Raw genomic sequence first — 72,089 nt, 5'->3', positions numbered from 1 at the left:
AACTGATTGAGCTACCCAGGTGCCCCCAAAGAGCCAAAGTACCTTTTAAACATGTGACTGAAGAACTAATGAAAAAGCTCCATAAATCCTAGAATAATCAATTATTAATCTTCTTTCTAGACTAACAATCTTACTTTTAACAGAAGTCTCATAATGGTCAAGCAAGTAAAACATTTTTTTTTTCAAATAAAACATTATTTGAAACATCCCATTTAGGTAATGGTTTTAAAAACACCCATATCATTAGTTGTCCTAAAAACTGCCATCCACAGTTACAAGAAGACCATGGAATACGGGGACTGGACATTTTAAGCAGTAGTTTCAGGCAACAATCTTACAATAAGGATCTAAGTCATTTTTCCATCAGCTACTTGACCCAGGTCCTCTGTTAGAACCAAAACAATGTTTACTCTGTATCAGACTCCCAGCGGTCTTTGAGAATCAACCTCAAAATGTTAACTCGTTGCTCCTGATGATGCTTGATGGTTACTCCTCTTTAGACTGAAGGGGGGAAAATCTAATGCATTCATCTAAAAACTTTTTTTGCTATGGGAATTTGCTTTGGCTAATGCAATGTTTAAGACCTGCTAGTTCACTCAAAGGTCAAGGAACATTTATGTAAGGAATCTTCAATAACATTCTTCCAGCTTGGCAAGCAGAGGATACCCTGATGCCAGTTTTCCCCTCTTTTGAGTATTAAATTTGCGTGTGCCTTCATCTAAATTCTCACCAAATAGTGAAATTTTCTCAAAATATGCAGATAACATTATATAAAGTTGGAGCATTTGTTTTGCTTTTATTTCCTTTTCAGTGATTTTTCTCTCTGGGTTTATCAAAAGCACTGTTTTTGAAGCATTGATGATAACCAAAGCCTGCATTATGAAAATATATTTTCCTAAACAAGTCAGTTTGCATTAAAGATGCTCCCTAAGGGAATGTTTACCTCATTTCCCAAAGTATGTTCTACAAACCTCTAATTCTAAACACTGGTTATTAGGATGGTAACAGTTGTCATATAGTGGAAGTGTTCTTTCCGTGATTAAATAGGTTTGAGTGATTCCAGGAAGGTGGTGGCACAGCTTGCTTTCTTCTACTTTCAGTTTGAAACTACTTGACTCCCCTGGGCCAGGTATCTGTCGAGCCTGTGGGTCTTGGGGTGTGGATGAGGCTTTCGGCACTCTTGGTCCTTTTGGTGAGAACTGGTACAGGCCTTGCTTGGATTACAGAACACTTTGTAAGCACTTGGCAAGCACGGGGCACTCAATCCTCTGAATATCTTGGGGGGGATATCGGCCTCAGTTTCAGGTAAGTGTGCTCAGTCTCCCCCTCCCTAAGTGTCCACAGACCAAGAGAGAGCTGAAAGGCTAATTTGCATCTACCCTGCTGTTCAGAGTAGGAGATAACAGAGAAATTCTGGTACCAGGACTGACTGGGACCCTGATTTTTCATCACATGCTACAGATCCTGAGAACCTTTTGCCTATCACTGCCCATGAATCTCACTGCCCTCTATGCTTTCTCAACAATCAAATCCAGATCCCAAAGAAGCTACAAAGAAAGATAGCAGCCCAGTTGAGAGGGTCCAACCACCCAAGAGAGAAGGAACAAGTTGAGCTATCAGAACATATGCCACAGAAGAACAGAGATGGAAGCACTGGAGAGGAGATTCCAGTTCAAGATGGTGATGTAGGAGGATCCCAGGCTCCCATCCTTCCATCGACAAACCCAATCTGCAGCTACATATGGAACAAATTATTCTGAAAGAAAAATACTTAAAGACTATCTGAGCAACTCCTGCACATCTGGTGAGTGAGATAAGTCCCACTTGAAGCAGGTAGGAGAGGCTGGGACACAATCTTGCCATAAGGCCTGTCCCTGGGGCAGTGACCTGCAATTGGGAGTGAAATCCAAACCTTGAGGTTCCTCCTGAAGAAGAAGGGTTTGAACCCTACATTGAACACAGCTTTTGATACCTGAGAGAGAAGCCTCAAAACATCTACCTTTAAAAACTAATCGGGCTCATGTCCATGTGACCCACAAGGGCGTGAAGCTCTGAGAAACAGCTCTTCAAGGGTCTGAGCTCTTGGACTCATTTGCTAATTTTAAAGCCCTGGTCTGAGGGGCAGGCATCTAATTTGTCACACATCTAGATGCCTGCTAGCTGGTAGGTCCTGTCTTCACATAATCCCTCTGCCTCCCTCTAGCCAGCAGGCACTATCTATTTTCTCTTTCTTTTTTCTTTTTCCTGCAAGCCACCACCTATATGCTTCCCCTGTGTCTTATTCTGGCTGGCAATTGCCATCTTCCTTTTTTCCCCAGGAGGCACCATTTATATACGTTCTCCCTTTGCCTCATTTCAGCCAATGGGTGCCATCTTGGTGCTCCCCTATTGCCTCACTCCAGAGCATCAATATTTCCTGGAGGGGAGCTTTCACATGTGTCTGGTGTCCCTGGTTTTGTAGCTGCCACCCAGGGGACACCCCTTGGTCACAAGCAGGGGTGCTTGTGATCCTGAGTCCCATGGGACTGTCCACTCAGAGAGACAGTTCTTGGCAGGCTGCCTTTCCTGGGGCACTGCACAGACAGCAGACCAAAACACACTCCAGTCTTTCTGTCAAAAAGGCCTGCTTGCTTATGCTTATTCTAGAGCTTTGGTCTAAGGGTCAGGTTTCTGGTTTGGCATAAAGCTAGAGGCAGACAGAGGTGCTCTCAGGGAATGGAAGCTGATGAACATCATCCTTGTCCTCTCTCTCTGCCTAGCTACCATTCACCATATCACTCCCAAACAAGCTAATATGCTCTTCTGGTACCCTGAGTTTTGCACCTTGCCACCAGGGGACATCTGTACATTGCTTGACTCTGGTGGCCAGTGGGGCGTATGCTTGCAGTCCCACAGGACTGTATATATTTGCATACTTTAAAAGCTGCTGCCTGAGGGTCTGTCTTCTAATCAGCTAGATGGAAATTATGATGGAAAAGATAAAAGATTGGAGGGTAAATCCAGGAAACTGAACATATGGGTAGTAGGTATTCAAAAGGGGAAAAGAGAACAGATGGAGGAGACACTGTCAAATTCTAGGGGAACATTTTTCAAGGCTGAGCTGTCTGGAGTCTGCAGATTTAAAGCATTTACAAGGTCCCAGGCTGAACTGTTAAGAAAAGATACCCAGTTATTTTCTGGTAAAATTCTTTAACTTTAATGGGTAAAGAAAAAAGTTTTACAATCTTCCAGGAAGAAAGATTAAATTATCTATTGAGAAAAAAAGAAGAAGAATGCCACTAGAATACCTATCTATAAAGAAAGGAAACTAAAAGACAATTGAATAAAATCTGAGAAAAACTAATACCTCAGGAATGCTATATCCAGCCAAGGTATTATTCACCTGAATAAAGACATTCAATGATAGGTAATAAAACAGTCATCCAAGTGACTCCTCTGAGAAAAATACTTAAGATAGTTTAGCTGAGATATAAATGAACTCAAAAATTAAGAACTCAAGCCAGAGGGACACCTGGGTGGCTCAGCAGTTGAGCGTCTGCCTTTGGCTCAGGGAGTGATCCTGGCGTCCTGGGATCGAATCCCACATTGGGCTTCCTGCATGGAGCCTGCTTCTCCCTCTGCTTATGTCTCTGCTGCTCTCTCTCTCTCTCTGTCTCTCTCTCTCTGTCTCTTATGAATAGATGGGTAAAATCTTAAAAAACAAACAAACAAACAACCCAAGCCAGAGGAAAGATGAAGAGGACAGGAATAAATGATGGACAATGAGCCTTACCATAGGAACAGATCCATTCATTTGTCAAGAGATATTTATTGTGTGCCTAATACATGCCAAAATAGTTGTTGACAATGAGGATACTCTAGTGAATAAGATTAATAAGAATTAGATCTTAATGGATGAATATAATCTATCTGAGAATAAACAGCATAATGTTAAGTAAGGATGGCTAAAACACAAGGGATTACCTCATAATAGATTTTAAAATAAATACTAAAATGTGCCCACAAAGCCTAAGAGAAGGGAGTAGGGAAGAATGAATGCATTATGAAATTCTCATGGGGGAGAGGGAAATAACAGGTGTTGGAGGGGGGAAGGTAAATTTTTAAATATTCTAAAGAACTTTTTTCTATTGGGGAAGGCTGGCAAAGTAGCTGTTTTAATTGCAGATAACAACTGGGCTTGGCTAAAATCTAAAGATGACTCCCCAACATTTCTTGCCCTAATCTCTAGGACTGTGAATATCATGCATGTGATTATGCTATTTTACATGGAAAAGGCATTTTCCAGATGTAATTAAGGTTGTTAATCAGTTGGTTCTGAGTTAATCCAAAGAGAGATCATCAAGGTAGATCTAATGTAGGCACCTGAACACTTTTTTAGGGGAAGAGGGGCAAAGGGAAAAGGAAAGAAAGAATCCGGAGCAGGCTTCACACACAGCACAGAGACCGATGCAGGGCTCAATCCCACAACCCTGAGATGTGACCCCAGCCAAAATCAAGAGGCGGACTGAACCACCCAAGCCCCCAAATCACATGAGCACTTTAAAAGCAGAGAGTTTTCTCCAGCTGATGGCAGAAGAGGAAGTCAGATAGAATGAAAGCACATGAAGGATTTGATGCATCCTTGATGGCTTTGAAGATGGAAGGGGCCACATGCAAGAACTGAAGGGTGGCTTCTATTTGCTGAGAATAACCTTTGGCCAATAGCCAGTAAAGAAACGAAGACCTCAGTCCTACATAGGCCAGAAGCTCAATTCTACCAACAATGTGAATGGGCCTGGAAGCAGATTCTCCCCAGATCCTCCAAATAAGATCCCACCAATGCCATCATCTTGACTTCTGCCTATGAAACTGTAAGCATAGATTCCAGGTGTCCAGACTTCTGACACATAGAACTATGAACTAATAAATGGATATTGCTTTACACTGCTGAGTTTGTAGTAATTTGTAATGCAGCAATACAAAACTAATATGTCAGCTTGTGAAAGTATTGATACTTGACCTTAATGATATTGTCTTGATGCTTTTGACTAATCACATTTTTATAACTTAATTTATTATCAATTACATAATTAGCTTATGTAATTGATAAGCTTATCAATAATTTGATTACAAATATCTAAACTGAAATAAATAAGAAAGTAATTTATTTGGAAGCCCTTTGTAGACCATAGAGTGTTATACAGTCTCTAGAGGCATAATAGAACTTTAGGAAATGCATAAGGAGCATTATTTAGTTTGTTGACTGTTCTCCTTCAGTGTGACAGTCACATTAACTGTGTTAACTCAAATGGAAAGTGGCCTTTAAGTTAATATGAAGTGTTTTCACTTCAAACTTATAATTAACACAGGAAAAAAATGTTTTATGCTTTCTACAGAGATTTGCCTGGTTAATAGATTTTTCTCATGCTTTATTACTGTTGTCTTTTATATTTAAATATATATTCTATTTAAATTTTCATCCTGTCATTCTCTTAACATCTTCAGCTTTGTTTTCACTCTAATGGTTTATAGCCTCCTCAACTTTTACAAATGTAGTTTGACCTTATTATTATATCTATCTATGGAGCCTGGAGTATAGTATTTCTCAAGTAAGTAATATATAATTTTTGGGTTTATCTAATTTCATGATTCTTTCATTAAAAGACCCTTCAAAGTTATCCAAAGCTCAAAAGGCAGTGTAAAATGGCAGAAAGAATGTTATGCAATATTAGAAGTTGGAGAACTGAGTTCAATCATCAGACTTCTTTAGTTAGTATTTCCATTTTTGGCAAATCTTTTCCCTCTCAGGCTCTACCTTTTAAGGTTTGTAATTCAGATCTCCACTTCTTTCTTTCTTTATTTTTAAGTCAGCTCCATGCCCTACACGGGGCTTAAACTTAAAACCTCAAGATCAAGAGTCGCATGCTCTACCCACTAAGCCAGCCAGCCAGCCAGCCACCCCTTAACACTTGTAATTCAGTTTCCAAGCTGTAGAACCTTAAGCCTTTCTTAAAGATCCCCATGTTTCTCCTAGAAATAAGTCAAGAGCCAGTGGGGTGGCTTTTGGATACTTTCTCCTGTTTTAATTGGTATAGCTTTTCTTTTATCTAATTCATATAGTGGCTTCTGTATGACATTTCCTTTCAAGAAATAGCTGTATAGCTTTTAAAAAATGAACACCAGAGTATTAGATGATTTATAAGATTTATCCTGGTTTAAATAGAAGTTCCCTCCTCCACCTGAATTCAGAATAGAATATTCTGAATAGATTCAGATAGCAAAGGATATGCATTATACTATGTATTAGTCATACTCCATAGAAACAGATCCAACAGGATGTGTTCAAATAAGATTTATTTATTATTTATTTATTTATTTATTTATTTATTTATTTATTATTATGTGTTCAAATAAGGATTGGCTCAAAATCACCAGGGTAGGCCAGTGGGCTACAGACTGCCCTTTGTGTCAAAGAAAGAGCTGCACTTTGAATCCAGACAGTCTGCTGACAGAATTACCTCTTGGTTGGGACAGGATGGTGCTGGTGATGGTGTCTGTCTCTGAGCTATTAAGACCTTCAAGTGATTGGATGAGGCCCATCTACACTTTGGAGGGTAATCTGCTTTACCTGAAGTCCACCAATTTTAGTGTTAATCTCATCCAAAAAACTCTTTCACAGAAACATCCAGAATGTTTGACCAATTTCTGGGCACTCTGGCCTCACCAAGTTGACACATACAATTAACCATCACTACTATGAAGACAAGATATAGGACATAATAGCTATATAATTACTCTTTTGCCAGTAGACAAGACTCCATCCCAATAAAAGATAAAATAGTGCATTTTTATTTTATGGAAAATGACAGAATTACAGAAATCAAAGTTTCATTTAGATAAGTAAAGAATGCTATTTTGAGCAGCTAAAATGGATGTCGATTTTTAAGTTAAATTGCTTGGACAAAAAAATTTCTCCTCTTTGAGTAAATATTGGGCATATTGCTATAAAGAATAGCTCCTCCTAAATGATACCTATTTCTTTGAAGAAATCTCTGTGGTGCTTGGAGACCATGGATTCATGCTATCCCACTCTTTACTTCATCTCTGTTTCTTCCTAAGTCTCTGTTTCCTATATCTGCTTACTGTTTCCCTTTGTCATTCCTCCCATCTCTATTCATTTGTTGCTATTGTCTTCAGCAACTTTTTGGTAAATCGTGGCATTTTTGCAATAAATAAATGATAAATTGTTTTATCTAAAGAATGTATTTTTTTTTATATTTGTTCATTTGGTAATTATCTTTGAGGCAAAAGGAAGGGGCAAGGTACATTCATCTTATAGAGCAATAGAGAAATGAAGCATTTGTTCAAATTTAGTGATAAACATAATGCATAATAAAGGTTCCCTTTTCTCTGAGGGCCAAATGAAGTTTACATAATTTAGCCATGTATATCAAAGAATAAAAATAGTTTGTGTAGTGCTGTAGCTCCCATTGAACTAAGTTTCCCCTCACAGAGTGACATTTTATTGCTAATTTAATTATTCTCTTCTCTGTACCTTAAGATTTCTAGAGGTATCCAGATGTTAAATATGCCTTAAAAACAGAAGTGTTTCATTATGAAATGACATGTGTGACATATTTGCTTATAATAACACTATAGAGCTAAATTCCCAAAGCAGCAACAATAAAGTTTCTTAGGCCGTCTTAACAACTCATTTGTATTCTTTCAACATGATTCCTAGCCTATACACTGCTTCCTTGTGTTGGACCAAGGTTATAACTGATTTATCTTTTTTGCAACCTCAGGTAGAGACTGATATTTTATCTCAAAAAAAAAAAAAAAGATGATGAATGAGACTTCCAGTATTTTTTTAAAACTGAAAAGATTGGACATAAAACTCTGGAATAGAGTACAACTTTTTCCTGCTTTCAAAGTAAGTAAATGCAAGGAAAATGTAGTAGGTCAGAGTGGGTTGTGAAGACACTCATCTGATGAGCAAGAGTGCTATTCCAACTCTCAGGAAGTGGCCAAGGAGCCAACTCAAAACATCGCCAGCATTTGAGAAAGACCATCACATGTCAACTATCCTGATTTGAGGTTACTTTATAAATGAAAATAGTATGCTCACAGTTACTCTGAGATTATTCTAGTAAAAAGTATTTCCCCTTTGCCAGGGTGCTCAAGGAGAGAGGAGCAGATTTTAAAAATTTGAATATAGTGTTCTATAGTTAGCATTTCTTTTTCCATGGGAATATGGTCTTGCCTCCTGCCTCCTTGGTTCATTTGGACAGGACTGTTTTATTTACTGTTGTGTCTCTGGAACCTCATATTGGTCTTGGATAAGCTTGCATACTAAAGAAATATTTGTTAAGTTGAACTAATGAAAGTGATTTCTCAGTATTAATACACTATTTATTCTAGCTTTTGCTTATTCTTTTATTTGCTTATGCTGCTGTATCATGAGATCTTAGAATTACTCTGATTGATATTCCTTTAAGGCCCAGTAGAAGCAACTAAGTAACAGTAATATAATAGTAACATCCTTCGTTTTTATGAATCAAGATACAATAAAAGACTTAGAAACAAATTTTAGGATTAAACACAGGACGCCCATCTCTATATTAAGTTTAGGGGCTACAGAAACCCTGAGATACTTCAGTGTCCATCCTAAGAAAATAAAATGTTGATTTCCAGTGAGTTTAGTCTAACTTCCTCAGAATTTTTTTCCTAAACTTTCTTGTGAAGGCAACTAATGAATAGCTATGCCTTCTGTGCCTATTCATATATTATTAGTGTTCTACCATACCACCTCCCTTTGGTTATTTCTAACTTGTTCGGGTTTAGAACTAGAATCAGAAGCTGCAGACTAATGGTCTGCACTCAAATAGGGCTCACATAGTTGGTTTTGTTTGATATTTTAAAAATTAGTATTTGTTTTTAGGGGTCCTTAAAACCATCCTTAGGTTCAGTGATTTGCTAGAAGGACTTACAGAACAAAGAAAGACCGTTATACTCATGGTTACAGTTTATTACATCAGAAGGATAAACAATTAGAATTAGCAATGGAAAAATATATATAGGGCTATGTCTAGGAGACACGAGGCAGAGTTTCCAGGTGTCCAATCCCAGTCATCATGGGAACAGTGTTTAGTTATCCCAACTATGATGTGTGACAGCATGCATGGAGTGTTGCCACCAGGGACATTCACATGAACCTTGGTATCCAATGTTTTTCTTAGTTGGTCACATAGGTGGCCATTCTGTTCAGATGTTAGGCTGATATCACGTACCCTAAATCACATTGTTGGCATAGCCTATCTGACATGGTCTAAGGCCTTTAGGTAAACAAAACCCCCTTATCAGGCAGGGTATTCCAAAGGCTTACAGGTTACCATCCAGGAGGCAGACAAAGACCAAACCTTTGTAATGTGCAGAGTGTAGTTAACCCAGACCAGCTGAGTGAATCCTTGGTCACATAGTATTAATAGTAAACCTATGAGATTTAGGAAATTTCACATTAAATATGGATTTTTGGATTCTCTTCAAAAACTGGACAAACTGGCCCATGTGTCAACTTGGCCACCACTGATGGGAGCTGAGCAGCTGTTTTTACTTTAGAAAAGCATATTCTTTCCAATTTACCATAGTAACTTCAATATACTCAGTTTGTTTTACTCAATTACATTACTTGTTCATCTCTAATAAGCATTAAATTAAAGATAGTGTGGAAACTAAGAGATTTGTTGAAGATTCAGAATAAAAAAAGATCATCCTTTTACCTAGTGAATTTGTCATGTGTCTCCTCAAGTTGTTTTTTCTATGCTACTTTGTTCACCATTTTGTTGCTTAATGCAAGGGATACTTTGTTATTCCTGAATATATCATCATTATTCAAATTAGAATTAAAAGCCAGAAGATTATTCTGAAGCAAGTTTTCAAAATTTTTTAGTCCAGTGACTACTGCAACAAAGTAATTACAGATCATCTCCTTTTTTTGACCTTACTCATCCCTTTCTCCTAAACTACTCTCACCTGAACTAAAGGAATAAATATTGTGTCTTATTTTAGTAAGATTTCATTCACTATCACATAGAAATTTTAGCTTGGAAACCAGGACACAAACTTTTAGACTCCATATGGCAACTTTTTATTGAGACCTGGTCTAAATTAATGCCCTATAACCTGGCTACTAGATTAGAATGAAAGCAATTTGCAGAACAAAAATGCCACACATTCAGATACTTGTTAAACAAATGTTTTTTAGAAAATAGGTACAAAACATGGGGTGCCTGGGTGACTCAGTCAGTTAAGTATCTGCCTCTTGATTTCCCCTCAGGTCATGATCTCAGGGTCCTGGCATGAGGCCCCTCATCGAGCTCTACGCTGAGTTCAGAGTTTGCTTAAGACTCTCTCTCTCTCCTTCCACCCCTGCCTGGCTCAAATCAATCTGGAAAAAGAAAGAAAGAAAGAAAGAAAGAAAGAAAGAAAGAAAGAAAGAAAGAAAGAAAGAAAGAAAGAGAAGAAAGAAAAAGAAAGAAAGAAGAAAGAAAGAAAGAAAGAAAGAAAGAAAGAAAGAAAGAAAGAAAGAAAGAAGAAAGAAAGGGAGGGAGGGAGGGGAGGGGAGGGGAGGGGAGGGGAGGGGAGGGAAGGGAAGGGAAGGGAAGAAGGGGAAAAAAAGAAAAGAAAAAAGAAAAAAGAAAAGAAAAGAAAAGAAAAGAAAAGAAAAGAAAAGAGGTACAAAACAGTTTATATTCTTTGCTTTGTAAGCTTGATGCAGTCCTAGCTCTGTGTCCTTATAAGCTTTGGCTGCCTTAGTATAAGAACAATTTTCTCAAGGCACACATCCATCAGTACAGAGGCAGAATAAGGCACCTGAATTCTTCCTAATCCAAGGGCTCAGAGCAGGACATTTAAGGATCAAGCCTGAGTATTACCCATAGGGGTGCAGCTGGAGTCCGAATTTTACAGAGTAATTGCTTGCCTTAGAGCTGAAGCTTAAGCCAACTGGCACATCCATAATTCTATATCGTCTCTGCTGAATTATTTTAAAGTCAATTATAAATTTCTTAACACCTTTCCAGATTTCTAGTGATAATGATTACCTGTTGAAAAAGATAGATCTGTCTCTTAGTCCAAAGCAGGAGTTGCACTTAAAATGTGTGTATAGGTATCCGTCATATCCTTACATTTCTGTGGGCATTACGGAGAAAGTAGAGATTTTATTAGGGAGTTGGTGGTTATTATACTTTAATTCTTTTGCTGATACTCATTTTGAGAGGTTTTAAAAACATGCCAGTTTTCCTCACTTAAAAAAGTAATGATTAATAAAGGACTATGACTTATATGGAATATAGGGGTATATGATCATAATACAATAAATCATAATGAAAATGAATGTAGGGTAAAAAAAAAAAAGTTTTGGCTTCCAAGCAGCTTACTTGACTGGCTTTGAGATTTGTTTGTAATAACAACAGGCAAAGCAATTATAAAAATCTAGAAATACTGTGTTAATCAGTGCAACATTATGAAAGCACAGTCTTTGTCTTGAGTTAGTAATTACCAAGAATCGGAAGTTCCATTTATAGCTGTATATACAGCTTAGAGCCATTAAAAAGTCAACTCTATTCCTGAGAGTTCTGCAGGAAAATGAAAATTTGTTGTTAAGACTCTGGAACTCTCTAGCTCCCAATCTCTTTTCTCTCCATGATTTTAGAGAACTAAAGTTTCTTAGGAACATAAGGATCACATTATAACAGAATAGATGGTATTTAATGCAACACTCATAGTATCTATGGGACTAGAAAGAGACAAGTGGGAGGAATTGTAAATATCTGAGCCATTTTCTTTAAACCCTGGGATTTTGTGTCACAGGCAGGCCTTTAGCTTATCGAACATTCATTCTTTTGATGTTTAAAAACAGAATAATGATTTTTCTTTGTTTACAATTATATCAAGCAACCTGGCACTTGAGCTTAGTCTTTGCTGTGGGCATAAATTGTTGGGTTCTATGTGTGTGTATACTCCTGTACCCAAGGTACATATAGTTCGGCACATCCGGGTTCTGAGTGCTCTTCTCTCTCAAGAGTTCTCCCTTCTCCTACTCGAATTGTATCCGTCGTAGGGATTCTTCTCTTTGCCTACTCATGCAGCAGCACTGGGTTGAACGTGTGTTGAAAGATAAATATGATTGGGTACGTGTATTAGAATACAGTTGGCACAGGAGCAGGGGAAAAAAAGAATGTAAGAAATTCTGTGTCAGGGAAAGGGATGTTTTATGTGCAGGAACCACAGAAGGCAGTAAGACGCTAAGTAGTATTTCTCCATCGTCTGAAGGAATGCTAGAAGATGTGTTGATCATTAAAGGAGCCAAACGCTTTTAGATGCCTCATTCACGTGCTATCTTTAAATAAGCCTGAAGCCGGTGATTGTTCTGCTAGTGATTTTCTGTCTACAATGAGGAAAAATGAGTTACTATTCTTAATTATATGGTAGTGAAACCCTTAGTCAGTGGGGCACACTGCCTTCATTTGAGAACTGTTATGTTGTTTTTATCTCAGGGAAATTACACATCATATTTTGCTGGTTTTGAAAGTTTCCCAATTAAAGGTTTAATGATGGGTGGGGTGAAGCTGAGGGGGTGAAAGGGCCAAAAGAGAATAGGTCTCAAAATTCCCTCTGTCTAGTGCTGGCCACAAGTACTCTGTACTTTGAATTCTCCCTCTAGACAGAGAATCAGAAGAAATGTAGTATGTATTTTTAAAAACGTTCATTAACTAAATAGGGAAAATTTCATAGGGTACCAGCTATTTTTATTTTTTTCAAATATGAACATGCAGAGTCCCAGCATTTAGAGACAACTCTCCATTCACCTTTAGATTAAGCCCAATCAGTGTCTATTCATTGCTTATATTTTAAATTTTGTTACTCTCTTATGTGTACTGCTTTATACGATCATAACTTTATTCAAATGGATATCCTGAAAATTTCTAACATATGAACACAATTGGCAGTCAGTCGGCTGATTATTATTATCTTAAATCTGTAAGTGTTCCATTAAAAGAGCCTGGTTGTTATCAAGATGCCAACCAATTTATTAACGGTTGTGGAGAAGGGGACAAGACTGTGAGCTCCGAGAGAGAGCACCGTCCGCATCGTGTTTGTCATTGCATTCTTGGCACTTGATATGGTGCCTGGCGTATACAGAAGGAGTTTAATACATGTTTTAGTTTGCATAACTGGAAAAGAAGATCATGTAAATGCTGTGATGGACATACATACTGCGTTATCTCATTTAATCCTCAAGCCCCTCAAGTAGGTACCATTTTTATCCGTTTTATTAATAAGCTTAATAACTTAAGGACTGGTCAGCTTTTGTGGCTTGCCTAAGGTCACATGAATAACAGGGAGTGGAGCTGAAATTTGAAGGCAGATTCTTTAACCTTCTGCTGCTGCAGTGACTTGCTTTTGACACAGAGTTCTGAATATCTAAACTGTTTTTTAAATTTTTTAAAAAGACTTTATTTACTTATTTGAGAGAGAGAGGGGAAAGCCTATACAACAGAGGGGAGGAGCAGAGGGAGAAGCAGCCTCCCTGCTGAGCTCAGTGCCCTAAGCGGAACTTGATCCCAGAATCCCAAGATCATCACCTGAACTGTTTTAGAAGGAAGGGAGTTCAAGATTTGCAGTGAGAGTGTTGTTGACGTCCTGCGGTTTTGCTGTCCCAGCACAGTGATCATTGCATAAATGTACCCAAAAGATTTTATTTTTATTTTTTTTTAAGATTTTATTTATTTATTCATGAGAGACACAGAGAGAGAGAGAGAGGCAGAGAAGGAAAAAAAAATTGAGAGATCTTTACTCTCTCATGAAAAGCCTTTTGAATGCATGTGAAGAAAAATCTCAGCAACGTGAGGCAGGGGTTCAAATGTGGATGCTGATGACTGTTGATAGGTCCAATTACACCATTTATTCTAATAATGACACCAACTTATTTTCTTTTAATTTTCTACTCAATTTTCTATTCTAAGTTTAGATTTTTGAATCACTAAACTGTTTCTGAAGCAGTTTCTAAGGAAACCTCTCAGGCGAAGCACTTAAATCAGTAATTAGAAAGTCGTTATGTGTAAATTAAGTGAAACAGGCTGCGTGCCTAGAGGAACAGATGGGAAGGGGCAGTTGCAGAGATTTCAGCTAAAGTGGCCTATATGTTTCATTCCTTTTCTGACAGCACCCTGGAAAACAGGCTTTCCAAGCTCCCCAAGGATGCAAGATCAAAGTGTAAGAACAATTTTCTAGTTATCAAACTTTGTGCCATCTCTGCCCTCCTTCCCCTCCCCCTGATCTTGTAGCCTCACCTTGTCCGGGGACTTTGTGCTGTCACTGACCCCTCTGTCTTTCGGCCACCCGACCTCACAGCTGTGATTCCAGCAGTAGGGGGGAGCTGCAGTGTCCCAGGCTTGGACTCTCCCAGTACTCTGGCTTTCTGGGATTATTTTACCTGTCAGATTTAACTGGAATTGATGCAGCTCCCTTCCTGTAATCTTGCACTTGCATGTTGGTGGAAACTCCAGACCAGTCCCAATATGTTAGGCAAAATTTTCTTTCTTTCTTTCTTTTTTTTTTTTCTTTTGTGCCAATGTTGGGAGGTATAGAGTACAACTTCTCCGACTTCCTCTCTACCTCTGAATTCCTTCCTCTGCCCCTACTGAGTCCTGTGTGCTCTGCATTTTGCTCCTCTCCCCTCCATTTTTTGCTGATTCTCCCCAAATCAAAAAATTCACCCTCTTCTATTATTCAGAGCAATTCAACTTTCTGCAGCCATGACTGCAAACTTGGTGCAGACCCGCTCTAGCAGGCTCAAAAATATCAAAAAGCCTAGTTAGTAAACAAAGTCTCTGTGCTCTCTTAGCAGCACGAAGCACCGACAGAAGCGTTGGAAGGACGACTTTTCCTTTATCCTAGGCCAGCTCCGTTCTTGGCCGTGGCCTCCTCCTCAGGAATGTAGAAGGCTACAGATGGTGTTGTTTGTTTTGGTTAATGTAGTAAACTAACCTCCAGGTTTCTCTTTTCCAGGCAGAGGGACATTCATGAAGGTTACAAGTTTGGCCTCTCCTGATCCCTTGGTTCGGTCTGCTGGTGAGCCTGGGAGGAGAGACCAGGCACCCGCGGGGCCCAGATCCCTCCTGCTCCGGAGTCCTGAAGTTTGCCTGCCTAGAGGGAGTGCACATTCCCCACCACACCTCCGTGACATTAATTTTAAGGGGCAGATTTGACCCTCTCACTTTTTTTTTTTTTTAACTCTGCTCACCAAAGGTATATTCTCACCTAGCTCCCAAAGTAATAAAGGGAACATTCTGATCTCAGTTTGATTTTTACATGTCATTCTCTCAGTTATTTTCAAACCTATGTGGAGAAGGGAGGGTTGGCTCCTTCAAAATCCATCTTTTTTTTTTTTTTTTTTAGGATTTATTTATTTATTTGACACAGAAAGAGAGAGTGCACACAGAGTAGGGGAGGGGGGAGAGGGAGACAGAATCTCAAGCAGACCCCCCTGAGCGCAGAGCCCAACACAGAGCCATCGCATGAGCCTGAGATCATGACCTGAGCTGAAATCAAGAGTTGGATGAGCCAACTGAGCCACCCAGGGGCTCCCACATCACTCTTCATTTCATGCTTTCAAGGTGCACGTAGGGTGTCTCCGTCTATCAGCACCTTCTCCGGTGCTGAGTCACCCGTTTCTCTCCTGCTGCCCCTTTTTTACCCATAAGCATATGTGGGTGTCCTCATCTTGGAAACCTTGCTCATTACATTGTCTCCTTTGTATGCCATTGTCCCTGTTTTCTTCCCTTAAACAAATATCCCTGAGGAGGAGTGTCTATTCACTGGTTATTTCCTCAGTGTGTGAGGCTCTGCACGGGATTCTCGACCCTTCAAAACCTTAGTCTCATTTGTACAATAATGGTAATAGCAGTGTCCTCCTCATAGGGCAGGTGTGAGAGTAAAATGGGGAACAAAACATACTAAGCTCTTTACCCTAGTTTGAGGCACTAAAAGTCTTCAGTTCTAGGCTTCCTTGCAACAGCTTGCCCAGCACAGTTTGCAGTTCTGTGTCCTGAAATCCCAGGCATTGTTTATTCTCATCTTCTTGAATTTTCACAATATTCAGTAATTTTGACCACTCTATCTTGACATCACTTCCTTCTCTTGGTTTCCTGGACACTTTACTCTCTCTTTTCACCTCTCTCTCTGCCTCTCCTCCACTTGCAGTCACCTTTTCTGGTTCCTTTTTTTTTTTTTTCATATTTAAGTGGCTGGAGTTTCTTGAAAGCCTCTTCTCATGTTTTATGCTTTCCCTGGGGTGATTTTATCCATGTCCACAGATCCAGTTCCTATCTATCCACTGATGAGTCTTAGATTCACTTTTCTAGGGAGGCTTGTCCTCTGAGCTCCACAGCCATCTTCCATCTGCATATGGTCACAGGTGGCCACGAACTCTGTGTACCTCAAATGAAACTCAAAATGTTCCCTTTCCTCACCAAACCCTGACTTGGATCTGAGTTTTCTAATACCCCAGAAATCCCTCCCATACCTCTTAGACTAGGCCAGGATCCCTGTTTCAGTGTTCACTGTTTCCCAGTCAGACTATTCCCACAGTTACAATAACTAGTTATTTAGCATCTTTTCCCGCAAGTAGTACAAATGGCAGGACAGCCAAAGTGTCCTGTTAACAACTGAATAAACAGCATGTGGCATTTTACCTTATGTAAATAAACATTTCATGAGTACATAAAATATCTTATGTGAAGAAACACTTAACAGAATCTCTGGCACATAGCCATCACTTGAAAATGTTAGTTAGCTATTACAATATCAGCCACCAATCTGTAACTTCTCTTTATCCCTTGAGATACTGGTGTTTTCCAGGGTTTCTATCTCTCATGTCATACTTTACATATCTTTTTTTTTATTTTATTTATTTTTATTTTTTTTATTTACTTATGATAGTCACAGAGAGAGAGAGAGGCAGAGACACAGGCAGAGGGAGAAGCAGGCTCCATGCACCGGGAGCCCGATGTGGGATTCGATCCCGGGTCTCCAGGATCGCGCCCTGGGCCAAAGGCAGGCACCAAACCGCTGCGCCACCCAGGGATCCCTTTACATATCTTTTTTAAAGTAATATAATCTACTCTCCGGTTTTACCTAGTCCCTATGTCCTGACATATTAGCAGGGCACTTAATTTATACTGAAAGACCAGGGGCATGCTCTTTGAGGAGTGACATTAAGTGCTGAGACCTTCCGGAAAAGTATGGGCCCAGAGGTCTGAATAACCACTGGAAGAAATTAGTTCCAAAAGGCTGCCTTGGCTTTAGGTCAGCCACCAAGCATGAGGTATCAAACATGGCATTTCAAATGAATTTGTCACTTACTGCTGCTGTCTCTTCTTGTATTGAAGTCCTACCCTCTCTGGTTTGGTGAAGCAAATGTCACTGGGTTTGACTCTGTATTCATCATCTATTTCTAGTCATGCGGGCCATTCATTAAGCTGCCATGATTCTACTAATCTGGAACAGACAAAAGAGCAAGAAATTTTAAATGGTCATATAAAGAAATATTACTATATACCTTGAATGATGTAGATCAAGGGTTGTCAACTTGTTCTATAAAAAGGTAGACAGTAAATCATTTTGAGATTTTCAGGGCCAATAATACTAAAAATTAAATAAATTAAATAAATAAATAAATAAATAAATAAATAAATAAATAAATATAAATAAATAAATAAAATGCATGGTCCCGTGGCCAAGAGCAAACAAAACTGCAGTGATTCTTCCAGATGTTGGGTGGAAAATTTCTCTCACCCATGGTCAGTGCTATACAGTTAAAGGGAGACACATCCATATTGCCCTGGGTTCCAATGTTAAATCTCTTTAATTGGTAGTCATACACACAGCCATTTTTATTTTTATTTTATTTTTAAGATTTTTATTTATTTATTCATGAGAGACACAGAGAGAGAGAGGCAGAGATACAGGCAGAGGGAGAAGTAGGCTCCCTGTGATGAGCCTGTTGCAGGACTTGATCCCAGGATCCTGGGATCATGACCTGAGCTGAAGGCAGATGCTCAACCATTGAGTGACCCAGGTGTCCCCACACAGCCATTTTTTAATAAAGCAAAAATTATTAATAGTATTCCCTTTCATTCTCAATAACATCTTGATTTGGATGATAAATTATATGATCACCTTCCTTAAAGTTCACCCAACCTAGAGTGATGGGGTGATCAAGAGAGACGGCAGGAGGATTCTAATTTTGGCTTCTTGATATGCTCAAATATAGCCTCCCTCAAGACAACAGAGGTTCTGCCATTGAGCCAAGTTCACCAATCTTTGACCTTGTCTTGTCACCTTGGATGACTTCTTCACACCCTTGGTATACTTTATAGATAGCTGGCCTAAACTGGGACCTCCTCAATACCGCAGAGAAATTTTATTTACATTGAATTCTAGGAGATGGGGAATCAGTCTCAATCTCTTTCATATAGGGATGCTCTCAATCTTCCAGTGTGAATTCAAGCATCTTTTCTCTGGCATTCTCAGATTCAGCATAACAGGGAGTATTGCCTGGCCAGCTTGGAAACTCTGGTTCTAACTTCTACCTTATGTCATATGATCAAAATAGTCCCCTGATAGGATTCAGCTTAGAATGAAGATTTGTCCAAGGTGACGACAGGTCATCATCAGTGAGAGACTTCGAAACAGCTCACAACTTTAAAATGTTAGCTTCTCGATCTTTCTTTTATGTATACATATACACATTATTCACACACACATTCATAAACACAGAGAAGTAAGTATAGAAGTCTGAAAGGTTATTCTTCAAGTGATAATTATAAAAGCTGTTTGTTTTCAAGTCAAACTGAAGAATGAAAAAAACATTAAAAGTATTCTGGTTACATTTTCATCAACAAGCATATATTGAGTATCAGCCATATGCCAGGCACCATGTAACTATTTTGAAATAACATAAGAAATAAAATGATGTAATCTGGAAAAAAAAAGTTGAATTTTTTTTGTAGTTTGTAGCTCTCTAGTTGCATTAATTGCACATTTATTTTTCTGCCATAGAACATCATACTCCCTTCCAGTACAGCATGCATCACCCTATATTACAGCTCTCTGCTTCCATTTTTATTGCCTCTGTTGGACTGTGATCTCTTTGAGGGGAAACTCCATCTTTTCATCTTTGTAATGCCAACTACTGGCCCAGTGCCTGGCTTATAAGAGGAGTACTATTTTTTTTCTCTTGATATTAGGTTTTTTTTTTAACTTTTAATAAGTCCATTTAGAGCTAAAATAATTGAGTGGATTTGAAATCTGTGTGGAATCATTTCAACAGCAGGCTAAGAAAAAGGATAGTTACATAAATACTTTCCTAAGTGAACTGAATTGAAAATAAACTCCCAGAACTTGATTTGAAATTAGCTTAAGTGTAGAGAACAATATGTAAGTTTCAGAATGATTATAGATTCCAGCAAACTTATCAGAGTTGGGTTATGAGGAAATTTAAGGCCTTTTTTGAATAAGAACCATATCTCATCAAGGGCACCTGCATGGATCAGTTGGTTAAGTGGCCAGCTCTTGGTTTCAGCTGAGGTCATGATCTCAGGGTCCCAGGATCAAGCCACTCCCATCCTGTAGGCAGGCTCTGCACTCAGCAAGGAGTCTGCTTCAGGATTCTCTCTCTCTGCCTCTCCTGCTTGCACATGCTCTTTTTCACTCACTCTCTCTCAAATAAATAAATAAATCTTAAAAAAAAAAGGAACCATATGTTATCATATGTGTCTAGTCCATCTAGATAGTACCTTAAAGTAGGTGTTAAATAAATGTTCGTAGAATGAATAGGTCTACATTTATTATTGAATTTACATTACTAGTTCTACCAGAAATAGTAATGTTTTGATGCTTAACATCTATCTAATAATAAGGAAGGCTATTACTTATAATACGTTTATAAATAAAGCATATGCTTAGGAGTTAATATTTCCTTATTAGCAGAGCAATTAATAAATGCTCAAAAATATTTGGCAAAATAACAAAATCAAATGACCATAGTTTCCTCCCTCTGTGACTGGTCTAGAGAATTGGGCATTTTCCCTACTGCCATTTCTTATTCTATATCTATTGTAGTTCTTAGTTTTATGCTGATACTATATTTATTTGCCTGTCAATTTTGCTCACTAGGAAACCTTTAAGGGGCCAATGTGTGGCAGCCTGGAATTGTGACACAGCCACATCCTGATGCTAATGCCATTCTCTCCTAATTCCATTAACTCTGTTATTTTTGGATTTGTTTCTATTGGTTGGTATTTTTCTTACTTATGGGTCAACTTTCTTGTTTTATTTTCATATCTGGTAATTTTTGTCTTGATGCCAGATATTGTGAATTTATGTTGTTTGTTGCTGGGTTTTGTAGTATTCTTTAAAGTATTTTTGGGCTTTCCTCTGGCAGGCAGGTAAGTTACTTGGAATCTATTTGACTCGGTTGAGGTTTGCTTTTAAGCTTTGTTTGGGCAGGTCTAGAGTAGCCATTAGAACTAAGGCTATGAAAGTATGCTTTTTGAGTACTCTACCTACTGTCTCCTATATTATGAGATCTTTTCAATCTGGCTTGTGGGACAGAAACTATTCTTAGTGCTGAGTGACCTCTGCAAATTGTTTGTTTGGCACACTGCTGTTTGGCAGTTCTTAATGCCACCTTGTGGAGTATGACCCTTGCAAGCACAGATCAGTATTGAGCAACAGATTCAAGAGGAATTCTTTTCTCCCTGATACTCTGCCCCACAAATGCTAGATGCTTTCACCTTCCCATATTCTGATCTCTATTTCCTGACTCAGTGCTTTGTTTGTGCTTTCTCTCCATGTATTGAGGCATGGAAATTTTCCAGGCAGGAAACAAGGGTTTTCATATTATCACATTTGGTTTTTAAAAACTTTTTTAAAGATTCTATTTATTTGAGAAAGAACAAGAGAGGGCAAAAGAACAATGTAGGGGCAGGGGGAGAGGAAGAAGCAGGCTCCCCACTAAGCAAGGAGCCTGGTGTAAGCCTTGATCCCAGGACCCCAGAATCATGATCTTAGCTGAAGGCAGATGCTGCCCCATCATTCGTTTTTATATTATCAGAGATCACAGCCCTGTACTATATCTGTTGTCCAGTGTCTGAAGCAGTTGTTGATATATTTTGTCTGATTTTCTATTTATTTAATGTGGCAGGATAAATCCAGTCCCTGTTACTTCTTCATGGCCAAAACAAGAGATTCATATACTGTATCATTTAAAAACTTGATAGCTGTAATAGGATTAAGAACTTTTAATTTGCTGATTAAGAAAACAAAAGGAGGGGCACTTGGGTGGCTCAGTTGGTTAAGTGTCTGCCTCTCAATTTTGGCTCAGGTCAGGATCTCAGGGTGTTGAAATTGAGCTCCTCGTCAGGCCCCAAGCTGGCTGTGGAGCTTGCTTAGGATTCTCTCTCTGTCCCCACCCCCTGCCTCATGTTTTCTTACTCTAAAGAAAAGGAACAAAAAGAAAATTTATACTATCGCCCCACTTCATTGAAGAAAGGCTATTTAACAACAAAAACTTAAGAAATCTCTATTCTAAAAAAAAAAATCCCTTCTATTAAATAAATTTAGTTCATGAGATATTTGCATTATTCATTTTCCCCTTGTCACATATGGGTAGAGTTTACTTATGACCAGCTTTAATCATTTAGTATGTGGTCAGAAGTCACTAATCCAGGCCATGCCTTCCTTTTGCCATTTTACAGAAAAAGCACTGATATTCAGATAAATTAATGAGAAAGTGATAAATGTTTAGCAATAGCCCGAGGTGAAAACTCAGATCTCCTTATGCCTAATACAGTCCTACACAATAGGGTTTTCCATGTGTGAACCTAGTCAATTGAGCTACTAGACACTCTAGACATTACCTTCCCATTGAGGTGTTACAACATTATTTTGGCCCTTTGTCACTAGTCTCTAATCTGAGTTAAGTACAATTACTTCGATAAAAATGCTGACTAATATTAGTGTCAAGAAATTAGGAAGTATGCTCAATGAAGCAATTAAAATAAGAAAATTCAAATCTGTTCATGATTTGTGTGAGAGACAATGATGCTCACCAAAGCTTCCATCTGATCCCTAACATTTAACAGCCCCCTGAGTGAGGCAGGTGATGTGACCAGTTCTGGCCAATTGACTGTGGGCAAAAGTGGCATGTGTTGGTTTTATTCAGAAGTATAGAAAAACTGGAGTATGACTCACCCAATACCTTTCCTCCGCTGTGGGGACTGTGGCATTTACACATTCCACATGGTAAAGCTATAAAACAGTAGAATTTCCTTTAGCCTGGTGACTGACTCTGTGGAGAAGAGTCCCTACAAACCCATACTGGGGGTGTAGCATGCATTATAAATACATCTGTTTTTGCCTTAAGCCTCTGGGATTTAGGAGTTACTACAGCATAATTCAGCCTATGCTGCATTCTCGCTGGTTATGGGAGGCAGTCCTGAATTACTGAGGAAGTAATGAATGATTCTGAATGTACCTGCCAGTTTCCATATTCATCACAGCTCAGTCACATTGATTTTTGTCTGTCAAATATTCTTTCCTTCTTATGTTGCTGTGCAACCTGGCAGCTTTGAGGAAGTACTGTTAGTCACTGTGATTGTGATAATGGACTGGGGTAATTATAGCATGTCAGCATGTATTGGGGACATTTTTATCAAACTGCATATTTTTGCATATTTAGCTGATATGAGGCCATGTTCTAACATAAATAGTTCATAGGGGAGGCTGGGAAACATGGTATAACATGCATTTTTAATGAATAAAGCCAATTTGAGATAGCTCAAAAAAAATCAACAACATCAAGAAAAGGAATGTATTGTAAAGATATTTTGCTATCTCAAAGAACCCAAGAACATCTGCCTCTATGGCCTACTAGAGCAATAATTGAAAATAAAAGATAAATTTCTAATCCAGGCAATACTCTTTGTCTTCAGTCTCTGGTCTCTGATCTGCTCATCATTCTGCTTTATTCTTTTCTATTAACTGGAATGTTCTGCTTCTTTGTATGCATGGGGGGTATACGGCTACCCCCAGTTCTCAAGTTGGCATTATCTTGCTTCTGGTCATATGACAGAAGTTAATTAGCTGTGTCTGAGCCTTTATTCCAAATTCCTAAGTAAAGTATGATTGGCTAACATAGGATCAGAAGTGTGTGTGTGTGTGTGTGTGTGTGTGTAGTGGAAAGGTGTTACGGTGTAGTAAGCAGTTCTTAAAAAAATCAGATCACTATTAAGTGAGCAGAGATTCTGAAGTTATAACCATCCATTTGAGATATGGAAAGCAGTCTCAAGAGCAAATCAAAAAGTTTGTAGGCAAAATTCACCAAAAGCTTATCTAGAAAAAATGAAAAATCTTGAAACCAACAACCGTTTATTTAAAAATGAAGGGGATTGAATTATTGATCATTAAATACAAAAGCAGAGGACAAGACATGTAGTAAATTTTGCTTATAGAGGCTTTTTTTTTAAAGATTTTATTTATTTATTCATGAGAGACACAGAGAGAGAGAGAGAGAGAGAGAGAGAGAGGCAGAGACACAGGCAGAGCAAGAAGCAGGCTCCATGCAGGGAGCACGACGTGGGATTGGATCCTTGGTCTCCAGGATCACACCCTGGGCTGAAGGCAGGCGCTAAACCCCTGAGCCACCAGGGCTGCCCTAGAAGCTTGTTTTGATTGGTTAAATGCTTATTAATTTAATGAGCTAGAATAAGCAAAATGCATGTCATGGAGGAAGCATTCCTTAGTTTTACTTCTTCTCTTGCACTCCTTTAAGTTGGCTTGTTCTAAGGGAAATGCATAAATGCTGCAAGAGTTATTTGTTATGTGGATAGTAAAAACAAAACACCCCTCTCCCCAAGAAAAAGAAAGGAGAGAATTAAAGGGTTTCAGAGTTTCCAAGAAAGGAATTGTTAAGGCGAGCCTGATATTTTAGCCAGATGGCTCCCAAATGGGTGCAGACCCTGAAAGATGAAGTGCTGGGATACAGAAAGAAAATATTTATTTTCTGTTTATACTTATTCTTTACTTGAAAATTAAGAAATGAAGCTTTGGAGATATATATATATATATATATATAAATCAGAGCTGGTAGCCTAACTTGGATTGCATGTTAGATTTGAGGTACCATGTCTGATACACGAGGTAGAAGGCAAAATGCATTATGATTAGGATCACAGACTCTGCAACCATATGTCTGGGTTTTAATCCCATCACTTAGATCAACTACTTATGCGACCTTACATGAATGCTTTAAATCTCTGTGCATTTTTGTCTCACCTATAAAAGGAATAAAAAAATAGTAGCATTTTTTTCACAGAATTGTTCTGAAGGTAAATGAGCTGATCCATGTAAAAGTACTTGGAAGAGCTGCTGATACACAGAAGCATGATGTGAGTGTTAGAAATAACTGGTTCTGAGAGAAGCAGGGGAGTGCGACAGCACAGGGGAGCTGACAGGGTTATCTTCCCTCATTTGTTCAATCTCAGCATTATGTAATACACTGCCAGTCAGATGCACTTGATTAAATGAAATAATACAGATTACATCATTCAGTTCCTGTGAGGGCAGAAAGGCTTTTCAGTACTATTACTATAGAGAAATAAGCAACAAATTATTTTTTTTTCATGTAAACTTAGAATAATGACTCTTGATTTTGGCTCTCAGTGATTCTTTCTAAATTAGTTTCTTTCTCAAAATAATAGTTTATAGGCTACTGTTTGTTATTCATGTACTCTTTTTGAGGGATATCTTTTAAGGCATTTCATCGAATACAAGGAAAGCGGTTGGGAAAGAATACAATCACATTAATGTCTGAGTCAGACTGATTGTGTCAGGCATCAGCACTATGATGGAATCTTTAATTTGGGGCCAAATTAAAGAATAGACATCTTTGCCTTGAAAAATGAAAGCAAACCTCAAAGATAGAATGTGTGCGCATAATCATAATTATTAGGAGGATGGGAATGGGTTGGATTGTTCAGAGCTTGTTCTGCCTGGCTGGGAATAGGAGCGGGTCATTCCCAGGCACGTAAGGGAAAACCTGGGTGGGTTAAACCTGGGTGCCTGTGCCATTGTAGGGGAGGGAACATTTCATGTTTTGTAGAAAAGACAAAAACTGGGCAGAACTGATATTGAGAATTCTGGAAAATAGTAGAAAGTATTTTCACATGGTTTCTGAAGACTAAGGATCAGGGAGGCATTCCTGAGTTGGGGTCTCTGTGTGGCCCCTCCATTTCTCTTCACGCACAGAAAACCAGAATTTGGTTCTTGGGAAGAAGAGCCAAATCAAAGGATGTGCTCAAACGCCGTAATGGTCTATTTTGTGTGTCAACTCAACTGAGCCACAAGGTGCCCAGATATTTGGTCAAACATTATTCTGGGTATGTCTGTGAGGGTGTTTTTTGATGAGATTAACAGCTGAATCAGTAGACTGAGTATAGCAGATTGCCTTCTCTAGTGTGGGTGGACCTCATCCAATCTAAAGGCCTGAATAGAACAAAAAGATTGATCTTCCCAAGAATAACATGGAACTCCTCCTGCTTGCCTGTTGAGCTGGGACATTAGTCTTTTTCCTACCTTTGAACTTAAATTGAAAAATAAGTTCTTCTTGGGTCTCAAGCCTGCCAGCTTTCAGACTGGAACTAACGCCATCAACTCTCCTGGGTCTGTAGCTGACTGCAGGTCCTAGGACTTCTTAGCCTCCATAATCATGTGAGTCAATTCCTTAAAATAAGTGTCTTCATGTAATAAAAGATACATATGTGTGTGTTATACATATATTATATATATATATATATATATAGTTTCTCTTAAAACCCTAACTAATACAAAGGTCAATAGTATTAAGAATGATTATTTTCATTCTAATATATTCTGATAGTATTAAAATGAAGAAAAATGGCCCACATACTGGCTTAAACAAGGTATCCGGAAGAAATCTAATTTAGCGTAGAGATCTGAAAAGCAAACAAACAAAAATAATTCTGAATCAAGAATACAAGGCATTTCAGAATACTACTTTTTATACTAAATACCACATCTTGGTGTTAAAAACAGTATATGACTGCTTAAATCATTATATATAGTATATTGATAGAGGAAAGAAATGTCAGGCAAGCATAAATGGAATCTGTATGTATATAAAAAGTGAATAACTTGATCTTTTAATAAGCCTACACTTCACATTATATTTTTTGTGTGTTTTATAGGGTTGAATATTAGGAATAATATTATTGAGTATTTTTTATTTGGCTTTGTCTCTTAACCATTAATTAATATGGATTTCACCATTCACTAAACAATATGGCACTGTGACTTGGCAGTGCAGGAAATAAACATTCGTAGCATAGCTTTTATTATTCTCTAGGCAGCCATGAAACCAAATAAAGCAAAGATGAGACCCAGTGTTTCATATTTTACCTCTTTTCCTATGTGCAAATGGTCTGGGTTTACTGAAAAAATGTTCCCCCGAAACCTCAGAAAATGTCTGCTTGGACTGAACCTCAAGAAAATTTAGAGTTAGAGAGAGAAGGAAAGATGCATTTTAATAATCTGAGTGAAAAAAACCATAGTTTTAATAAGCTCTCAAGTAGGGCATATTGCATGTTTTCTATGACTTCTGTTCTCTTGGCCTTTGAAAAAATTTGGGTGGGTGCCTTGATAAGCAGCCAGACAATGGTATTAGTGAAGCTGATCATGTGGGCACTAAACCCAACACCAGCTTTACCAGTTGTACTTGCCTGGGCTTTTCCACCGTCTCAGGTATGCTTGTAATAGCTGGAGATTCTGGGACCGATTTCCTACGCTCCACACAGCCAAAAGCCAAATAGTGTTCATATTTCATTCCCAGCTTCACCACAAGGCCAAGCTTTTGCCAGATATCCCAGTACCTGGATCCAAAATATATTCCTTACAGACTTTCTTTCTCATAAGGCGTTATTTATGTGACTGTCTTGGGGTTGAATAACACGACTTTTAATTTAACCGAAAGGCAATGGCGATACACTAGATGCTACTTGTGAGACAAGCGTCTACATGAGAACAGTGGTCTCTTGAGGAAGAATTAGACATGCACGTGTAGGAATAGGCTGCCTGACAATAAAATTGTTATTCCTAACAATCAAGTCAGACTTCTTGGCAAATGAGCTCTGGGTAATATGTAGCTTGCAATGTCTTTTTACTTACAGATTGGCAGGGGCCAGCTGATTGGCTTGCTGATACATTGCATTCCTCTTGAATATTAAGGAAAATAAATCCGGGAAAGTGGTGTGTGGGGGAGATTGTTGCTATTTTCCCCAAATAGGCAGCTACAGGGTACCAGTGCCAATGGGAATGCACTGCTCTGAAAGCCACTTTGGTTTCTTGGTGGGGGCTAAGAGAGGAAGGTCAGGTAATATACTTTATGCCAAAGACTGAGGTTTAATAGGGTTAGACTGGACCTCACAAGGAAGGAGAAGCTAGGGCTTGCAATTTCATCTGTTACAGAATCTCTGCCCTGTTTCTAATGCATAAAGGTAGTTATACGGAGCAAGAACTATTTAAAGTCATTGGTAAAATAGCAAATTGATCAAGTAACTCTCCTAAACTTCTTCTTCCTCTCTTACAAAGCTCATGTCTTTTTTCCTTGTTACCCTGAGGCGTTATCCTTCATCATAATTACTCTTCCTGTGTCATTTCCCCTGAGGCTCTTCCACACTTTAATGATAAAACTGAAAATTCTATTTTGGTGACAGTGTCAGTGATTATTATTCAACGTGTTGTGCCTCCTAGGAAATATTTGTAATTTAAACAATGGTTTTCTGCATCTCTATCCATGATAAGCAGTTTGGGCTCATTTTTTAATGTTATTCTAAATACCACAACTTGACCCTGAAAAGCAGATTAAAATATTCTTCTGGATCTTAGAATTAATTCCACTTAGTTTTAATAAAACCTACCATTTGCCAGAGACCGTTCCAAGCACACGAAAACAAAGATGAATAAAATACAACCCTTGCCCTCAGTGAGCCACCAAAGATTTTACTACAAAGGAAGTATTATAGCTTCTGTGCATGGTCTGAGTTCCCAAGTTGGAAGGGAGTCATGAGCTGTGGGAGGACAAATACCTAAGCTAAAGGTAGGAGCTGTGAGACCCTACGGGATATGCTAATCACTTCTGTGCTTACCACAACCCCTACCCCTCATCCTCTACACTATGCTGTGAGGTCCTTGCTCAGAAAACAAGTTATTCACGTTCATACTTTTGGTACTTGCAGTCAGGGGGCCAATCTGATAGTTCAAACCTTGAATCTACATCTTACCAACTGTGACCTTGAACACATTTATTTACCTCCGCAAGTCTCAATTTCCTCATCTGTAAAAATGAGGAAATGAAAATCTCTAAATTAAAAAAAAAAGAAAGAAGAAAGAAAGAAAATCTCTAAATTGCTTATTTTGGGGGGAGGATTTAATGGGATAATTCATGCAAAGCACTTAGTGCAATCCGTGGCACATAGTAAGCTCTCAAAGAATATTGGCAAATGTAACAGAAATAAAAATCGATGTACCACATAGCTCAGTCTTTACGTGGAATTAAATAAAAGGAAATAGAAATCCATCTCCAGAAGCCTTGATGAATAACATAGGAATTTGGTGTCATTTGCTGAGAGAAGCAGGCCCCGGGATCTTAGAGGCTCTAACACATAAAGAAGCCTGTAAGAAATGCTCTAGAATATTTCCAGTCATTTGTTCCTTTGTCTCTCCAAATCCCTTGCCACTCATGACAACTGCTAAGAACCTTTCTTATTCTCTCAGCTAAATCTGTCTTCCCATTAATTTCCCCCACCCCCTTTTCTGAAGAGCCAATTCACAAATCATGTGATCATGTTCACGCTCACACTTCCTGTACTCAGGCACTGTCCCCACCGCTGGAGTGTGACCATCCCTACTAGGTGCAGCCCCTGAGAAACTTAGGTTTTCATTCAGAGTTATTTTCGCATGAGCGTTATTTCTCTTGAAATTATGATGAATCGAATGCGATGTTTCACTGCCTAGTACTAACATCATTATGAAATGAATGATCAACGCATGGCTCTGCCACTGTAGCATAAAAGGAGCCCCAGACGTTATGTAAATGAATGGGCTATGGCTGTGTCCAAAAAAACAGAAGTGGATTATAATTTTAAAAGTAGGTGGATTATAATTTGCTGACCCCTGATGTAGCCATTGTGGGGACTTTGGCCTTTACTCTGAAGACAAAAGAGGCCGATAGAGGCTTCAGGGCAGATGGGTGACATAATCTTACACTTGAAAAGGATACTTCCGGATCTGTGCTGAGAAGTGACTGTAGGGAAACAAAGGTAGAAGGTGCAGAACAGGCAGGGGGAGAACAGGTAGAGGGATCGCTGTAACAGAGAATGAGAGCATGAAAGTGCCAAACTGTGGGATTCTGGAAGTATTTTGAAGATAAACTTTTACAGGATTTGTTTGTGGATTGCTTGTGGGACTAGAAGTAGTCAAAGTCTGGGAGTGGGTTGGCCAGTTAGAAAGCAGTTAGGTATTCCAGGTGAGGGGTGATGCGGGCCTGAACCAAGGTGTGGTTTATGGGTCTTATGCCAAAAACTGGCTATGTGTAGTTGTACAAGGGCGTGGGTATGGGGGGGACACATTCCCTGGTACTCTTTTTACGCGGTAAAACTGGTGATCTGTCCCATTTCCTCCTGAAGCTTTCTTCAGGGCTGCTAAAGCACCTTGCAGAAACTAAAGGGAGAACGCGAGACGCGGCTGACATCCCTTCTAGCTCTGTGCCTGCAAAAGCTAGGCAGAGTGAGAGAACCTTCTTAGCCTGTAGGGGGGGATGGTTACCTGCCTAATAAAAAGGGAGTCAGCTAACGTTGACTTGGTTTCTGGTCTTTAGTCCACAGTTTAGTATACAGAGATCTGAACTTTGGTCACATTCCTTAGATATTATCTGAATATTTTATCAAACTTATGATCCTTTGATTATATGAGGCACCTTTATTTTTTACCCACTACAAAAGAGAAAAAACACAACTAATTGAAACACAGTGTTTCCTATCACCTCAATTGTGAGACACGTCCTGATTTTAGAGCTATCGAAATGTTAAAAATACGAATATTAAAGAACAGTGAAATACAGCATGCTGAAAAAAACAACTGTGTAAGCTGACACCCAAATAAAAATCAAGGGCTTCTGTACCGGGTGCCTACATTATAGTGGAGTGCTACTCGGAAACTCCGAAAACTGGGATAACTTATAAAGCCTACTCATATTATATTTTAGTAGATATATTTCTAAAAAGGATTTTATTTATTCATTTGAGAGAGAGAGAGAACACACAAGAATGGGGAGGGGCAGAGAGAAGAGCAGACTCCTCACCAAGCAGGGAGCCCCACCTGGGGCTCAATCCCAGGACCCCAGGTTTATGACCTGAGCTGAAGGCAGATGCTTAATGACTGAGCCACCCAGGTGCCCCAATTTTAGTAGATATTTTGTTAAAATGTGTATGTATTTTAAGTAACCCCACCACTATATCTTAAAAAGAGCATACTGAATAGTTTTCCATCTTTTTGTCAATGGCTTAAAGTCATGATCATAAATAACATTGGTTTCCAAGATGCCACTCTCTTTGTTTGACTCCTGGTCTAGTGGCTTCTCTGTCCCTCTAAGGGTTTCTTCTCATTTCCCCAAGTCCTACACTTCCAGGTGCCCCAGGGTCAGTCCTTCCGTGTCGTCTTCTCTTGGTGCCCTGGTAAGCTCCCTAACTTCGTGGGTTTTAAATGTTTTAAAAACCACCAGCCTGAATCTCCCTCTGAACTTCTCTCTTATATTCAATGATACAGTTGTCTCCTTCTCTCGGACACCTAATGAACATCTCACACCTGACATCTCCAAATGAGCTCCTTTTAAAAGCTCTTCCTCCTACAGTCATTTTTATTTTCAGTGAATGACATTTCCATTCTTCCAGTTGCTCAGGTCAAAGCATTTGGAGTCATCTTTGACACCTCTGTGTCTCTCATCCCACATATCTAAGCCATCAGTAAGTTCTTTTCATCCTATCCGCAGAATATATCTGGAAGCCCACTGCATGTCACCACCTCCACCAGGACCAGCATTCTTCCTCCCTTGGAGTTTAATAGCCTCTCCCTGCTGCCACCTTTGCCTCCCTAGCGCCATTCTCTACATTTTTATAGAGAGCCTTTAAAAATGTCATCAGACTATGCCGCCTTCCTGGTCAAAAACCTACAATGTCTTTACAACTGTTGGAGAATCAAATTCAAAGTCTGTACCATGATCTACAAGGTTCTGCATGGCCTTGGCCTCTGCCTCTTCTCTGACTTCATCTTCGGTTTCTCTTCCCCTGGCTTCCTCTTTGAGCTTTTAATGCAGTTTCTCCATCTGGGCACTGTTAGCATATGCTTTGTTCTGGAGGAGTTGTCCTGTCCATTGTAAGATGTTTGCTAGCATCCTGGCCTCTACTTAGTAGACAACAGTAATGTCCCTGCATTGTGACAATAGGAAATATCTGCAGATGTTGCCAAATGGTCTCCAGGGGTTGGGGGTAAAACGGATCCTGGTAGAGAACCACTGCTCTAACATGTCAAACACACTTCCTCTTCCTCAGGACCTTTGCATCATCTGTTCTCTCTGCCTTCTTCCCGATACCACACAGCTTGCTCCACTACTTGGCCAGGTCTCTCTTTCAAATATCGTGTTAACCACCTCACTCTCATTCCTTCTTCTTCTTTTTAAAAATTTAATCAATTTGCCAACATATAGTATAACACCCAGTGCTCATCCCGTCAAGTGCCCTCCTTAGTGCCCATCACCCTTTACCCCAACCCCCTCCCATCTCTCCTTCCACAACCCTTTGTTCGTTTCCCAGAGTTAGGAGTCTCTCATGGTTTGTCTCCCTCTCTAATTTTTCCCACTCAGTTCCCCTCCTTTCCCCTATAATTCCTTTCACTATTTCTTATATTCCCCGTATGAGTTAAACCATATGATTGTCCTTCTCCAATTGACTTACTTCACTCAGCATAATACCCTCCAGGTCCATCCACGTGGAAGCAAATGGTGGGTATTTGTCGTTTCTAATGGCTGAGGAATATTCCATTGTATACATAGACCACAGCTTCTTTATCCATCATCTTTCGATGGACACTGAGGCTCCTTCCACGGTTTGGCTATTGTGGACATTGCTGCTACAAACATCGGGGTGCAGGTGTCCTACTGTTTCAGTGCATCTGTATCTTTGGGGTAAATCCCCAGCAGTGCAATTGCTGGGTCGTAGGGCAGGTATATTTTTAACTCTTTGAGGAACCTCCACACAGTTTTCCAGAGTGACTGCACCAGTTCCCATTCCCACCAACAGTGCAAGAGGGTTCCCCTTTCTCCACATCCTCTCCAACATTTGTGGTTGTTAATTTTCCCCATTCTCACTGGTGTGAGGTGGGACCTCACTCTGGTTTGATTTGTCTTTCTCTGATGGCAAGTGATGTGGAATATTTTCTCATGTGCTTGTTGGCCATGTCTATGTCCTCCTCTGTGAGATTTCTGTTCATGTCTTCTGCCCATTTTATGACTGGATTGTTTGTTTCTTGGGTGTTGAGTTTAATAAGTTCTTTATAGATCTTGGAAACTAGCCCTTTATCTGATATGTCATTTGCAAATCTCTCCTCCCATTCTGTAGGTTGTCTTTGAGTTTTGTTGACTGTTTCTTTTGCTGTGCAGAAGTTTTTTATCTTGATTAAGTCCCAATAGTTCATTTTTGCTTTTGTTTCCTTTGCCTTTATAGATGTATCTTGCAAGAAGTTGCTGTTGCCAAGTTCAAAAAGGGTGTTGCCTGTGTTCTCATCTAGGAGTTTGATGGAGTTTTTCTTTTTTTTTTTTTTAATTTTATTGATTTATTCATGAGAGATACAGAGAGAGACGCAGAGACACAGGCAGAGGGAGAAGCAGGCTCCATGCAGGGAGCCCGATATGGGACTTGATCCCAGGATCCTGGGATCACGACCTGACGCAAAGGCAGACGCTCAACAGCTGAGCCACTCAGGCATCCCGAGTTTGAAGGATTCTTTTCTCACATTTAGATCTTTCATCCATTTTGAGTTTATCTTTGTGTATGGTGTAAGAGAGTGGTCTAGTTTCATTCTTCTGCATGTGATTATCCAATTGTCCCAGCACCATTTATTGAGGAGACTGTCTTTTTTCCAGTGGATAGTCTTTCCTGCTTTGTCGAATATTAGTGGACCATAGAGTTGAGGGTCCACTTCTGGGTTCTCTATTCTGTTCCATTGATCTATGTGTCTGTTTTGTGCCAGGACCACACTGTCTTGATGACCACAGCTTTGTAGTACAGCTTGAAGTCAGGCATTGTGATGCCCCCGGCATTGGTTTTCTTTTTCAATATTCCTCTGGCTATTCAGGGTCTTTTCTGATTCCATAGAAATAGTTCCTTCTTTTTTTAGGGGGGAGGGGCAGAGGGAGAGAGAGAATCTCAAGCAGGCTCTAAGCCCAGCACAGAGGCCAATGTGGGGCTCCATCTCATGCCCAAGATCACCACCTGAGCTGAAACCAAGAGTCAGGTGCTTAACTGACTGAACCAGACAGGTGTCCTTCACTCATTCCTCATCAAGCTCACATGCTTTTGTTTTCCTCTGTTCCATTTACTACTGCCTTGTTTTAGCCACTTATTCTATCCATGTGTTTCCTTTAATGTGGAGGGAGCACAAATAGTGTAAAACTCTTGTCCTGTTTGTTCATACCACCTCAGGGAAGTGGGATGGCTTCATGGATTGGCATATTTGGTAAGAACAAACTGTATTTTGGGCTCAGTTCTCATTTTTTTTTTTTTTTCTCTTGGTGTGCTTCTTTCCAAGAGCAGGTGAGGGAACCTGCCCTCTTATTGCTATTTCTGACTTTGTGGGTAAGTTTGACTCCATCTGAGGTTCGATGACCATGTGGAGAGGGTGTACAGACATTCGCTCCTTGTAAAGGATTCTACTCGGGCAGCTTTTAACTACTTTGGCTGATGCAAGAGGCTTTCAGCCCTAGGCCGTGCAATATTTTACATTGGGTGGATGATTACAGTGGAGGCAGGTATTTCCAGAGTCCGCTGTCTTTCTACAGAGTCAAGACTGTCTCTGAGAGGGAGGGCCGCTCAGCAAAGGCACCGGGGTCTCTCGCGCCCTGGCATGTGCTGTGTGGGCAGCCCTCACAAATGCAGCAAGCGCAAGGGCAGAAGGTGAGGGACGACTTCAGCACGGCCGCGGGGCTTCCCTGTAGGCTGCTGCCCTGCATATCCCTGGAGTGAAGATCCCACAATAGGCTACAGTGGTTCTCCATGTGATAGTCCTTTATGACATTAGGGGAAGGGAGCATATTCATGACCTTTGAACAGCAAAGCAACCAAGTCCCACGGGTGCTACAGAGCATAACTGGGGGCAGGGGTGGAAGTGGAGGTGGAGGGGTGGGCCTAGTTTTAATTGTTAGCGCCAGACCCAGCAGGCAGCACTAGATGGCCCCAAATTCCACTCAGAAGTCCCAAAGAAAGGATAATGGAAGTTTAAGTTTGGATTTGTGTGTTCTTTTCATACGTAGGCCAAAAGTTCCCTTTCACTATGGGGCTCAAATTGGTTCTTGATTGGTTAATTTTGTCTGAGGGAGGAATATTCTCCCGGAGGCAGCCTTTTCAGGTCTAACCATCCCTTGATGAGAAGTAGAGGAAACAGCCACTGTGGCCTAGGACCAAAAAATATCTGATGTCAAGGGAGTGTGAACATGATGATCCTGTGTAGAACCCACACTCCCTCTACTAATGGGGATGCCATAATTAGGGATTCAGAGGGAAACGGAAATTAGATTTGTACAGAGGGAAAGTAAGGGTCTTGGACAAAGAACTGGTGACTGGTGCTCTCACTGACATAAAATTTCAGCCTTGTAAGAAGACAGTAACTTCTCCATATCACATACCTAGAAAAGAGACAAAATACACAAGTGAATCCCTCTCTCCTCCTCATGCTCACTGTGTAATGACAAAATTAGCCAAACTTAAGTTCTCCTGACCTAAGGTAGGTCTCAGGGTCTTGGGCTTTAAGTACCAGGTTTAGCTGACTAACATTCTGGCAAAACTATCCTCACTTTTTAAAGATAACTTTGAGCCCTTGCAACACTAAATATTTAGTTTCAGAAAGATAATTTTTCTTAAGATAACAGTTTTGGGGGGTGGTGGGGATTGTTTATTTTCTAATTTAGTGGGTGCTGGCTGGTGCCGTGATCTACTTATGTGTCCAATTAACTTTTTGGACTCTATAATAAGGGAAGTACATCAAAGACTTGGCATTGCACTGAGCAGCCCTGAGGCAACCACTCTCTTCCCGTAAGAGACAGCACACACTGCAGCTGATTAAAGGACCCCCAACTTCACCCAGGCAACAAGAACCCCTTCAAAGCAGAGTAAGACACTTTGGAAGAAGAATTGGATCTGAATTTTATTGACCTTTAACTTACATGGGTGAGAGTATTTGCTTCCATTGAATTTTAATACTTTTGGACATTAAATCACAGAGATTTAATCTCTGAACTTTGCATTTTTCTCCAAAATTACATAACAGAAGGGAGTTTATATCTAATTGTGGGCCATTGCTGTGTTGGCATATTATTATAGAGTGCTTTAAATTGTTTATTTTTACTAAAAAAATCTCTGATATGCTTTCTTGGATAATGTGGCTTATCACAATTGGGTATGAGAAATAGAATAGGGAGTTGTCAGTCCTAGTACGGAGTGACTTGATGTTGGTTTAATTATGCTATTCTAACCCGGTTTAAGGTTTTCTAGGAGAAAATTCTAAACCTCCCAAAAATGTTCTCAAAAAAGTGGCTGGTATTGAAAGTGTTGCCTCAAGAAGACAACAGCGGGATTGTTCTAATAAATTTCTTATCTCTAATCTCTACTCTGAGACAGATAGCAAAACCCATGTTGATCATAGACTTATTGGTTAAGTCCAAGATTAAAAGATCAAAACACTAGCAACTATTGGAGAAAAAGGCAGAAATGCTACTTCTTTATGTTGTCTTCTTCCATGTTTGGGAGTTAAATTAGTGTCATACTAACAGCACCTCTCCAATCCTTCGCTCAGAGCACAGCTAAGGAGGAAGAAATGACTTACCTAATTTGAACGTTTGGAAAGAATAAACCGTGCATGCTTGGGATTCAGCTCCTCCACTTCTCTCTTGGGACAGAGATTCCTTCTAAGCAGTCAGGTTTGTCCTGGCTCTACTTGCCCTAAGGCTTAAGCTAGGCAGTTTTGCCATAAGGGGATGCCTTCCCTTGTCTAGGCTTGCCTGTGACTGGGTGGGGGAAAGCCTGTCCAATTTGGGGGCTTGTAATTACTGGCTTTCTTACTTGTCAGCCACATCCCTTATGTTAGTTTTTGTCCATAATAAAGGTGATATTTGACTTATTATCCATCTTTCACTTTTGTCTTATTTTTCCATTTTCTCAGGACCTCAGCAGAGGGAAATACCCACACTTTAAAACATCCATATTTAGCACTTGGAAGTACATGGGCCTTGTATATTTACTGAGGCTGTTCCGTAGTAGTTCTTTTTCTGATGTTTAGTTGAGTTTCAATGACTTCAATTTGTTGGATAAATGACATCTGGATAAGTGAGGTGTTACATTTCATTATGAGGAAATGGAGAATGGTGCATACGTGATTTGAAGTTGGCAAGAAGGAAATTCTGTTTTGTTTCCATCAAGGCCAGCAAATAGTCCTATTATCACATTTACATGTTTGGCTTAAGTTCACATTGGGCTTTCTCTTTCATATGTCCTCTTAAAAGTCTCTTTATTGTCAGAGACAATTTCCTCTCTTCCTTTCTGGATTTAAGCATGTACAGTAGTTCCCTCTTATCTACAGGGGATACGTCCCAAGACCTCTAGTGGATGCCTGAACCCATGGAGAGCACTGAACTCTGTATGTTACTGCTTTTTCCTATACATACATACCTATGAAAAATTTTAATTTGTAAAAGAGGTACAGTAAGAGATTAACAACAACAACTAATAAGATCAGATAATTATAACGATATGTTGTAATAAAAGTTATATGACTGTGATCTCTCTCTCCAAATACCTTGTTATGTTGTACTCACCCTTTTTCTCGTGATGACATGAGATGATAAAATGTCTACATGATCAAATAACATGAAGTAAATGACATAAGTATTGTGATGTGATGCTAAGCTATTACTGATCTTCTGATTTGTTAGAAGAAGGGTCATTTGCTTCTGAACTGTGGTTTCAGTGTTGCTGTCCAAGTTTCCAGTTTTCTGTTTAGTTATCATAGTCCAGAAAACCTGTTTTATTGTCAGAAGGTTAACAGTAGCCTAACGCTATGTCACGATAACTACAGCACTCAGCTCATGTTATCAGATCACATGCACATTTTATCATCTCACATCATCACATAAGTAGGGTGAGTACTGTAGAATAAGATTTTGAGAGAGAGACCATATATTCATAACTTTTATTACTGTATGATGTTCATATTGTACAACTAATTGTCCTGTGCCTAATGTATCATCATAGGTATGTATGTAAAGGAAAACAAAACAAAACAAAAACAAAGAAAAAAAACCAGTATCTATAGGGTTTGGTACTCTCCGTGGTTTCAGGCACCCACTAGGGGTCTTGGAACATGTCCCCTATGGATGAGGGGGACTACTGTATAAATCTGGGCACACTTGTGAATATTCCCAGGTACTTTCATGTAGTCATCTCTTTCATCTCCTTTCTTCCTATGTGTCCAGCTCTTAGTAATGTTAGGGTTTTGAATTAGGAATTATTTTGAGGCAAAGCTATAAGCTTAAACTTACACGCGCGTGTGTATGTGTGTGTGTGTGTGTGTGTAGAGGTTTCCAATTCAAGTTAAGAAAAAATTTTACACTGGCTTTTTGTTGTTTTTGTTATTGTCCTTGAGGCTTACAATTCCATTTGGAATCTCAGGAAAGGGGTAGCCCTGTTAGAATCTGGTATTCTCGCACTTCAGTGGTCATGATGCCAACTCAATATCATCAAAACTCCCACAGCAAACTAAATTAGACCTTTTTGTTGTTATTTAAAAGCAACAGAAACCAGTCTGTGGTTGGCGGCTTTTAAGATAGTCCTACTGACTCTCCCTCCCATCATTCACACCTTGTGTGGTCTTGTCCTCCTGAGTGCAGGCTAAACATAGTGACTTGCTTCTGATGAATGGAATGACAAAAGTAATGTGGGTCACTTCTGAGATTAGGTCATTAAAGACTGTGACTTCCATCTGGCACTGTCCCACTCTCGCTTGCTTGCTCGCTCGCTCACTTGGATGAAGCCAGTTGCCATGCTAAGAGCTGTCCTATAGAGAGGCTCACATGGCAAGGAACTACAGCAGCCTCTGGCCAACAGCCAGTGAGCAACAGAGGCCCTTAGTCCAACAGCCTCCAAGGAACTAAATCCTGCCAACAACAACTAAATGAGAATGAAAGTGGATTCTGCCCCAGTTGATTCTTGAGATGACATTAGTATTGCTGACACCTTGATTGCAGCCTCTTGAGATACCCTCAGCTGGAAGGTCCAGCTAAGCTATGCTTGGACTCCAGACTCATAGAAACTTTGAGCTAATGTATGCTGTCCCAAGCTATCAAGTTTGGGGGAAATTTGTCACTCAGCAATAGATAATTGATATATATCCTAGATCTATCATGAAAAATTATTTTTAATAATTTATTAGCTTACATCTCTTTCAACTTCGGTTAAAAGCAAAGAATAAGAAATCGCTTGACTTGCAAAAGGATTTGTTACCCAGTCATTAGAATCATTTACTTTTTCAGTTTCTCATACTCCAAAAGGCTCTACCAAGTAATTTTCAGTAATACATGCTGCTTTTTAAGTTAGAAACTCCTTGTTTAATCCAATACACTAAAAAAGATGGGAAATTTGGAATGTTAATTTTATGCACCTTTGCCAACATAACATTTTTAAAAATGGAAGGATAGTTAACATGCAATATTATATTAGATTTCAGTGTACAACATGGTGATTTGGCAATTACATACACTGCAAAATGCTTACCACACTGAGGGTAATTACCATCTGTCATCATAAAAAGTTATTACCATATATTGAGTATATTCCCTGTGTTGTACTTATCATCCCCATGACTTCTTTATTTCAAAACTGGATGTTTGTACCTCTTAGTCCCTTCACCTATTTAGCTCATTTTTCCCCACCTCCTCACCTTCCCTAGCACTGGCAACCACGAGTTTCTTCTCTGTATTTATGAGTCTATTTCTGTTTTGTTTCTTCTTTTTTTATTTTTTAGATTTCACGTGTGGGTGAAATTATATGGTATTTGTCTTTTTCTGCCTGACCACTCATTTTGTTGCAAATGATGAGATTTAATTCCTTTTTATGGCAGAGTAATAGTCCAGTGTGTGTGTGTGTGTGAGAGAGACAGAGACAGAGACAGAGAGAGATATTACATTTTTATTATTTACGTGAGAATGTTTTATTGTCTCTCTCTCTCTTTTTTTTTTTTTAAGTATAATTGACACACAATGTTATCTTAGTTTCAGATGTACAACATAGCGATTCAAGAAGTTTATACAGGGTGCCTGGGTGGCTCAGTGGTTTAGCGCCGCCTTCAGCCCAGGGTGTGATCCTGGAGATCCGGGATCCAGTCCCCCATCCGGCTCCCTGCATGGAGCCTGCTTCTCCCTCTGCCTGTGTTTCTGCCTCTCTCTCTCTCTCTCTCTCCCATAAATAAATAAAAAAAAATCTTTTTTTAAAAAAACAAAACAAAAAGTTTATACATTATGCTATGCTCACCTCAAGCATAGCTACCTCCTGTCACCATACGACTTTAGTACAATACTATTGACTATATTCTCTGTGCTGGACTTCTTTATTCCATGATTGGAAGCCTGCACCTTACATTCTCTTTCACCTATTTTGTCCATCCTTCCATCTTCCTCCCCTCTGGCAACTATTAGTTTGTTCTCTGTTTCTACTTTGTTTGTTTTTAGAGTCTACATATGAGTGACATTACATGGCATTTGTCTTTTTCTCACTGACTTACTTCACTTAGCATTAATATCCTCTAGGTCTACCCATGTTGTTGCAAATGGCAAGATTTCATTCTTTTTTACGGTGGAGTAATATTCTGTTGAGCGTATATACTACATCTTTAACCATTCATCTATCATTGGACACTTGGGCTGCTTCCAATTCTTAGCTATTGTAAATATTGGTGAAATAAACATAAGGGTGCATATGTCTTTTTGAATCAGTTCTATCTATCTTTATTTTTTAAAAAAACATTTTATTTATTTATTCGTGATAGACAGAGAGAGATAGAGGCAGAGACATAGGCAGAGGGAGAAATAGGTTCCCTGAGGGAGCCCAATGCAGAACTTGATCCCAGGACCCAGGGAGCATGCCCTGAGCCAAAGGCAGACGCTCAACCACTGAGCCACCCAGGCATCCCTGAATCAGTGCTTTCATTTTCTTTGGATAAATACTCAGTAGTGGAATTAGTGGATCATATGTTATTTCTATTTTTAATTTTTTGAGAAACCTCCATACTGTTTTCCATAGTGGCTGCACCGACCTACATTCCCACCAATGGTGCAGGAGGGTTCCTTTTCCTCCACATCCTTGGCAACATTTTTTATTTCATGTCTTTTTGATATTAGACATTCTGATTCGCGTGAGGGATTATCTCAATGTAGTTTTGATTTGCATTTTCCTGATGACTAGTGAGATTGAGCATCTTTTCACATGTCTATTGGCCATCTGTATGTCTTTGGAAAATGCTTATCCAGGTTCTCTGCCCATTTTTATTTTTATTTTTTTTAAAGATTTATTTATTTATTTATGACAGACATAGAGAGAGAGAGAGAGGCAGAGACACAGGAGGAGGGAGAAGCAGGCTCCATGCTGGGAGCCTGACGTGGGACTCGATCCCGGGACTCCAGAATCGCACCCTGGGCCCAAGGCAGGCGCTAAACCACTGAGCCACCCAGGGATTCCCTCTGCCCATTTTTAAATTGGTCTTTTTGGTGTTGAGTTGTTGGTGTTGTATCAGATACACCGTTTGTAAATATTTTCTCCCATTCAATAGATTGCCTTTTTATTTTGTTTATGATTTTCTTTCCTGTGTAAAAGCTTTTTGTTTTGATGTAGTCCCGATACTTTATCTTTGCTATTGTTTCCTTTATCTGAGGAGACATATCTAGAAAAATATTGACAAGGCTGATGTCCAAGAGATTACTGCCTATGTTTTCTTTTAGGAGTTTTATGGTTTTAGGACTTGAAAACATATTTTAATCCTTTTACATTGCCTTAAATATATTTTTCCCAAAATATTGAAGTTGCAAATTGAGGTCATTTAATTTATAGGACATATTTGCCAAAATCTTAATTTGCAGTCATCTTTATGTCCAAATGAATTAATCAAACTGAATTTTCTTTCTGTTGGAAGTAACCTGACTTAAAAAAAATTAAACATGATAATACATATTTTAAAAATATTATATAAATAAATTGTGGTACACATCTTAAAAGATCCTCTTCAAAAACCAAGGGAGAGAATTATGGATTTATTTTTGCTTCAAAGAGCAAAAAGATAGATGGGTCTCTGATGGTTGGAGAAGAAAGTGTTTTTGCAGGCATTTACTTGGGAAAATGAGCTGCAGGAAGAATTTCTCAGTTGGGTAATAGAGAATATTAAGTTTCTTTTCTTATCACCAGTGTCACAATGTATAGCTTTTCATAGTGACACTCAAATTTCTTTGACATTTCTGTCTTTGGGGAAAATAAAGTTGTTGTGTAAAAATAATGCTATTAATCTTATTCATAAAAATAAATTATTATAACCTACTTTATGGAGAAAGATATCCCTTATGGAATAGGAAGACATCCTCTGAAGAACATATATAATATTTTTTCTCATTAGGTTCTATGACTTAGGAGGGATGCTCTGTGTGAAAATGCCTAGTGTAAGTCTTAACACTTTTTAGGTACCAGTTTTTTTAACTAAGTTTTTAATTTATTTTAATTCAATTTTTAATCTTAATTTAATTTTTCAATTTAATTTCAGTATAGTTAACACACAGTGTTATATTAGTTTCAGGTGTACAATACAGTGATTCAGCAGTTCTGTGCTCATCACAACAAGTGCACTCTTTAATCCCCATCCTGTATTTCACTCCTCCCCCTACCCATCTCCTCTCTGGTAACCATCAGTAAGTTTGTTCTCTGTAGTTAGGAGTCAGTTTTCTGGTTTGTCTCTCTCTCTCTTTTCTCCTTTGTTCATTTGTTCTGTTTCTTAAATTCCACGTATGAGTGAAATCATACGTCTGACTGACTTATTTCACTCAGCCATGTACCCTCTAGATCCATGGATATTACAAATGGCAAGATTTCTTTCTCTTTTGTGGCTGAACAATATTCTGTTGTATGCATATACTATACATTTTCTTTATCCGTGCATCTGTCCATGGACACTTGGGCTGCTTCTATAATTTGGGTTTTGTAAATAATGTTGCAATAAACATAAGGGTGTATATATCTCTTCGAGTTAGTGCTTTGTATTTTTGGGGGTAAATACCCAAATTGTGATTATCTTGTTTTGTTTTTATGCATTGATTTAAGGCCATTAGTCTGTTCGTCATGTAAAGGTGATGGCAGCAAGAGGTTAGGATGTCTGGACACCAAAGGTTTTGAGTGAAGCTTTGAGGTTTCTGAGAATATTTCAATTTCCATAGCTTATAACCAATACACATATGATGTCCAAGAGCCTAGACTTTTTTTTCTCTAGAAAGAACAAAACACTGGCCCATAAGATAATGCGGGAGAGAAAACTGACTGTTTTCAGTTGAAAACATTCATTGAACAGTCAATGAACTGTTCAACTTTGGAGTGAGCTACTGAGGTTGTGAGCCATCCTCTGGCTACCTACAGAAGTAGAGTATTTTCTCGTCTGGTATGTTAGATGGGATATGGGTGTAGGACAACGGCAATGACCTCTCAAGGTCTATCCAATCCTAAAAGTGACTAATTTTTGCAAGGGAATGCATAGTGTTGAGTAACAGGGAAACAAAAACATCTATCTAGAAGGCATGTTATGAATTAGAATTTGTGATTCTTGGGGATTATTTCAGGAATGTATCGGTAAAATATCTAGAACATATTATTATCTTTATTTGTAATCTTCATTTTAAAATGATACTGCATATTTTACATCTTGTATGTTTTGTATTTGTAATTTGTGTGGTGCATCTTATTGCCATTAGTATATACACAGAACGCTTTTCTCTACTAGCCTGTGTGCACTTCTAGGTAGGCACTGTATCTTCCTTATCTTTACATTCATAGAACCTGACATAAATCCTGGAATGCAATGGGCTGAATGAACTTTTGATGGTCCAAACTGATCTGGACAGACCTATTCTGAGCCTGCCCTATAACACTCTGTACGTTGTCTTGTAGCATTTATTTTACTCATTTTAGGTCATTGTCATTCCTATTTACTTCATCTTCAACATTAAGTTTTGCTCTTCTCTTGTCTGAGAGAAACAGTATATTTTAGTGGCAAAGACACATACTCCACCAGATTAAAAATCTGCTTGGGTAATCTGCTGTGTAACTGTGCAACTTATATAACCTCTCTATGTCTCAGTGTCTTCATCTGTAAAATGGGGGGTATTGACAGTACCCATTTTGTAGGGTTTAGTGGAGGACTAAATGTGATGAAGTATCTAACAAGTTTAGCACAATACTTTGCAGGTGGCAAGTGCTCAACAAATGATATCTATTTTCAGTTTACCCTGTAGCTTCACAAGCACATAATTCCCTATGGATGGGAGGCATGTAATCCAGGTTGAATTCAAATAAATCAGAATTTGGGAGAGAAAAAGTCAATGGCTGAAGTAGGTAGAGATTTGCAAGAGATAATTACTAAGTTAACATTTGACTTAGTATTCAATATATTTAATTAAATATATTTAAATTATTATCATAATTATTACTTTTTTTAGAGTTGCTCTTACCTAAATCATCAATCTTTCCTATATTCTACAAGATATGTACAACCTCACTTAATCTCATGTGTTTCCATGTGAGTTTTATGAAGTTAGTACATTATGCTTTCATAGGCAATCCATTCTTCCAGGCTATTATGGAATGCAAGGATTTCATTTCAGAGAAGCATAATTGCTATAATATATGGGTACATTTATGATGCTATATAAATTTTAAAAAATGCTAGGGTATATTTTCCCGTGGCTATACTCTGGCTTTAAAATAGTTTTTGTTTCTAAGATAGGAAGAGTTCATATATAAGAACCGCTGATTCATTCATTAATCTTTAAAAGTTAAATTAGAGCTCTACATATCCCATTGCATTTTAATGTCCCAAAAAACATTAAAAACGAAAGCTAGGATGATAAGTGAGATGAGTTCTACCATAGGAGTGGTATCAACAACATGCTGCTCAGAGTGGCCTATTAGTTCTCAGATCCATTTTCTCAACTCCCCTCTACTCACTCTATTTTTTTTCCCCTTGGAGACACTTTATTGCTAGTTTTGGCCAATGGAAGATACTGGCAGGAGATTGGAGGACAAGATGTCTGGGCATTTCCACTCCGCTCATTTGCTTGGGTCAGGGAGAGTCATCTCTGGTCGTGGTTGTGTCCCATCGTGTTTGCACACTTTTGCAGGGGAGCCTCCTGTCATTGTTCCAGCTAATCCTAGGCAGTCAGTTCATGAAACCCGCTCTTACTGCACAGCCTGGCTTATAGGATTGGTCCCTTCATCTCCTACTCTTCTAGTCCCTCTAGAGCTAAAGGTAGTCACAGATTCCTTACGTTACTAATTTCTGGGTTGTCTCAAGAACCCATCCTTTGTTTCTCAGCTCTTTCAAACACTTTTTACATCTTCCTGTTGGATTATCTGATGTAGAAGGTGATGTTTACATTTATGGCCGGATGTTTAGTGATTTTAGCAATTTGGATAGATAAGCAGAGACATTTGAGCATTTGAGTTTTTATCTTAATATAGCAGGTACACCGTAGGTGCCTTAGCCTGTTTGGGCAGATTGGGAGGCTTATAAACAACAGAAATTTATTTCATGCAGTTCTAGAAAGCTAGGAAGTCCAAGTCAGAATGCCTGTATGGTCATGTTCTGGTGAATACCTTAACCTTTGTTTATAGTCAATGGCTTCTCACTGTGTTCTCACATGATGAAAAGAGCTAAGGAGTTCTATCAGGTTTCTTTAATAAAAGTGCTGATCCCGTTCATAAGAGCCAGGCCCTTATGACCTAATAAGCACCTCTCAAAGGCCCCACATCCTAATACTATCACATTCAGCATTAGGATTTCAATATGGACTTGGGGTACACAAACATTTAGACCATAACAGTAGGCAATGCAGAAGCTTCTGGAATCTTGTTGCTTTGAATGAAGGGAGTAAAAATTTGTGTCTTAGATCACTTCTAAGGACTTGCATTATTTATTTATGATTTTATTTATTCATTCATGAGAGACACACAGAGAGAAGCAGAGACATAGACAGAGGGAGAAGCAAGCTCCTTGTGGGGAGCCCGATGCAGGACTTCATCCCAGGACCCCGGAATCACACTCTGAGCTAAAGGCAGGCACTCAACCACTGAGCCACAGGTGCCCCGGGACTTGCAAGTTTTAGACAAAGATTTATTAAGCTGTAGCTCTTCTTTGTCAAAATTCCTGCACTCCTTCTCTGTAGCTGAAATTTACACAACGATTTTTTTTTTTTTAGTTGAAAAGCAAAAGGACAGAGGAAAAGAACATGGAGGCTCTGTATATTCTTCTTGTCAGCTCAGAAAATTTACTTCAACTTCAGTCTCTTCTGCATTGATTTTTAACTTTCATGGAATAAGGAATAGCTCTTTTAAAAAAAGTAGTAGGAGTGTTGGTGGACTGACTGGTGCAGTTATAGGTATAATACATTCTAGGGGGGAGGTTCATCATAGGTATGAAAGATCTTTCTCCTCCTGCTCTGATCTTCTCTTTCACAAGGAAAAATATTAAAAGCATTGACTTATGCCATGGGAATCTTATCAATAATCTGTTGCTCAAAGTGTTCTGTACATGTACTAATCTTAAGCAGTGAAAGTGCCAAAAGGAATGTTCGAGAATACTAGGGTACTGCTTGGCTAAATAATTCCCTTATGTACTGTTATTTGTTAGATGTAATCCCAGAGATTGAGTTGAGAGCATTTGCTGCCAGACTGCACTTTTGATTGCTTTTAATTTCTTTAGGCTCCTTTAAAAGAGCACAAAGTCAGTTAATTAGGCAATGGTGATTCCAAGCAGAAGAAGATTAATTTCTTCCATTTAATATCATTTTTTATAAAAGAGGATGCTATTTAGGAGATAAAGGGCTAGGGAGACAGCATCTGTTAATTTCCAAGATACTCAAGATTCATAGCCAGCACATAATTTCTTGTGTAAAGAGAAACTCACAACAACTATGACAACAAAATTATCCTAAGTTCAGTGAGAGAATATTTCCTGCCAGTAACTTCATGACCCTCACATAACTTAAATTTATGGTTTGAGATAATTTTTTTGAAGGGAAAAATAAATTGGTACTAAACTCTGGTATTGGCTCCATGTCTTGGACATATTCTATAAACATTTTTACAGATTATTTGGGAAAGTTCTTCACAACTTTATATATATATTTTACTAGTTTCATTGCCAAAATAAATTAGCCCAGTCAATAGCTGTCTTCCAGTCTCTGTCATCTTCTTCTTCTTCTTCTTCTTCTTCTTCTTCTTCTTCTTCTTCTTTTTCTTTTTTAAACATTTTGGAATCTTATCTGGGGAAGTCACCCAGAAGACTAGTGATGTTTCTATTGAAGGCTTGGAAGCTCGAGTTTCGGTTCAGTAAACATTTGCTTATCATCTACTTTGTGCTAGGTATTTGGGATATAAGATGAGTAAAGCAAGTCTTTAGGACAGTAGTTCTCAAATTTTAGCATTTATCACAATCACCTGGAGAGCTTGCTAGGCCCTTGCCCTAGAGTTTCTGATTCAGCAGCTCTAAGATAGGAACCCCATATTTGCATATCTAAAAAGTTCCTCAGTGATGCTGATGATATTGGTCTACATGATAAAATTTATGATATTGGTCTACAAATCACAAAAAGAACATAAAAACATATGATTAAAATGTGATTTGTATGCTTAAAAATTCACAAGGATACAAGATGGGATAAATGAAAGAATAATTAAATCCATTGTAGGAGGGGGATGTTGATCAGGAAAAGCTTTAGGAAAGGATGACACCTGAGCAGGATTTGGTAGCATGAATGAAAATTCAAAGAGAACAACAGAGGGTATGAGAAGGAATTTTTTTTAAGTGCCAAAAATAGAAATATACAGGGACATGCCAGAACATGATTTATTCATTCATTTAACACATTTTTTTTATTTTAATGAGTTTTTATTTATTTATTCATGACAGACAGAGAGAGAGAGGCACAGACACAGGCAGAGGGAGAAGCAGGCTCCATTCAGGGAGCCCGACGTGGGACTCAATCCTGGGCCTCCAGTGGCACTAAACCACTGCGCCACCAGGGCTGCCCCATTTAATACATGTTAGTAATATCCACTACATCTTGAGAATAAATAGTGAAAAATAATACATATATGTATGTGTTATTTACAAAAATACTTATTGATAGATCACTTGGCTGGAGCATGCATGAGTAGCTGAGCGCCATGATAGAGATGGGTCTGGAAAAATAGTCAAGGGCAATTAGTGATTCATGGATGACATGTACCATGCTAAGGAGCTTAAATTTCACCCTTTAGGTAGTGAGGACTATTTGGGGAAGATTACTCTGGTACCAGTGGAGAATGGATTGGAGGGAAACAACAAGATCAGAGTAAGTAAGATCAGTAGGAAGGTTATTGCAGTAATCTGATCAAGAGATGATGAGGGTCCTAGCAAAGTTTTATTTCATTTTTGAGTCATACAACATATAAACATAGTTTGTTTTTTTCCTTTTCTTTCTCCATAAACCCACCACCTACCTTCCTTTCCCATTAGAATGTTAATTCTTTAGAGGCGAAGTGATTATTTTTGTATTAAAGCCTGTATGGTCACACATTGGTTCCCTCAGTATAAAGGAAGGAATGCTCTTACCTAAGCAAGTAATAGAGAGTAATTTAGACAATAAGGAAAAAAAGTTGACTAGGAATTTTTTTTGAAGATTTCAAAAACTGCCTTTAAATAAGTTATTTCCTGTTAAGTTTTTGTGTCTAAATTTAGCCAGTGGCTCTACTGCCATTTTAAATTTAAAATTGTCTTCAAATTTATGCAATAGCTGCGGGCATTGGCTAAATACTATGTAGGTACGGAACAGAACCTATCTTTCCTCCTGCTAACTCCAAAGAATATCCAATCAAGATGATGAGAACCACATGGGAGACTGTCCTCATACCCAAATTCTTTTAGGTCAATTCATGTCCGATTGTATTTTGAATTTTTGCCATGCCACAATGTTCCGTTTGATGAAAACATGGCTTCAATATTTGTAATAAGCAGAATTTGTAAAGTAACATTCCAAAGATATCCTGCTCTAATCCCTGGAATCTGTGCATAGGAGTTGTCACTCTCATGACTATGCTATGTGGCATAGTCAAGCTTAAGAGAGGGAGAGTATCTTTTTGGACCTTATCTAATCACACAAGCCCTTAAAAGCAGAGTTTTCTCCAGCTGATAGCAGTAGGCAAAGACAGAGGAATTCAATGTATGAGAAGTATTCAAGGACCCAGTACTGTCTTGAAGATGAAAAGGACTACAAGAGAAGGAATGTGGGTGGCCTCTAGGAGCTCTGAGTGGCCCCTTGTTGGCAGCCCCTCGTTGACATACAATTGTAAAGAACTGGATTCTACCAGCAACCTGAATTACCTTTGTTATGGCCTGAATTGTGTCTCCCAAGATTATATGCTGAAGTTCTATCCCTTAGAATCTCTTAGAATGTGACTGTATTGAGAAATAGGATCTTTAAAGAGGTGATAATTAAATTGAGATAGTTAGGGTGGGCCCTAATCTAATATGTTGTTCTTATAAGAGGAATTTAGGACACCAACATGCACACAGGGAAGACCAAATGAAGACAGGTGGAAGATGGCCATCAGCAAGCCACCCCTAATGGCACTGTGGTCTTGGACTTCTAACTTCCAGAGCTTTGAGAAAATAAATTTCTGTTGTTTAAGCCATTCGATCTGTGAATCTTTGTTTTTGCTGCTCACCCAAACTTGGAAATGGCTTTCTCCCCAGCCAGGCTGACACCACGATTTTGGTCTTTGAAGAGCATAAGCAGAGAACCTAGGGAAGCCTACAGAATTGTGAGATAATAAATGGGTATTTTAAGCCCCTAAATTTCTGACAACATATTATGCAGCAATAGAAGACTAATACAATACCCTAACTTATTAATTCATGAATGCTCACTTTAAATAGGGACGCATTTAGCATTAGGGACGCCTGGGTTGCTCAGTGGTTGAGCATCTGCCTTTGGCTCAGGGCGTGATCCCAGGGTCCGGGATTGAGTCCCACACCTGGCTCCCTGCGTGGAGCCTGCTTCTCCCTCTGCCTATGTTTCTCTCTCTGTCTCTCATCAATAAATCAATAAAATCTTTAAAAATAAATAAATAAATAAAAATAAATATTTTAGAATTATATTTTAAGATTTTAACATCTGAAAAATGTGAATGAAATGTATTATTTACTTTGGGTAGAAACTTTGCTGATTTTAGAATTAGTAGACTTGTTCAAATTTAAAAATATGTTGACGTTTTTCTCTGTGGTGAGAACAAAGGGAATCCCATATCGATCTTTATTGCTGTGAACCAAGTTTATGCTTCTTATGGAAGGTGGTGAATCCAAGCCTGAATTCAGATTGAATTGAAGTAAGTCGGGTTTTGAGGGAGAAAGAGTCAGCGGCTACAGTTGGTAGAGATTGGTACTAGATGATTGCTAAATTAATATTTAACTCTGTAATTCAACATATTTTAATCCTTCTAATAACCTATTACTTTTTAAAGCTGTAACTCAGAAAGTCACAAATTATTAGATAAATTAAAAACACATACTGGAGTATCTTTCCCCGAGGCCCACGAAGCCAAATCTCAGGACAATCTCAGCAAAGTTATACCATGAAGTATATCACCTATGACCTGTAGCTTTCCAAAAATTTCCTTCTAAACTGTATTACAGCCATAAGGATTAAATTGCCCCCTCCTAATTGGCTGACTGACCATACCAAGTTAAAGATAAATTTGTAGTTTTAGAAATGAAAACCAATGATCAAGGAGCACTTTTATTTCTGATATAAATCACCACTACAGAGGAGATAGATGGCGTCAAGTGCCAAAATTGTAGGACTGTGGGGAATATTTGAGTTTTTGTCACATACTGCAATTTCCTCTGAATAATTTTGGAATCTGAGTAAGCAAGTCATAGACATTTATCAAAATAACATGTATGTCTCATTTTTACTAAAAAATGACTTATCTTTTGACTTATATTTAGGAGTAACTAATTTCTTCACTTCCTGATCATTGTTCACTTACTCATAAAGTTGATAAATTTGAGTTAACTATTCCCATATGTTTATCTACTTTGTGGATTATTATGCACAATTGCTCATTTTTCTTACTCTGTCTTTGAGTACTTTCCTGATCATAAGCTTTTTTCACAAGATTTCAGGCAAGAATAAAAAAAATGAGAGTGACAAATATAACTGGCTATTGTGAGGATTAATGACAATTCTACAAGTTTGAGACAGAGAGTGATATCATTGGCTTACCTTTGTTCACTGATGTATTATATCACCTAACATAGCACATAAAAGGCACATGGTATTTATTGCACAAATGAATGGGAATACTGGGTTACCTGTGAACTTTATTTCATTATTGATTTTGAATTGTTTCTCAGATATCTATTGGCTCATACGTATTTTTTTTTGTGAATTTTCTATTCACTTATTTTGTCATTTTACTGATTGATGTTTTTACTATTAACTTATATAACATTATATATATAATGTATATATATAATCGTAAAACTACCACAAATGTTGCAAATATTTCTTTTAGCTTAGTTTATGTCATTATTTTTAACTTATAGAACTCTTGTATTTATGTAAAAAATTTTTACTTGACATCCAAGAAAACCTTCCCTATTCAGAGATCAGATATTCACCTATATTTTTCTCATTTTAAATATATGATTTTAAAACTGTTAATCCATTCATCCATTTGGCATATGGTGTATGCTTTGACATTAGGATCTAAATTTATTTTATTTTATTTTATTTTATTTTATTTTATTTTATTTTATTTATTTTATTTTATTTTATTTTATTTTATTTTATTTTATTTTTTGGTAAATCAGCTAATGTATTTAGTTGTGGGAAATTCACTCTGGCTGTTTGAGCAGAAAAGCAATTTGTTAAATGGCCACTGAGTAAATTACAGAATTACCAAGGGGTTTGGAGAATTAGTATGGAAACTATGCAGATAGCAAAATCCAATACTATGCTTCAAATCTGTTCCGAGGGCCCACTGCTTCTCTGGCTGAGCAATAAAACCTGCAATTCCCACAATTAAACCACTAGCATTGAACGTTGGATATTCCAGTCACTCGCAGCCTAAGATATTCAATCTTGTTGCAGAGGCCACTGCAACCAGAGAGAATTCTTGATGTTTCTTATTTCTTTGGTGTACTGGTTCTCCATTCAAAATCTAGTGGAAGCATGTGTGTTATCTACCAGAGTCTAACGCATAGCTCATACCCTGGCTCAAGGGAAATTAGTAAACGCCTGCATTTTGAATCACAATAGTGGGAGGTAGTTTTTTTCCTGTCTCTGAAACTCATATGGTGGAAAGATTCAGGTGCTGAGATTATATACAGTTGACCCTGAACAACATGGGTTTGACTATGTGGATCCACTTTTACATAGATTTTTTTTCAATATAGTTGAAAGTTACACATGGATTTTTGACCACACAGGGTTTGGCACCCCCAACTCTTGTGTCATTCAAGGGTCAACTGTAGTTTGCTTTCTTGAGACTATAGATAAGTACATCAATGTGTGTATGTATATATATATATATACACACACATTAACCATACTTGCAGTATACTTACCTTTTTTGGTTTCTGGGGAATATATTGAGTTGTAGAGAATAGGACCATGGATATGAGTATATGCTACCACCAGTGAAGAGTTGAAAATATTATCTTTGTGCTATAACTGCTGGCTTTGAATTCCATCTTTGCCATATACTAGCTCTGGGATCTTAATCAAATTAATCAACATCTCTCTTAGCCTTAGTTTATCTGTTAACTCTATGTATCAATATCCACTATGTTGTGATGATTATAATTGAAAAGAAGGTAAAGTTCACCATAGCACAGTGCCTGGCACAGAATATGCACTTAATAAATGTTATCATTATAAGTTGCAATCATTATGAATTCCATTTCTTTCAGCTGCAGCTGTGTGTCTTTCATGAATAAATAAATAAAATCTTAAAAAAAAATCACACTTCCTAATTTTAAACTATATCACAGGGACACCTGTGTGGCTCAGTGTTTGAGTGTCTGCCTTTGGCTCAGGTCGTAATCCTGGGGTCTCTGTCTCTGTCTGTCTCTCTGTGTGTTGGATGCAACAATACAAATTTATACTAAAGAATGCTCTGCTCCACTTTTAAAGATCTTAATGATTATTGATTGATTTTAAAGAGAGAAAGAGACATGGCACATGAGCAGGGGGAGGGTAGAGGGAGAAAGAGCCCACAAAGTGGGGGGCCTAAGTGGGTGGCTTAAAGGGGGGAATTGGGGAGGTGGGTGGAGCAGTGAGCTTGATCCCACAACCCTGAGATGGTGAGTTGAGCTGAAACCCTGAGCCAAAACCAAGATTCGGGCACTTAACTGACTGAGCTACCCAGGTGCCCCATGGTTTGCTCCCCTCTTAGAGGTAACATTATCAGTGCTGTAATTTTGGGATTAGTGAGTTAGTAGTCTTTGATGACCAGCACAGACCTATCAGCTGTGAATGGCCTTCCAACCATAATATGAGCTTTTCAAATGCAGGCAAATTTGCAATTTTTGTACTATTTGTTGAAAACACTGTCTGTATGCTGGAAGATAGAATTGTTTTCTTCAAAGTATCCAGATGTAGATATTGTCAAGGGCAGTCATATATTCCCTAGTCTCATACAAATTAGCCCTGTATGCAGTAAGTTCAAAAGTCAGTGCTCCCCAGAACAATATAAAAAACACCCTCTTTAAACTTATGAAGAGGATTTTAAAAATATTATTACACAATCAAGGCACAGATCAAACTCTTAGCTTTAAACAATTTCTGATAACTCCAGTGAATACCTTCTCATTTTGGTTTAAGATAGTGTATTATTTCTTCAGAGAAAGTGAACTAATATGATACACATACAAATTTATTTATTATAGAGAATTGGCTCACAGGGTTATGGAAGTTAAGAAGTCCCATGATCTGTTGTCTGCCAGCTGGAAACCCAGGACAACTTCTGGTCTGGGTCTGAAGCCTTGAGACCCAGGAGCATTGCTGGTATAAGTCTCAGTCTAAGGGCAGGAAAAGACAGAGGTGTCAGCTCATTTTAGTCGGGCTGAGATCAAATTCTCCCCTTCTCAGCTTCTTTTGTTTTATCCAAGCGCCTCAGTTGATTGTATGATGCCTTTCCATATTGGAGACAGCAATCTGCTTTACTTAGTCTACCATTTCAAATACTGATCGCATTCAGAAACACTCTCACAGATATACCCCCCAAATAATGTTCAACCAAGTATTTGGGCACTCTGACCAGTCAGGTTTATCTATAAAATTAATCATCATAATTAAGTTGGTTAAGTTAAAAATAATAAAATGTATATGCACCCCTTATGTTATTTTCTGTGTTCAGGTCATTCTGAGGATTTTTAAGCTCTGGAATATTTGCTAACAAATTCTGAAACTGCAATACAGCCCACATGTTCAGGACTTCCTCATTCTTTGAGTCTCTCTGCAAACATGATATTCTAGGGAAATCCAGTGATTCATCAACTTCGATGCAAATGGATTATATTCTCACAGCACCACTCTATAGAGTAGGAGTAATTTGTGAGTATATGTTTATATACATTCTTTTGGGGGTAGAGGGATATCATGCAAAAATTGATGACTTCTGAGTGGAAAAACATGCAAACAAATTCAAATTGTACAAATAAAACCAAAAGTGAATTTTCATCCTTCATAGTACATTTCCAAAGTAAGGCTAATACTCTTTGTTCTAGTGGAGTGAACTTTGGCATAGCACTATAGAAGTCATCCTCGGTCTTGAATTGATGGTGAATATCAGTATTTTTTTAAAATCAAAATTTCTCAAAGTCCTGACTCACAGATGTATATAAAAGCAAAGAGAATCAAAACTCCTAAACTTTGCTTTGCTGGGTTAGAGTGAGCTGCTGTTGGAACATAAGAACTGAATAAGGCAGCTCATGTTGAATTTGGGTCACTTCATTGACTTAGTACTCAGGCAATGGGGTTGTCTTTGATAACATTTGCACTACTAATGCCACGTCAGCAAGGAATGGATTGCAAGTGGATTACCATTTCAGTATCAAGGTCCAAGAAATTGAAGAAACCCTTAGAAAAGGTTTGGGTGGGGGGATTCCAACTCTGCCTGCTGAGAAATTGACAATGATTTGTCAGTCTCAACTTCACCTTGTGGAAGAACCTTCTATGGCATCTTGGCCAAAAAATTGCTCATGATTTTTCAGCAATAGGACCTTGGGTCAGATTTACCTCATGCACACAGCTAGAATACTCGCCAAATAAGGCAAATAATGAATCAATATCTCCCTTTCAAATTGTTCTGAGTGGGCTTTTTATTTTCTTTCTCTTTTATGTTGAAGTTTAATGACGTGCATTGACTTGTCCCCTGGAATGCCAATGGGTGTCTGTATAGTTAAAAAAAAAATTATAATCTTATTTCATTTTTTGACCAAATTTCTTTAAAAGGTGGTGCTTCAGGGATCTGGCTCTGATGAAGTTGACAACTTTTACAGCAGCAGCAAAGACTTCTTTCAATGTTATTGGCCAAGTCTTTGATACCGGTGCAAGATAATTCTAGTGTCATTGAGTTGTTTCTCTCTTTACCAAAGCAACAAAATTAGATGTATTTCCAAGCAGCACAGGTGCTCCATTTTGCACAAAATTCCTGAATTTTCTTTCAGTCTGAATGTTTCTTAGCAAAAAAGAAAAATTGTGTTGTTAAAAATTCTGTTGATAGTCCTTGGAGTTTCTAAAAGGGGCTCACAAAATAAGAATCCTTACAACAGTTCGTTTGTCCTTATAGATGTAGTTTTATCTGGTTGAATGCTGAGGAAAAAGATTTTCCCATCATGATTTGACTCAAAACATTAGAAGAAACGTCAGCGATTTTTTATTGGATAATAGGACTTTACAGCAGCACACTTTTTTTTTTTTAGATTTTATTTATTTATTCATGAGAAACACAGAGAGAGAGGCAGAGACATAGGTACCGGGAGAAGCAGGCTCCCGACAGAAATCCCAATGCAGGACTGGATCCCAGGACCCCGGGGTACATGGCCTGAGTCAAAGGCAGACGCTCAATCACTGAGCCACCCAGGTGTGTCTACAGCAACACACTTTTGATTTTAATTTTTTGGTTCACAAATCAGCTCGACAATATGTATGGCACATGTGCCACGCAGTCTTTAATCATGATCTGATGCTTTTATCCATCAGTATGATCAATAACTCTGTAGGTTGCTTCGAAACGACTCTGGGTGTTAGGGCAAATTGATGTTCAATAAAACAGTGTTCGTTTCAAATCGAGTCTTCTTTTCATGGCAAAAATCCACTCTGTCCTCTGTACTCTCAGGATGGTTGTCACAGAGAATCATTTCTGCTTCTCTGGCTATCAGTACAACCCCCAAATCTCCGTAGCTCAAAATTATACATTTGTTTTTCTCCTTAGCAGGTCTGCAGTTCAGCTGAGGCAGCTCTCTTGCAGACTGCAGAGTGGATTTGGCTTTGCTTTACCTGTTCTTCATTCTGGAACCAGTAGCTCCCCAGAGCCTAATCTTTTTATGGCAGATGTCAGGGGCACTGGAGGCCAAGACAAACCGTGAACCACCCTTTAAAACCTCTGCTTGAGGCATGCTGGCTAACACTCCATGCATGACTTTACCTTATAACATTTTCCCCTCCTCTTCATTGTCTTAATTATTTTAATTAGTGTAGCTATATTTTCAAGTCTTATCAAGTAATGTGGTTCCTCCCACTTTATTCATTTTCAAATTGTTTGGGCTAATCAAGTTCCTTGACTTTTGCATATAGGCGTTAAGATTTTGATAGAAATTGCATTGATCCTCTGGATCAATTGGAGAAGTGACACCTTTATTATGTATTAATGTGCCATGTACCAAAAAATCTAATCCATGACAAAGATCTCTGGTTTCTTTCATCAGGGTTTTGTGATTTTCAGATACAGATCCTATTCTTGTTTAGTTAGTTTTATATCTAAGTATTTTGTTTTCTTTGGAGTAATTGTATACTGTATTGTTTCCAACTTTATTTCAGCTGCTTAAGAGCTTGTTTCTCAAACTTTTGCCATGTATGTTAGGGTTTACTTTAGGGTTTATTATATTTCTATAATGTGATCACACAATATGGCCTGTATAGTTTTCACTCTTATATTTAGGCAATTCTTTTGGCCAAGTACTTATTAACACTTACGTGTTTTCTGAATGTATGCAAGGAAGGTATAATTCCATTTACAGGATATAAAACTGAATCTGATCATCTTGAGTCTGACATTATAATTTATTAAATAGACTTCTTTGTGATCTTAAAGCATGCTCTTATCTATTTTGTAATACGATCTATAAAACAGAGTGCTATGTTCAAGTACCTGATTGAAATTAGTTTTGTTTTACTTATAAGTTTTATTTTATAAGTCTAATGTCTTGCTTATTGCATTGCTTCTTTTTCACATGGTAATAGTAATAATACGTACATATCAACCAGTGAGTATCATTTGGTTTGTGCCTATTTTTTTATAAACACATGTATTTGAATCTTATTCTTACTTTTCTCTCAAAGCCTATATCATTAACCTAGGAGTTTAAGCTATTTTCGTTATTACATTTATTATCAAAACTTACAGCCTGAAATTTTTTCACTTTGTACTTGGTGTGTTTGCTTTTCTATATTGCCATTGGTTGCCAACTTTCCATCTTTTTATGAAGGGACAATTGTTTGCTTCTTTATTTTTGAGTGTTATGGAAGATATCTACTTGTAGTTCTCTCTAAGGTTACTGTGAAGTTTTCCAAACATATAATTAAGCTTCCATTTTAAAAAACTAAAGATATCTCTAAAGGACAGGATATTTATTCAGCCCATGTAGCTCTCTTTCAACTCACTTTTCCCCTCTGTTTTCTGGTCATTAAGATAATCGGTAAACATAAATCTAGATCATTATTATCATTTACATTATTAACATTAATATTTTATTTTATGAATATTATCTTTAAAAGTATACTATTTCACATTTTCACTATGTAACTGTTTTAACTATAATAACAACAGTTTCAAACTTTTTTTTAAAGATTTTATTTATTTATTCATGAGAGACACAGAGAGAGAGGCAGAGACACAGGCAGAGGGAGAAGCAGGCTCCATCCTCGATCCAGGGTCTTCCGGACCACGGAGCCACCTGGGCTACCCTCAAACTAACTTTATGACTAAGACTTTATTGTTCACCACTAGCCCTTTGTAACCTAAATTCCCTATTTTTGAGTTCTTCATTTTAATTTGTCCCTTGACTGACTGGAAGTACATTTTTGAGTAATTTATTTAAGAATGGTACATATCCAGCCCATTTATGAAAGTGAAAGAAATTTTTTTTTTATTGTCTTTACACGATTGACTTCTTAACTGAATATATCTTTTTAGCAGCTCTACAAACACAATTTCATTGTCTTCTGAAAGGTTGATAAGGAGACATAGTATTACATAGTCTAGAGTGAGATTAATTTCATTACCTTTTCCCCTTGGTTATCTAGATATAAGAGACAGAAGATGGGGGGGGGAGAGACAGAGGAGGGGGTCGGGAGAGGTGGGTGAGGGAAAGGGGGAGAGAGAGATTTATCTTTGTAAACATTTGTATTAACTATTTTGCTAAAATTTGTCTAGGGACAGGTCACTTTTTGTCATCAGTTTTGACTAATACAGAGAGCATTTCCAATCTGGCTTCCTTTTCTTCTTATTAAAGTTTTTGTTTATTTGTTTATTTGTTTATGGGTTTTTGTTTTTTGTTTTTTGTTTTTGTTTTTGTTTTTTAGGGGCACCTGGGTGGCTCAGCAGTTGAGCGTCTGCTTTTGGCCCAGGGTGTGATCCTGGAGTCCCGAGATCGAGTCCTGCATTGTGTCCCCTGCGAGGAGCCTGCTTCTCCCTCTGCCTGTGTCTCTGCCTCTCTCTCTGTGTCTCTCATGAATAAATAAATAAAATCTTTTTTTGTAAAAAGTTTTTCTAAAACCTATAACAACTTTTTTTTTTCCCCTAGAATAACTTTAATCATTCTATTTCATTAATTTCTGGGGACTTTTTTAGTACACAGTAGTACCACACAGGTTGGGTCTTTGTTCTCCTTTTCCCACATCTTTCATCTTCTTTTTCAGATTTTCCCCCTTTACCTTTGTCTTCTCTGAACTGGGAGAACTTTCTAAACTCTACATTGACAGTACTTTTGACTTTTGACATATATAATTTCTACTCTTCAGTTTCATCATGAAGATTTCCATTATTTTTTTTTTAAGTTTTTTTTTTTTTAATTTTTTTTAACTTTAATTTATTTATGATAGTCACAGAGAAAGAGAGAGAGAGGCAGAGACACAGACAGAGGGAGAAGCAGGCTCCATGCACCGGGAGCCCGATGTGGGATTCGATCCTGGGTCTCCAGGATTGCGCCCTGGGCCAAAGGCAGGCGCCAAACCGCTGCGCCACCCAGGGATCCCGAAGATTTCCATTATTGAGTGTACTTTTATCTCCTTATGGAATTTCTTTGTGTCTTCCATCTTCTTTTTCATGTCTGTTTTTCTCTCTGCATCTGAGCCAATGGTCTCTTTTTTACATCATGATTTTCTCATATAAGAAATTCCTATTTAGGGGGAGGCATGCTTTCCTTTTCCTTAAATAGGAAGCAATTCATTACTAAAAACTAATTCCTGGGTTTTATAACAAATCATTTTCAAAAGTAATCTTTTTGCTCTGATTATTCTTACCTTAGTTTCAACCCATAATAGATTGTTTCTGTATACTCACTTAATTGCCCAGAAATGAGGAAAGATTCGCACAGACTCAGTTATTTGTGAAAACAAAGAGTTTGTAGCTATTTCAAAATGGCCCACTGTCTGAATAACAGGCATAGCTTCCATGCCATTTCTTTTCCCTATCAAAGATTCATCATTTACAGATCTTTGGGACTGAGATGTGTAAGCTCTCTAACTCCCACTGTACAGTTCTCTGAATCTGTGAGTAGTTGGAGTGTGTTGAATATGTCAGCCCACAGTACACATTGCTCTAAGTACTCTTCTAGTCTATTCCTCGGGCCCCTTTGTGTTCCATGGGGGGATTACAAATATCAGAGTGGTATCACCCATCATGTTGCTCCACCCCTGGCCAATAATGCCAGGAATGAAGTTTCTGAATGTGTGTAAAAGGAGAGATTCTGAGAGCACACGGAAAGGAAAAGGAGTATATCACTGAATACCCTGCTAGTGTAATTTTCATATGATAAGGTAATGGCTCTTCATTTTTCTGTTTGAAATAGACTCAGCATCTAAGTTGTGATTGGACAGTGGAGGAAGGTAGAGGGAGGGGTTTAAGCAGACAGATGTGAGCTGGTTAAAGCTTCCTTCAACCCAATTTTAGAGTAGCTAGTTTCTACCTTTTGAGTCTATGAAACATGTGTAAGACTTTTATTGTTTCTCAACCTTGATACACCAGCCCTGTAGTTAGCAATTCGTCCCAACTTCTGTATTAGTGTCTCTTCCCTTATGTTTCACTGCAGCATGAATATTTTTTGCTAAACTATTTAAGGTATTTTACTGGAAATTTGAAATAGGGGCTATTAATGAAATGCCATTTTTGTTCAGATATCTTCAAAGTTTAAAATATTTGCTCAATTACTGAACTGAGTTTCTTTCTTTTTTTTTTTTTTCTAAAAGAGGCCTCTAGATTTAGTTCATCTGGATGGCATAGATTTATACAATTTTCTCCAAAAAAAAAGTCCCCCTTGATTTACAGTGTAATCGAACTTAAATCTGCTGGTCCTGGGCTTACATAAAACTTCCATATCTGTTCAGCAGTTAATTCTTGCTTGCCCTTTGTCAAGGGCCATGGGACTGACTCCACAATGGTGTTGTCAGGTTTGACCTTAGAGTTCGCTACCATTAGATTCTTGTCACTGGCTAATTCAACCATGCCTGACATCTCTGCTTCTCTTACTTATTGCCCAAAGTGTAGTCTCCTCTGTTAGCTCTTTTCTTCCATTTGTTCCTCTTCACATTATCTTATGCTTTTTTCTTCCCAAGTAGCTATTTCCCTCATTCCCACACAGTTGTACATTCTGGAAGCACTATTTTTTAGTAGGAAATTCTACTCTCTTTGCAGCCTCTTCCCTGAGTACAGGAAGAAGAAAGTTGCTTTATTTATTTTTTTTTTTTTTGCTTTAATTCTTTGGTTATCAGAAGATTATTTCAAACACATATCTTACACACATACACAAGCTTCATGTTAAGCCATTTGTGAACTCATGGGATGGTTCATCCACTCTAGTCATTTCTGTAATAAGTAAGCATTTATAATCGGAGAAACTGGCCTCTTTCTCAGCATAAAGAGATATTAAAGAGATACTCAGCTAAAGTTAAGCAAGCTATATGATTCTTTCATACACTTCTGATGTGAATGTTACATTCTTATTTACTTTGTCCTTTCTTATGGCCCTAGTTAGTAGCCTTGGCAACAGTCCTAGCTTTCTCTGCTGTCCTAAGCATTGCTAAGGGCCCAAGTCCAACATTATTTATGTGTTAGTTAACAATTACAAGAATATTTGCTTGGATTGACCAAATAAGAAGTAGTCAGGGAACAGTTCTATAAATTACCATCCTGCTCCCACCTCCCAGCCACACTGTGATTATAATTGGGACCTTATTCCCTTTATGGTTTTTTTTTTTAAGATTTTACTTATTTATTCATGAGAGACAAGAGAAAGAGGTAGAGACACAGGCAGAGAGAGAAGTAGGCTCCCTGTGGGGAGCCCTTTGTGGGACTTGATCCCAGGACCCTGGGATCAAACCCTGAGCCAAAGGCAGATGCTCAACCACTGAGCCACCCAGATACCTCCTTATGTCATCTTACTTAAGAGCATTTGTGTGATATGGTGATTTATAAAAAATGTATATTTGGGTTTGGTCCTCATTTCTGTCACAGTGCTTCTAAAACCCTTGGAATTTCCTAAATCTCAAGAGCAATAAAGGTGTCTTTTGTTATGTTAATGAGGTAACTTTTGGAAAGTACCTAAGGGTGGGGACTGGTTGCCAGAGGAGCCAATCCTGCCTTTAGAGGATTAGAGCTCTCAGTACCACCCTCAACTCTGGTGGAGAGGAGAGGGGTTAGAGGCTGAATCAACTGCCATGGTCAATGATTTAATTAACTCTACCTATGTACCTCTCCCCATACTTTTTTCCCTACGTACTTCTTCAATCAGGCTGTTTCTGAGTTTTATAATAAAGTGGTGATCTAGTAAATAAAATGTTTCTATGAGTTCTGTGAGCAACTCTAGCTAATTATCAAACCTGAGGATGGGATCCTAGGAACGTCTGATTTATAGCCTGTTATTCTGAAGTACAGGTAACAACCTTGCTACGTGTTTGGCATCTGAAGTCCAAGGAGGGGGGTCATTGGAACCTCTACCCTATAGCTAGTAAGAAGCAAACGTGATAACCTAGCTTTGTGATTGGCATATGAAGGGTAGAGGGATGATCTTGTAGGACCAAGCCCTTAACCTGCAGATCCCTGTTATCTCCAGAGAGATAGTGTCAAAACTGAATTAAACTCAACACCCAGCTGTCATGGAAGCATTGGTAGCTTGGTAGTATGATAGGAAACCCTACTCCGTGCAACAGAATTGGTGATCAGAACCTATTATTTGTTCACTTATTTTTTTTTAAGATTTTATTTATTTATTTGAGAGAGACAAAAATAGCAACAGAGATAGTGAGAGAGAACGGGAATGGGAAGGAGAGGGGGATGGGATGTGGGTCTCCATCCCATGCCCTGGGATCATGACCTGAGCCAAAGGCAGACACTTAACTGCCTGAGCCACTCAGGCCCCCAACTAGAACCTTTTAAATCTGCCTTTGTATTCTCTTCTTGGCTGAAATCCAGTGGCTGGATGCTGGTTAGCTTAGTAAGGACCAACTTTTTTTTTTTTGTCTCACTCCCTACACCTCTGCTTGGACATTTATTGTCCTGGCTGAAATGGAAATCTTTGTTAACTTGGTCAATCAGCCCCTCCTTCTTGAAAATTGACTCTCTTGGTTTCCATGACACCACGCGCTCATGCTACACTACTCAAGAGTAGGGCTATTTTTTTCCAGGCATGTCTCCTTTCTTAAACATTGGTGACTGTTGAAGTTTGGGGAGTGATAATCATGTCTCTTTCCAATGTGGCTTCTGAACCACTGGAGAGGTAGATATAGGACACAGATGGAGAACAACATACCAGCTTTATTTGGATAAGGCTGAATTGGCAAATGTACCTTGAGACCACAATTGCATGACTCAGTCTTTTGACAGAATTGGATGGACCTTTTCAGTCAGTTTAAGGTAGTGAAATAAGAAACCCTCAGGCTTCCCCTTGCAAGGCAAAGCCTGCCTCTGCAGCTTCTGACAGGAGAAGTAGGAATATATATCCACGCTATACACCAATTAGTTTGAAAGTGAAGGAAGATAGGACCCTGGGCCATACCCGTGCAGTCAGATATTTTTGTTTTCTCAATCTGATAAATCACCATTCCTTCCTTGATGACCTCTCTGAAAATGTGTGAAAAAATGTTTTTAACCGTAGGCTGCCCAGCTTGATACACAGATATCCCTCAAATATCTGATTAATTAATCACTCCTTATTCCACAAATAATATCTCATGAATTCTTCATACACTCCTAGTAATGGGGCCTGCCCCAACCGTAACTCCTCATGTTTACATCTAAGCTTGATGATCATTCATATTTATGTAGTTGTCATTCCAGATTTTATTCACACATAAACTTTTTAGCAAAAAAGGATTTTTTTTGAAGATTTTATTTATTTATTCATGAGAGACACACACAGAGAGAGAGAGGCAGAGCCACAGGCAGAGGGAGAAGCAGGCTCCATGCAGGGAGCCCAACATGGGACCCTGGTCTCCAGGATCAGGCCCCGGACTGAAGGCAGCGCTAAACCACTGAGCCATTGGGGCTGCCCAGCAAAAAGGATTTTTACAAAGACTCATTCTGTAGAAATACTTTTCAGACTTAGAAAACTGATACCTCATGACATTATTTCTTACACTTAGGGAGCATGCATTCTTTAAAGTTGCACATGTACTTTGAGGTGTAATAATGAGGAAGAAAAAGGTCATTCAGAACCTTTTCCCCAGCTGACACTCATTTGGGAATGTTAAAAAATATCCTCGTTACATCAGACTTTCTACTCAGAATCACAAATCTCTCCAGATTTCAGAATACTCCTCCCAAACTAAGCTTCAGAATCATGTAAAATACAAGGCCCCATCAATGCCGATATTCTGAATGACCTTTTTCTTCAAGACCGAGACACTGAATTATACTTTAATCTTTTTGCTTGTAAGGCTTTTTTCCTAGACCCCAAAGCTGAGCACATTCATGCATGTGTAGGATTTGAGCAATTTCTTCCATGTAGGAAATGCCCTTCCCAGTGTGAGATCTTTTTCTTGACATGCAGTAGAGACCTGCTTTGCACTGGACAAAAAACAGGAGACAATGAGCACTTTATGGCAGTTCAGGCCTGGAAGGCAAGAAATTACTGAGTGGCTGAATCAACATTTAATCAGCTCCTGTGTACAGAGAACAATTCAAGCCCTGAGAGGAATACAGAATTCTCTATTAGTTCATGTTCTCTTCTTGTCATATGCCTCTTTTCTGATGGAAAATTCACATAAAGAGAAATTCTTGTAAGTCACTGAATTTATCAGTCTGCTTAGTAATATTCTCAGATGTGACTTAATGTACTAACTCCTGAATAATATGTGCCATCTACCCAATCTGCAACACCACTCAATTTCTTGTAGTATTCAGGGTTTTTCCCTTCTAGATTCATGGATGCTTTCTAGATGAGCCATAAAAACAGATAAACCATCTGGGTGTCTCTTTTAGGAAAAATATCTCCAATCATTAGGACTAAATATGACTTTCCAGTGCTTGACTAAAATTCAAAGTCTGTCTTTCACTCAGTTGCTAGATATTATACTGGTTGTACATACTGGTTGTTCACATTTTTTCCCCTTTTTCCAGGAAGTCCTTTCAAACATTGACATATATGCTGAATGATTTCCTGAGTTCTTTATTCATTCATTCAATAGTATTTATTGAGTATCTTTTGTGCCCAAGCACTAGGGTTACTAAAATATTACTATATATGGCCCCTGACCCTGAGATACCCACTATCTAGTGAGGGAAACAGATGGAAACCAGCAGTGACAGCATGATTTGATGTGTAAGTTAACAAAGGTATGTACACAGGTAAAGCAGTCAAGCTGCCTTGGGAGGAGAAGGGGAAATGGGATACTTTGATCTTGTCTTCGATCACCTATATGGAGCTTCCCAGGTGGGAGAGGGAACCTAAGAAAAGGAAAATGTACTAAGGAATCAAGTAATTGTTTAGCCTGTTATAGTGTTATTTCTTTGGAAATAAACAACACATGTTTAATTTAGAAATTCACAAACACTAAATGACAGATTTTCTTCTCAGTAGAGTGAGATCCCTAGAGCAAAAGGGGAGAAGAATGGTTTTTATCCAGAGAAACATTGCAAAATCAAGTCAGCTAAAGATAGTTTCATATTTATGCATTTGGATACTTGTTTTTCACATTAAGTTTGTTTATCAAGTTCTAATTTAAAATTACTTCAAGGCCCAAATATTCCTCTGCTTGTGCATATATTACCGAACTGGGACAGCATGACTGGCATAATCTTGGTTAAGACCATGTCTTTGACTTTTCTTTCCTTCTTCCAGGATTATACACTGAGTATGAGCAGCCAGACCAAAACTTCTGATGTGGCCAAGAACAAGGACTGGGTGAGCCAAAAGTGAAGGGGTGAGATGTTCGATGAGTCTGTGGTCAAGCCAACAGCATGTTTGGCCTTCTTGCCATGAATGATTGCTGAATTCTTTAAATAGGGGAACTCGGGTAAATGAGTGCTCTTGTACTCAACTGACCACTCTGGAGATTTGTGTGGCCACTAGCCCTCAGCTATCTTGGATAGACTAAGAAACCTGAGGAACAGAGGAAATGGGGACTTAGTACTGTTTGGGGTTTCTTTGTACTGCGAAATTTGTTTTTAAAGATCTTTCCCAATCCTGAGAGTCCTGGATACCCTCCTTTGAAATGGAAATTCTCCACAGAAGTGTGTAGGTCATTGGATGTTGCGAAGGAGAGAAGAATAGAGAGCTTATGATATTTAATGCTTGTCGTCATAAAATGTAATATAGTTAATATTTTGGGTCGTCAGTAAAGTAGATTTACTAACACTTTTGCACGTGAACATCTTTGCTTTAAATAATTAGTTGAGCTGGGAACCTAGTATGTCACAGTATTCATGAGTTGCTTTTACTCTGGAAAAGATGCTGGTGCACTGTTCTGGTGATATCAGCAACAAAAATTTCTATGTGAAGTATTTTTCAGTCCTAACATCCTCTTTTATCTCTAAACATATTTTTGTTTACCTGGCATGATTATAATGAGACTCTGTTGTGCCCAAGATTGCGAATCTGAGAAACCACCAAGGAGCCGACACGGATGCAAACACACGAGGGTTGATTTACAAGCTCGAGCTTGGGTCCAAGTAAACCGACACAGCGGAGCAGGGACTTGGACCCCCAGGTGGGCTCCAGCTTCGTTTTAAGGGCTGGTCTAGGGGACCTACAGAAGGGGGGTTGGAATTTCTCAAGTTCTGTTTACATTCTGATTTGGGGCCTTCAAGGGCCGCTCTGTTCTCATTCTGATATGGGACTTTCTGTCCCTGGCTTGGGCTCTGTTCTCATTCTAATATGGGGCTTTCTAGGGCGTTAAGCTATAAACTGTTGTTTTTTTTTTTTTTTTCCCTGTAACTGAAGTAATGTAAATTTCAGCTCTTATTCACAGGGGCCTGGGATGGCTGTACTTGTGCTAACGCTGAACTGAAAGTGGAACGGCCTTAATTTTCTCGGCCTCCACAACTCCACAATCTCCTTGCTTGCATAAACCACAGGTAAAAATTGCTTTCAATAATCCATGGTACTTTTCATTTAACAAACGATAGATATATTCTGGCCATTCTTTTCCTTTTCTTCATTAGGGCAGCCATCATTTCTATTATCTAAGAAAAACTGATAAAGAGAATGAGAAATGGGAATCAAGGCACCAAAGCACTTTGCAAGACCTGTAATGTAAATACACACTTTTCCGTAAGCAGGATCAGATGACACACTCTTGGAAGAGTGCTACATTTATTAATTCAATTCCAACAACAGCCCTAACTCCCAATTTTTAGATGAGGAAACTGATGCACAGAGATTTTAAGTAACTTTCTAAAGACTCAGTGGAGTTGGGGAAGCTTGAATTCAGGCACTCTAGGCTCTCAACCATTATGCTACAAATAACTTTTAATTTTAGTGAGAGAAAGCCACATTATTTTGCTTGATTGGGTTAACTGGTAAAAAATCATTACCTTTTAAACCTATTTTTATTTTAATTCTTCTGATTTTTATAAAGACTGATTGAAGTGTGCTTACAGCTACTGTACTTGGTTTCAAAGATATGAAATCAGGTGGCTTGTACTCTATGGTGAACTAAGCAACTATATTGAGACTCAAATGACTAACACTTTGCTGGCCCTCACATCTGGTACTGGGCCCTGGTAAATATGCCCCCCTGGCTGAACTCAGAGATTAAAAACATTCAATCCTAGCACATTAGCAGATTCCTGCTTCATTCACGCAAGTGGGAATTTTGCATAAAGTACAATGCAAATATGCATGGTATTTTTCAAAGGGAGATAATATTCTGGGGATGCTTATCTTCAGATAATGTTAAATTGGACATTTTTAAGTATTTAGAACAAATGAAATCTTTCATATACTGTGTAAATTAGAAATGTGCAAAACAATACAATACATATCACAACTCCCACAGAAAGAGAACATTGGATGGTGAATAATATAAAAAGTGATATGATTGGATGCTTAGGCTCAAAGGCCATCTGACACTTGCTGGCTATGTGATATCGACATCTTTTAACCTCTATGACTTAATTTCTTCACATGTGAAGTAAAGATTACAATAGCAACAATATTATGCAGTTATTGTAAAGATTAAACCAGGTAATCTATAAAGCCGGAGCAGAATGCCTGGTACATAGTAAGCCCTTGGTAAATGTTAGCAACTGTTGTATTCTTGAGAATGTGTATTATGGATTGCTATTTGTCTTAGTTGAGCCATAAGTGACTTTAACCAATAAGAATTTATTCATGAGTCACTTTTTTTATACCAGCTATCAATACTCAGCCAATTAAACTGAGGTGATAGTTGATGTTCTATAGGTATGTTTACAGAGTAAATTACCACAATGAGTGCTTATGATAGAATTAAAAGGGCATATTCCCTCCCACAAAGTTCTATAAGGAGGCCAGAAAAAATTGAATTGGTATATGTGAAATGTGAAAATAAGATAACTTTGAGAAAATGCAATTTGTCTATGTCAGATTTTTGCCCAAGGTTAGGCCGGTTGTTGACTTCAGCTTTAATTGTTTTAGTCTATAGTCCACTGGACAGGCAGACATTTGGAGCTCAAAGATATTTTGGCTTAGATGATAATAATTTATAGGCCTTAAAAGTGTTCTCTGAACTGTCCCAGAAAAATATACTTCCAGAAGTGCTAGTATTTGTGAGCAATCTATGACAAATAGAATAGGCTTGTTTGTCTGTTAAATCTCTTAATTAAAAGCGGATTAGAGGTGACTATGGTAAAAAAGACCACAATGTTCCATATTTTGTGCATTGGTAATCAGTCCACTTTAAAACTTGAGACTCAATTTTAAATGTTGCATATTTTATCTGCTATTCATTAACATTTGCCAACGATTACTAAATAAATAAATAAATGAATGAAAAGAACAAAAAAGGTTTCATATGCCACAAGTGTATTCCAAAAACACTGGCCAAGTCTCCTGAAAATTCAGACTACTAATAGAAAGAATTGAATATAATAAACTTTTATAGAATTCTTGCTTTATTATACTTCTATGACTTTTACTAAAATGCTTGCCACATGTAACTTATTAGAAACTTTGGATCTTAGTCAGCATACTGATTTCTCTCTTGTATTAGGAAGCTACTCCGACACCCAGGTGGGGGATACAACTCCTGTTGACTTGAACTTCTCAAAATTAATTTTATATAAACTGCAGATTTATAGCTCCTTGCCAGATTATAAGAAAGCATTTGGAAAGCAAACGTAAAGTGATTTCTGTAACAAAATCGAGCCATATATTGGAGGTGAGAGCGGGCTGGTCCCTTACAGGACATACCAGACTTAGAATGTATTCTGCATGCCATCCCAGGATGGCTCGAAGACTTCTTTTCCAGGCCCCACTATTGTTGTGCCTATTTGCATTTTAACTGTTGCCATCTTATGGGTGTGGGCTGCATTTGCTAATTCGGAGAGGAGAAACTAAGAAACCATTCACACCATCTAAACCAATGTTCCATTAACAACATTATTCTTGAAAGGAGAGATGAGGACTAAATTGTACCAAGTGAAATGTGTCATAGAGAAAACACCCTGTGGATCCAGTTGTCTGTGTGTGTTCTTTAGTAGGCAGAATGGAAAAATGAAGACTTTTCCATCATTGCTGAACTACTTAATTGCATATGCAAAACCTGTGTGAAACACTGACCACCTTAGTCTGAATCGATGCATCTTTAAGGGGATGGAAGCCTAATGTATGTGATTCAATACGTGGAGAAACTGATTCAGGACTGTTGCTTATTCTTAGCAAGCTAGCAGAAATATTTTCCAGGTTTCTTTAGTAAAGCCATATGATCTTGAAGGGAAAAGTGTCTTTCTGCATTCATGTTGCATTGTAATGCTATACATTACCGCATACAATTGTAGATTCTCGTTTTGTATACACACTACCGAAATAGGATGATAAGGATGATCTTATAGTGAAAAACCAAGGAAAGCAAAGAAATGTCTAATAATCATCTGCTTACTTTATGTCACCCATTGTGCTCTGTGCTTTTATCTTCTATTTCAGTATATTCTTAGTATAAGAAGCCTATTTTATTTTTCACAAAAAGCTAATATATTAGCATTATTGGATCGATTTTTTTTTTTTTCCTGTTTGGGAAACACTTGTACAGGGTATAAATTATTGTCCTAGGCAGTAGAGACTACTACTAATCACATTTTATAAATGAAGGCACTGAGGATAACAATAATTAAATTGCTAGAGACCATAGCTAGTGTTTGATTCTGAGGCTGGAGACACCAATAGACAATAGCCAGACTATATGTAACAACTGGACTCTGACCTGCAACTTGCAGCACCAGCCCAAGAAGTCAAACCACTACCTGCAGGACTGCAGACTCATAAAGATTTCCTCTTATGTTCTCTTCTACAGGTTTTATAGTTTTAGGTTTTTACATTTATATCTGCAATTCATTTTGAGTTGACTTTGTGTATGTTGTTTGGAAGAGTACCAACTTTTTTTTTTTTTTTTTGCATGTGGATGGATACCCAGTTCTGGCAGCATTTGATGAGAAGAGTATTTTTCCTCATTGAATTGCCTTGATACTCTTGCTGAAAAATCGATTGATGGTAACTGTGAACTTTTATTTCTGGATTCTCAATTTATTCTACTGATCTATTATTTCTAATCTTGTTCTGGTACCACACTTGTTTGATTACTGTAACTTTGTGATAGATTTTGAAATTGGGAAATATATGCCCTTTAAATTGTTTCTGTCATTCAAAAAATTTTTTTTTTCCTTTTGGCTGTTCTAGGTCTCTTGAATTTTCCATATAAATTTTAGAATGAGCTTGTCAGTTTCTGAAAAAAGAAAAAAACACTAGGTGAAATTTTGACAGAGATTGTGTTGACTCTATAGATCAATTTGGTGAATATTGAAAACAATATTAAGTCTGATCCATGAATGTGGCACATCTTTCTACTTATTTTTTTGTTTTTGTTTTTGTTTTTGTTTTTGTTTTAAATTTTTTTTTATTTATTTATGATAGTCACAGAGAGAGAGAGAGAGAGAGAGAGAGAGAGGCAGAGACACAGGCAGAGGGAGAAGCAGGCTCCATGCACCGGGAGCCCGACGTGGGATTCGATCCCGGGTCTCCAGGATCGCGCCCTGGGCCAAAGGCAGGCGCTAAACCGCTGCGCCACCCAGGGATCCCCTTATTTTTGTTTTAATAAATTTCTATCAGCAGTAATTTGTGATTTTCATAGCTAAGCTTTGTACTTACCTTGGTAAAATTATTCTAAAGAGTTTTGTTCTTTTGATGCTGTTATAAATAAAATCATTTTCTTAAATTAAAAAAAATATTTTATTTACTTATTCATGAGAGACACAGAGAAGCGGAGACATAGGTAGAGGGAGAAGAAGGCTCCCTGTGGGGATCCTGATGTGGACTAGATCCCTGGACGGGATCATGCCCTGAGTTGAAGGCAGACGCTCAACCACTGAGCCACCCAGGCATCCCTATTTTCTTAATTTTACTCTAGGGTTATTAATGGCTAGATATAGAAATCCAATTAATGTTTGTATATCGATCCTTTACCCTGCAACCTTGATGAACTTGTTACTTAGTTCTAATTGTTTTTTTTTGATGGATTCCTTAGGATTTTTTATGTAAAGATCATGTCATCAGTAGATAGAGATAGCTTTGCTTCTTCCTTTCAAGTCTGGATGCTTCTTTTTTTTTTTTTTTTTAAAGATTTTATTTATTTATTTATGAGAGACTCAGAGAGAGGGGCAGAGACACAGGCAGAGAGAGAAGAAGGCTCCCTGCAGGGGAGCCCCATGTGGGACTAGATCCCTGGACCAGGATCACACCCTGAGTCAAAAGCAGATGTTCAACTGCTAAGCCACCCAGGCGTCCCTAGTCTGGATGTTTTTTATTTCTTTTTCTTGCCTAATTGCCCTGGCTGGAACCAGCAGTAGAATGTTGAATACAAGTAACAGGAGTAGACATCCTTGTATTGCTCCTGAATGTAGCATAGAACATTCAGTCTTTCACCATTAAGTCTAATTTAACTCTATATTTTAACTCTATATTTTTTATAAACATCCTTTATTGGATTAAGAAACTTTCCTTCTTTTCCTGGATGAGGTTTTTTAAATCATGAAAGACAACTGGATTTTGTTAAATGCTTTTTCTGCATCTTATGGAGATAATCATGTAATTTTTGTCCTTTATTTTACTCATATGTTTTATTATATTGATTGATTTGTAGATATTAAGTGAACCTTACATTCCTGGAGTAATTT

General features: G+C 38.3%; 2 long non-coding RNA genes across 2 annotated transcripts; both read left to right on the top strand.

The window, feature by feature from the left end:
- Nucleotides 1-13,792: 13,792 nt before the first annotated feature.
- LOC140603526 (uncharacterized) lies at nt 13,793-15,341 on the top strand. The gene is made up of 2 exons (XR_012006502.1): nt 13,793-14,256; nt 15,052-15,341. It is a non-coding gene; the product is annotated as an uncharacterized lncRNA (long non-coding RNA).
- Nucleotides 15,342-35,511: 20,170 nt separating this feature from the next.
- Nucleotides 35,512-70,849, top strand: LOC140603524 (uncharacterized). Its single transcript, XR_012006501.1, has 5 exons — nt 35,512-35,615; nt 65,563-65,625; nt 66,310-66,430; nt 66,692-66,797; nt 70,334-70,849. It is a non-coding gene; the product is annotated as an uncharacterized lncRNA (long non-coding RNA).
- The last annotated feature ends 1,240 nt before the right edge of the window (nt 70,850-72,089 follow it).

This window comes from Canis lupus, chromosome 14 (assembly GCF_048164855.1).
Source record: "Canis lupus baileyi chromosome 14, mCanLup2.hap1, whole genome shotgun sequence".
NCBI lineage: Eukaryota > Metazoa > Chordata > Mammalia > Carnivora > Canidae > Canis > Canis lupus.
Note: the sequence above shows the minus strand (reverse complement) of the source record. Positions and strands in the feature narration are given on the sequence as shown.